We start from the raw sequence: 72,089 nt of genomic DNA on the forward strand, positions 1-72,089 counted from the left end.
ATGGATCATAGCATGAAAAAACAAGCAGTCCCCTTATATAGGGAATAAGAGGAATGGACCCCACCTATGCTATGGGGTTGCGGTGCATGGCCACCTCCTCATGGTGCGATCTCATCCAATCTTTGTTCTTTTATTCTCATCCATTTGTTTTTTATTTTTATACTCCTCGTGGATTGTGTTTAGGCTTAATTTACCTTCCATAGATTCTCCATCGACCTCCTAAAACAACTCATAACAAACATTAGTCAACACAACAAAATAAAGCTCATCAAAATACACTAGAACAAGCATAGTTTAGGCTAGCCTAACCAATTTCTCGTCTAAACTCTATTTGATACGTTTGACTCTTGAATTATTTAAATTTCACCTTAAATACTCTAAACATGCAAATTAGCACACAAATACACAAATAATCATATTATACTTCATTAAGTTCATAAATTTATCCTCAAAACTAAGCTAAACTTGCATAGATAATGACACTTAGGTGTATAAATACGCCTAAGATCTGTTGGTGAGTTATCATGTTACGAGGACTATGATAATTTTCTTACTTTAAGTATCTTAGATTTCCATTTGGTTCAGACTTTCATCATATCGGACCAACTGGGGATTTGCCTAAACAGCTCTTCAGTATATGTTAGAGCTTGTCTAGACATAGAAGATTTTTAGTCCATTAGTATGTTAAGATTTCTTTAACTAGATATTGGCAATCATTGGATTTGTTTGATCAATTTTCCATACTTATGAACTTATAGTTTCTGCTCATGATTTTATAGTGCTTAGAATATGATTTTAACGTTATGCCAAATACTAGGGGGATAGCTTCAGGCTACTTGTAGTTCTAAGTATTGTGTCATGTCCAGGGTGTATTCTCAGAGCGTGAAAATAAACCTCATGATATTACCATAAATGCACTAATGAAATACTTTATGTAGATTTTAGATATTCTGCTTTCCTTCAGCCTAGCTATTATGAGAATGTTTTATATGATTTTCTGCATAACTCATGAATCAACTTCTAACCATTGTTTTAAGTTACTCTATATACATTATTATGTCATCTGTTCATCTCATGTTGTGTGTGTATATATATATATATAAATATATATATATATATATATATTTTCATCATGTAGATTTAGATACTCGAGCCTAAGATTTGTTGTTAGACATTTGGTAGCATTTGGAACCCAGTGGATTTGGTCAGGTCTCCTATCATCCAGCAGAAATAGAATAAACTTTAGTTTTAGCTTGTTCAGTTTCTTAGATTTGTTTATAATAAAGGTATTTACCGGGTATTGTCCCAATTTACTCTTAGGTTTGGTACTAGAGGTTTCCCAAGACAACAATTGTGTAGTAATTGGCAGTCTTTCATTTATTTCTATCTTTGTCTCAGTAAAGAATGTATCTTTAAGATTTAGCCCAATATCATTGTTTATGTTTCCACTTCAGTTTTGATATTTATACTATCCTATAGATATGTTATATAAGGGTCCTCCTAAAATACTAGTGAGTAGTTAGTTATGACTCACGACTTAGGTATAGACTCAGGTTGTGATAGCAGACCCTTCATCATGATTGTAATGACTAAGCCAACAGCTTTTCATGATCATGAGAGAGCCTTCGTGTCACAACCCAAGGCTTACCCCCAGTCACGACAATGGTGCTTACGATTACAAGTGATCACAAGCTAACTCGTGAGTTGGTACCTACTATGAGTACTGAATAAAATAATAATCATACACATATGCGAAAGATAAACTACTGAAATAATAAAAATCTGAATACTGAAAATGTGATTCAATCACAAATCTGAAGCATCTGGTGAAATACTGAAAGCTAACTATCAATTTAAAATAATTGATAATACTAAAAGGATTGATAAACTGAATAACCATTTAACTAACTGTCTATAAGCCTCTAACTGACTGAGGAGTTGAAGGGAAAGGCCCCCAACTGACTTCGACTGACTAAATATAGTAAAATACTAAAGTACTGAATAAGAGATAATATGTCTTCGGTGAATGAGGACTCACCACTATGGATGTTGAGTAACGTTAGTTGTCTAACTGCGGTCGGCAAACTGAGCCTCCGAACCTATGATATAAGACATCATAGTACAAAGAAGAGTATGAGGTCAGTACTTTGAATGTACTGGTATATGAGATGAGGATTGGCTAAAATACATGGGTAACTGTGCATGAATGCATAAACAAGTAATATCTATGGTTGCAAGACCAAGTATAAACATGTTTCTAAAATAATTTGGAAACTTAAAGATTGTAATTTGTATGACTGAATAATTGAGAATCTATACACTTAGTCAATGCAAACCTGAACTAAAAATAAACTGAATACTGCACTAACACTGTGAGAGGTATCGTTTAACTGACATGCCCTAATCTGAGCTAATCGGGGTCCAATCTATAACCCCCAGTTGGAAAGGTGTCAGTATCGTGCCACGGGTACTAACATTGGCTGTGTGGATCCACTAAACTGGTGTCTCGAAGGACCAATGATTCACCCTCAACTGGCAAGTTCTCTAATGAGATATGTGTCACCCTCAACTAGCAGGTAAATACCTTGTCAACCCTCAACTGGTAGGTAGACATCTCTAACTTACGCTGGCTACATAGTTCTGTAACTCGAGGATTATTACTAAGGGTCACACCCTCTACTGTTAGGTAAACCCTCATCCCTGAGTTCACTCGATGCTAAATCCTACTCCCAACTAAACTGACACTGGAACCGAACTGAACTAAGCTTGACTGAACATGATTTCATAACTTCTAGTGCTCATCATGATTACATCAATGGAATAAGTAATAGAATTTGTGGTTTAACTGAATTATTACTGAAATGATCTGAATTAGTGTAAAAACTCATAGGTATCGGGTATTTATAACCCACTAGCACTAAATGATCAATGAATGTAATAACAAGCTTAAAAACTATAGTAAAGGATCATGGTTCAAAACCCAAAAGCATAGACATTCCATCAATCATGCGGGGATCATGAATTTAAACATGGAAATGCTTTAAATAGGGGAAATAACATAACAGTATGACTAAAAATCATAATTTGAGGGTCTAACATGGAAATCACTTGAAGTAGGACATGGGAAACTGAAATTCAAAGCATGAGGAAATCAAATCTTGCATGGGATCATACATGGGATGAATTGAATTTAAAATCACCATGAAAACATGAATTGAAACCATATTAAGAAATATAAAATACCATAATAATAGAGAAATCCATTTTTTAATTGAAAAGAGGATTTTTGGGCTCCATGGGTGAAAGAAACCTATGAATGAACACCCCCACATACCTTAAAAGGAAAACGCTAATCTTGATGCTTTCTTGAAAGTTCTTGAACTTGGGGAACTTGAATTTTTTATTTCTTTGGAAAAAGGAATTGAATTCTTGTTCTTGGGAAAATGAGAGGGTTTTTTGAGAGGAAAGTTAGAGAAGAAGGGCAAATAATGCCCTAATTAAAGCCCCAAGTCATGATATGAACGATTGGGTTGAGGGGGAAAAAACTCAATTGCTCCTCAGTCATTTAAATTCAAAATTAAATGCAATAGTCTTACCACGATGTGGTCCTATCATAGTTGCTCATTCCCTCACTGCTACGTGGTCTGCATGAGAATGGGAATAGAGCCGCAATGCGGGCTTATCGCGATGACCCATTAGTTTCATGATTCAAACATGTCCCAAACCTCATTCAAAAAATTCAAAAATTCTCTGAGACATATTTCTTACACCCCTGAACATAAATTAACTCAAAAATCAACATCTCGAGAGCGAAAATACCAAAATAAAAATCCTCAAAGTTAGAGGTCTTAAAAATGACTGTCCCCCAACACTTAGTGAAAATTTCAGGCCTTAAGCCCCTTATGCATGCAACTGAAAGCCAAATCGAGCTAAGATTAGTACAGGGTATTACACTTCGTGATCATGATAGATTCTTTCCGAACATGAAAAAGAAAATTCCTCTGCACCATAATTGGTTTTGGTGTACTAGCAACTAGAAATGGCACAACATTCACTAAATAAATCCTAGGAATATACTCGAAATCCCGTGAACACATGCAGACTATGCTACCGGGCTAAAAATGACATTTTGGACTCAATGAAATTGTCATATTGCCAAGCAGAGATCATTTTCAATGAATGTTGACCAAACTAAATCATATGCCTTAAACTTTAAAATTTTCAACCAACTATCAATATCTATCTGAATGCTTTTGGAAGCAAATCAAAGATCCTAATAACCCTAACACCATATTTCAGAGCTAACAAAATTGGCTCAATCCCCATATGACCTCAAAATTATCAAATGTTGACCCAAGTCAATCATACCAATTGCAAAACCTTACGAATGAACAACTCACATAATACTCAACCCACCACTTGGGGAACTCTCCAACCTACACCCGCAGATCGCAAATATCATAAAGAAATCAGGGGTAAGGGAAATGGTTAAAATGCACCAAAACAAAAAATTACTGTAAGAATTGTTATATTTGGATATCAAGTAAAATTTTTATCAACGAGAGTAAATACGCAGTTGCTGAACAATAAAATTCTCGAGACCAAAAAATAAATAATCGAGACAAGAAAATTATTGAAAAAATTAATTTATTCATTTTAATATGTGAGTTTTACAATCTCTATAAATCCTCTGATTTGCCTTTAAAAATATAAATTTAAAAGGTTAAAGCTTGATCTTAAATTTGAACCTGATTTGTTGATTTGAGGGACTTGATCTTGACTTGTGCTTGAATTCAAGGGCTTTTAAGCTTGTTCTTGAATATTGCAATCTTGATTTTGAATCTTGATGAACTTGATTTGAATGCTTGAACTTGGTAGAAAAATTATAGTGTTTGATCTACGAGCTTTCTCTTGCTTCTTGTTAGAGTTCTGGGTCTTCTTTTCTGAATTATGAGACCCCTATTTATAGTTGTGGAAAGGGGAAGAGTCATGATGAAGATGGACTTACTTTGACCAATTAGATTTGAGTGCCATGGAGCCTTTTATGGGCTTTGATTTCATGGGTCTGCTGCATCATTTTGAGATGTGGCATGGTCCTATTGGATCTTTCCTTTGACTTGGCATGTCACGGTATTTAACACGTGGCACTTATTTGGGCCTCTAGAATATGATAATATCTTGGATTTAGCAAAGTGGTCTCATTATTTGTAGCTCAAATTAATGGACTAGCCCGATAAATGTTAAACTTTATTCAAATTCATATATTTGAAATTAAATAATTAATTCAATTATATTAATCCACTGTATTTATTTAGGACTAATATATTTTGAATTTAATTTAATATGAATTTTGTATGAATTTAAATTTAATAAAATTTTGTTATCAACACAATGTCCCCTACTTCGAGAGTTGTCGAGATCTTTCGGACACTAGCCTCGAAGCATAAACGTGATTTTTTTAATTACACAAATTTATGTGCAAATAAAATTATGATGGACCATAAACTGAATATGTGAGGCATATCCAATCCTTTGCCATAAATATAATATATATATATATATATGTAATAATATAATATAATATAATATAATATAATATAATATAATATAATATATAACTTAATTCTAGATTCACAAGTGAAACAAATGAAATTTGTTTCACTTTTCTTATTTTTCTTTGGCATTTAATGCTATTGTGCAACCCCTTTCCTTTTTTGTCTTTTTACGTGGTCCCATGGCCTTTTATTTGTTTCACTTTTTTTAATTTTTCTTTGGCATTTAATGCTATTATGCAGCCCCTTTCCTTTTTTGGATTTTTACGTGGTCCCCATGGCCTTTTCCTCCAATCAAAGTAACTTAATAGTATGGCCCAATTTATTTTTTTTTGGATTAATAAAACCGCCGCCTCAACTTTGCTTTTTTTTGGTGGGATTGGGTTATCTCCACCGCCTTTTCCCCTATAAATAATACCATTAGCAGTTAAAATTTCACCACCCATGGTACATAAAGCTGCTCCGGTTATTGTTAAAGATCTCATCCTTTATTGGATCGATTGTTGCAGCGTGATCTAGTATTATTGCTGATCTATACTTTCTCAATTTGTTTATTACTGTTTTACTCCTTTTCTTTCCTCTTTTTTTTTTTGTAGGATTGAAACAAATAGCAATATGCAATAATTGGCCGGCTTAAGGTGCGAGAGTTTAAATTCGCCTTTGTCACCTTAAGATCAAAAGACCTTGCTTGAAAACGGTGGCCATCGGCTTAAGGTGCGAGGGTTTAATTGCCTTCATCACCTTAAGACCCGACTAATTTTTCTTAAAAACAGTGGTCGTCGATTTAAGGTGTAAGGGTTTAATTTGCCTTCGTCACCTCAAGACCCGACAATTTTGCTTGAAGACGGTGGTCATCAGCTTAAGGTATGAGGGTTTAATTTTCCTTCACCACCTCAAGACCCAATAATTTTGCTTGAAGATGGTGGCCGCCGGCTTAAAGTATGAGGGTTAATTTTCCTTCGTCACCTCAAGACCTGATAATTTTTCTCGAAGATGGTGGCCGTTGGCTTAAGGTACGAGGGTTTACTTTGCCTTCGTCACCTCAAGACCCAACAATTTTGCTTGAAGATGCATGGTTTTCTTTAAGTATGGGCCCTTTACTGATGCATTTATGCAATGGTCTTCTCTAAATATGAGCCCTTTTATCGATGTATTTATGTAATGGTCTTCTCTAAGTATGGGCCCTTTTCAATGGTCAGGTTAAGGTGCGAGAGTTTAACTTTGCCTCCATCACCTTAAGACCTGATAAGTTCGACTTCAAGTATACATGACTATATTTCACCAAAGCCAAAACATAAAGGACCTCTTTATTCTTTAGTATTTTTTCAAGTATTTTTTTTGAATCTTGACTTTGTGTTTGACCAAGATTCCTTTATTAATGCAACTTGCAGAGATGGTTCACTTTAGAGACTACACATATCTATCCTCTAAAAATAAGTATCTCCTAATTGAGGCCGATAATGACACGATTTTAACTAGGCTATTGACTGAAACTCCAATAGCAGACAAGTATGCAGACTCGTGGCCTCTCTTGCAAAATTCTCTCCATATGTCAGATTGGACTTCAGAACATGACATTAGTGCTAATCGATCAATTAAAGTATGGCTTCTTAGGACTCCTAACCAATATCAATTGAATGAGCACCCTTCCTTGCTTAGGACGTCGGATACTCAAAGGAGATATATGTTAGGGAGACACTATGGAGATAACTGGTGAATATCATCATACTCAAGGATATTGGTAATGGGATAAGGACATATTGGATGGAAGTGCACAAATCTTGAAGGCAATAAAAATATATGATGTTGTTTATGCTTCACTATTTACATATGATCGAAACTCAAACATATTACAAGCACTCTTTAAGGCTTGGTGTCCAACTACCAATACATTTCTTACTTCAGTTGGAGAGCAATCCATTTCCCTTTGGGAGTTATACAATATTGGAGGCCTGCCCATCGGAGGTCTTCCTTATAAAGAAGTAGTGCCTGAAGCAAAGGAGCTTACAGGTGTTGATAAAAAGAATGAGAGATTTATCCCTCGTTCTTGTGAATTTTTGTTTGTAGCTTTCCAACATCTTTAAGAAGGAGAGGCTTCTAATCCGAGAGTTCCACTAAGCAAGTGGATAAAGTTTTGGTGCAAAAAGGTATTAAGGTACGAGTCAAATCCACTGAGGAAGGAGAAAAAAATTGCTTACTTGAAGTTAACCCATAACCCAACTGGGACTATTTCGAAAGTAGCGAAATGGTTAAGTGCAGATAATGCTACATTTTCCAAACTTGGAGTGAAGTATGAACATAGGACTGATACATATTTGGCAGTGTTCCTATCATGTTGGTTGTGCACCTTTGTATTTGCCTTTAAGGATGGACATTTTATTTGCCCGAGAACCTTTAGAGTTGCAGCTATGATGGTAGATAAGAAAAATTTTAGTATTGCAGGTCTAGTCCTATCAAGCATTTATAATGGCTTCAATAGGGTCTATAAACCTTCATAGCTTGAGCAACTCAGAGTATTCTTTCCTATCCATTATATGTATGTGTAATACCCCAAAATATCCAACTCAATATTAGCTCCATGTTTCAAGATCATGCATAGTACATCATGGTTCCTTGGTAGATTCATGATCAAGTTTGATGTGAATTAAGGTCTCAAATATGTCCTAGCTATTGTGCGAATCAAAACATTCCTTACCGATTAAATTCTTGAGAAGGATATTGGTATCGTCAACTTCAAATAAGCATATATCTCATTATACTATGAATTTTTGATCCCATGACCTACCAACAGATAGATAATTTAATAAGATTTTTGTCGATACCAAATTTTCCTAAAACGGACACCCGGTGAAGAAGTTATGGCTATTTTAAATTTCTGTAGTAAGACGAATGCCATTTCAGTGCATGGCGCGCGGAGGCCAAAATGGCACTCGTCAATTTCCAGAAAGCCTCCACGATAGCCCTGCTTTGCTCCAAGCTTCCAAGTCATAATAATTGGCATTTTACCAAGCTCTGTGTCGCACTGGGGCCCTAAATCGGGATAAATTTTGCGTAGTTTTTAGTTTTCATTTTAAACTCCTCAAGGGCAATATGGTAACTTCCCAAAACCCTATATATATTCTTTAAACACGAGATTGAATCCCCAAAGTATCCCTTTACATTAATTTTATCAAAATTCACTCAAAAATAGTCAAGAACAAGTCTAGGGTTTCCATTGGGGTTTCAAGCATGAAGCAAATTCAATCGTAGATTCCACGAATTATTAATCTAAGGTATGTGTAGTGTTCATCTATGGATCGAATTCATTCATAGATCTCAAGAACCATGCTTTTAAATGTTATTTTGTGAACTTTTTGTGGTGATATAAGCATGTACATGTTGATGACTGTTGTTTAAGTTTCAAAATATTATCTAAAGATGTTTTCATGAAATATATGTGGTTGTTAGTTGAAAAACATGAACTTTAGGTTGTTTGATATGATGCAAGTATAAAATCCACCTATTCTTTAAAGAATGCATGAAAGGTGTTTGATAAAATGCCTAGGATGCTAGAAACCCATAATTACATGATTCCATGATATCTAAATGACAAGTCCATATTAGCTATACATTTCCATATGAATTTCCATGCTATTTATGTGCTGCTGTTGTGGCATGAAGCATGTGTGATAATGGAAATATAAATTATATACATAAAATGTATCCATGCTCTCCCTACCATGTTGAGATGTGAATAAATACATGAAGTATACTATCCCCTACTTATAATATTGTGAATTGTGGACTCTAATCTTGTGATCAAGTTATGTCATGTGTGCCAGTTTCATTCTATCGAGTCCTGGGGGTATTCGTACCCAAAAAATATAGTTGTGTTCCTAGAGCCATGTCATGTGCCATGATAAATCTCAGTCAAGCTATACTCTATAGAACTCAGTAGTCATGTGACTCAGGAAACATCAGAAATCTCATGATCTCAGTTAACTCTCAAATAATAGTAATACTCTGTTAGTCAATGGATGTTAGTTATTTAGTCCATGTACAGCCAGTTGAATCATGTTCAGTCCCTTCAGATGGGAGTAGAAGTTAGCACCGAGTGAACCCAAGGATGGGAACTCAGCTTCCAGTTCAGGGTGTGATTCTTAGCAGTCATCTTTGTGTTCCAGAACTACATAGCTGGCGTAGGTTGAGACATCTTAACCTGTCAGATTAGGGTTGATGAGGTGTTTTAACCTGTCAGTTTAGGGTCCTACCATTCTCACTTTGAGTACCTGCCAGATAAGGGTCACTCACAACTATCCTTACCAGTGGTGTGGTATTGACACCCCTCCAGTCGGGGCAGAGATTGGACCCCAACTTAGCCGTAATGGTATACATGGGGCATGTCGGTTAAAAAACTACCTCCCACAGTTTCAGTATCAGTCTCAATAAAAGAACTCATACATTTCTTCAAATATCAGTATACCAGGACTGTTAGATACAGTCGAATTCAGTTATAGCACGGGACTCAAAGAGTTCTACCAGATGCAGGACTGTTAGACACAATCGCTCATGTTATCAGAACCACAGTTCTAGTAATGTATTCGCGTACATATTTAGCTACCATGTACTCACGATCTCAGTTACTATGTATGTATGTTTGTACTCTTATGTTTATATTAGTCAGTCAGTTAGCATTATTCATGCATGTAAACCCTTTGCATTAGCCTACCTCACTCGTATACTCAGTACTCCAGTTGTACTGACGCATTTACGCTATGGTTCTTTTTTTTCATGTTACACCATAGGTCTAGAGCCACAAGTTCTAGACCAGCAGTGGCTTTCTAGTAGCAGTATTGCAGTGAGTCCTCATCCATTTAAGGATAATATAATTTAATTTATTCATTTATTACTTTAGTTCAGTTTTATGGAGTTAGTTGGAGACATGTTCCTTTAACTCTTTATTCAAACAGTACTTAGAGGCTTTCAAATTTAGTCAGATTTAGCTATCAAATTCAGTATTCAGTTGTTTTGGGTATTCATTACCCCATGGATGTTACTATATCTCTTCAGTTGAACTTTATGGCCTATATGTTCAGGTTTTTCGCGTATTATATGTATATTATGCAATGTACAGGTACAGATATCAGTCATGGGTTAGCTTATGGTCCCTCAGGGTCATGAGCACCGTTTAGCATTCCGATTCAGAAAATCGGGGTGTTACAAACTTGGTAGTAGAGCCTAAGGTTTAATAGAGTCCTAGGAATTCTGAAAGCCGCTTCTAGTAGAGTCTTATACATGGGTGTGTTGCGCGCCACATTTATGTACAGGAGGCTATAAGATGTTTTAGGAACAGTTTCCCTTCTTTCAGTATTCATGTCATGCTGGTGACAATAATATCAAGTTAAACTCCCAGTCTAATCCGTTCTTCTCTTATTTCAAATATGGCCCCAAAGAGAAGAAACCAGCCAGCTCCTCAGCCCAAAGATCCTTTGGGCGAACAAGTTTCTCATGTGGAGTTTAGAGCCATATTCACCACACTTGCTCAGTTTGTGGCTACCCAAAATGAAAGTCCACCAGCTATTCCAGCCAATCCAGTGGCAAATTCCACAGCATATAGGATTCGGGACTTCACCCGAATGAACCCTCCATTTTTCCATGGGTCTAAGTCTGATGAAGACCCTCAGGAGTTCATTGACCAAGTTTAGAAGGTCATTGACATCATGAATGTTATTTCTGTTCAGAGTGCTGAGTTAGCCATATATCAGTTATAAGATATGGCTCACACTTGGTATAAACAGTTGAAGTCCGAGAGGGTAAATGGCGCAGGTCCCATTGGGTGGGAGGAATTTGTCATGGCTTTCTTAGACAGATTCTTTCCCCAAGAGCTGAGAAAAGACAAAGTTCTTGAGTTCATCAACCTCAGGCAGGGAAATATGACGGTTAGGGAATATTCTCTCAGATTTACTCAGCTAGCCAGGTATGCCCCTCTTGTCACTGCAGACAATAGGGCTAAGATGAGCAAGTTCGTGTCAGGGGTAAATGATAGCGTGGTGAATGAGTGTAGATATGCGATGTTGTATAGTGATATGACCTTAGCTAGACTCATGACCCATGCTCAGTAGATAGAGGATCAGAAGGTTAGGACTAAAAAGAGGCAGAACAAGAGAGCAAAATTAGGCATTTTCAGTTTTGCTCAGCCCAAATCAGAGGGAGCTACTTGGGAAACAGAAATAGATCAAGCTCAAGGTAACAGTTCTCCTTAAGCTTATTTAGTTTCATGTTCATGTACCCATTCTAAACTTGGTATCTATTACCGTTGCATACTCAGCCATGCATTCATGTATCATTTCAATTATAAGGTCATACATCAGCTATGCATTCTCATCTTGAGAAGCTCAGTTTATCAGATTGCTCAGTTACGCATCCATGTACCAGTTATCCATGCATCAGATATGCATGAGTTCAGTATGTTTAGCATGTCAGTCATGAGATCATGTTTTAGTCCTTCATGTTCAGTTCATAGTTGGCTTATATTATTCTTCCCTCTCTGTTAAGTCTCATTTGAGGACAAATGTTCCCAAGGGGTAGATATTGTAATACCCTAAAAAATCCAACACAATATAGCTCCATGTTTCAAGATCATGCATAATACATCATGGTTTCTTGGTAGTTTTATGATCAAGGTTGATGTGAATTAAGGTCTTAAATATATCCTAGCTATTGTGCGAATCAAAACATTCATTACCGATTGAATTCTTGAGAAGAGTATTGGTATTGTCAACTTCAAACGAGCATATCTCTCATTATACTACAAATGTTTGATCCCATGACCTACCAACGGATATATAATTTAACAATATTTTTGTTGATACCAAATTCACCTAAAACGAACACCCGGTGAAGAAGTTATGGCTATTTTAAGTTTCTGCTGTAAGACAAATGCCATTTTAGTGCATGGCGCATCGCGCCGGAGGCCAAAATGGCACTCGTCAATTTCTAGAAAGCCTCCGCGATAGCCCCTCTTTGCTCTAAGCTTCCAGTTTGTAATAATTGGTATTTTACCAAGCTCCGCGTCGTGCCGGGGCCCTAAATCGGGATAAATTATGCATAGTTTTCGTTTTAAACTCCTCAAGGGCAATATGGTAACTTCCCAAAACCCTATATATATTCTTTAAACACGGGATTGAATCCCCAAAGCAGCCCTTTACATTAATTTTATCAAAATTCACTCAAAAACAGTCAAGAACAAGTCTAGGGTTTCCATTAAGGTTTCAAGCATCAAGCAAATTCAATCGTAGATTCCATGAATTCTTAATCTAAGGTATGCGTAGTGTTCATCTATGGATCATATTCATTCATAGATATCAAGAACCATGCTTTTAAATGTTATTTGGTGAACTTTTTGTGGTGATATAAGCATGTACATATTGATGATTGTTGTTTAAGTTTCAAAATGATATCTAAAGATGTTTTCATGAAATATATGTGGTTGTAGTTGAAAAAAATGAACTTTAGGTGGTTTGATGCGATGCAAGTATGAAATCCACCTATGCTTTAAAGAATGCATGAAAGGTGTTTGATAAAATGCCTAGGATGCTAGAAACCCATAATTACATGATTCCATGATATCTAAATGACAAGTCCATATTAGCTATACACTTCCATATGAATTTCCATGCTATTTATGTGTTGTTGTTGTTGTGGCATGAAGAATGTATGATAACGGATATGAATTATATACACGAAATGTATCTATGCTCTCCCTAACATGTTGAGATCTGAATAAATACATGAAGTATACTATCCCCTACTTATAATATTGTGAATTATGGACTCTAATCTTGTGATCAAGTCATGTCATGTGTGCTAGTTTCCTTCTATCGAGTCCTCAGGGTATTCGTACCTAAAAAATATAGTTGTGTGCCTAGAGCCATGTAATGTTCCATGATAAATCTCAGTCAACCTATACTCTATAGAACTCAGTCAGTCATGTGACTCAGGAAACAACAGAAATCACATGATCTCAGTTAACTCTCAGATAATAGTACTACTCCGTCAGTCATCGAATGTCAGTTATTCAGTTCATGTATAGCCAGTTGAATCATGTTCAGTCCCTTCAGATGGGAGTAGAAGTTAGCACCGAGTTAACCCAAGGATGGGAGCTCACCCACCAGTTCAGGGTGTGTTCTTACCAGTTATCCTTGTGTTCCAGAACTACGTAGCCCGCGTAGGTTGAGACATCTTAACCTGTCAGATTAGGGTTGATGAGGTGGCTTAACCTGTCAGCTTATGGTCCCACCATTCTCACTTTTAGTACCTGCCAGATAAGGGTCACTCACAACTATCCTTACCAGTGGTGCGGTATTGACACCCCTCTAGTCGGGGTAGAGATTGGACTCCAGCTTAGCCGTAATGGTATACATGGGGCATGTAGGTTAAACAACTACCTCCCATGGTTTCAGTATCAGTCTCAGTAAAAAAACTCAGACAGTTCTTCAGATATCAGTATACCAGGATTGTTAGATACAGTCAAATTCAGTTATAGCATGGGACTTAAAGAGTTCTACCAGATTTAGGACTGTCAGACACAGTCGCTCATGTTATCAGAACTACAGTTCCAGTCATGTATTAGCGTACAGATTTAGCTACCACCTACTCATGATCTCAGTTACTATATATGCATGTTTGTACTCTTACGTTCATATCAGTCAATCAGTTAGCATTATTCATGCATGTAAACCCTTTGCATTAGCCTACCTCACTCGTATACTCAGTACTCTAATTGTTCTGACGCATTTGAGCTATGGTGCTTTCTTTTTATGTTACACCATAGGTTCAGAACCATGAGTTCCAGACCAGCAGTAGCTTTCAATGTTGCAGTGAGTCCTCATCCATTCGAGGATAATATGATTTGATTTGTTCATTTTACTTCAGTTCAGTTTTACGGAGTTAGTTGGAGACATGTTCCTTCAACTCCTTATTCAGATAGTACTTAGAGGCTTTCAGATTTAGTCAGATTTAGCTATCAGATTCAGTATTCAGTTTTATATTCAGTTGTTTTGGTTATTCATTACCCCATGGATGTTACTATGTCTCTTCAGTTGAACCTTATAGCCTACATGTTCAGGTTTTCCATGTATTATATGTATATTATGCAGTGTACAGGTATAGATATCAATCATGGTTTATCTTATGGTCCCTCGAGGTCATGAGCACCGTGTAGCATTCTGATTCAAAAAATCGGGGCGTTACAGTATGGTTGGCTTGCTTACTATTTTAAGATGCATTTTTCACTTTCTAATGGACCATCTATTCCATTGATGACGGCATATTTCGTAAAAGGAGGAGCAAGGTACTTTGATGGAGAGCTTGCCAGAAAGCGCATCCATCAAGGAGATAGTGCTATTTTAACTTCCACTATTCTAAGCAAGTCTGATCCTTCTCATTTTGTGGATGATGATAAGGATGACGAACTACATATAAGCTACTTCATGAGCCTCCATTTTAACCTCCTCTCTTTTAGATATGGAGTTTTATTCATACTTGAGCCATACAGTCCACACTGGTTTAGCCGTCAGTTTGGGTTCTATCAAGGCCTTCCCGGAATGATGATATTTGCAGTGCTTCACTAGATGAAGGCCTTAGATTTCACCGAATTTGTGCACTTCATAGTTCTATGTCAAAAGCAACTTTTCCTAAAGTCATACCCAATGCACGAAGACATTCATCCACGCAGTATAAATCGTGGTGGGACAAAGTTCATGGAAACTTTCTCAAAGTTCACTTGCAATCTTTGGTGAACGCCATAAGTCCTATTATTAACACTCCTCAAGAACATGGTGAAGAGGTCCTAATTATGGCTAAGTCTCTGGTTTTGAAAGATAAGGTAGTCATTCCATAAAAAGACAAGGGACCTCCATATGCAGAAACTCAGAAAGAGGAGTCGTCTGCCCTGACTCAATCGGCTTTCAATAAATGACCATCTCAAGAAGAAAGCGATAGTATTCATGGAGATCGCTGTTGGAAGAAGGTAAAACCATCCTTGTAAAATAAAGGTGAATCCAACTCCCATCTGGAGATTCTTGTTAGTTCATCGAAGACTCCATCATCCATAAAAAAGGTAACGACTTAACTCTCTACTATTTCAAAGTACATGGTTTGCCTTTATCTACCCCTTATATGATGTTTTTATTTGCGTGTGCATCCAGACGATGTTCAAGTTCTTGAAGGTACAGACTCAAGAGAGTTACTTTTGTCATCCAAAGAGGTCACATCTAACCCTTGTGGTAAAGTTAAAGCAAATATAGAGTCAAACTTTTTCTGGAAACCAGCGGTAACCATGTCTATTTTTTAAGGCAAGAAGGTTATTTTAGAGCTTAAAAAGGAATTTATCATTAAGGCTTGGGCTAGTATCCATACCAAACTTGCAAGCCTTACTTCGAATCATGCCTCTTCTATTCAAGATAACATCAAAGTCATACTCAATAACATGAGTGGAATGGTGGCAAATATTTCCCATTTACAGGATTTATTAGAGTTTTCCTTTGGGCTGGAGACTTCTTATGACCAAGCATGATCCTCTTTTGTTGATAAAACCACAAAAATTAAAGAGTCAGATCCATATTTAAAAGCCAAAGAGTATCTTGAGCTTGTATTAAGGGAGAGGGATGAGAAATCTGAAGAAGTTTCTACCGCTTGTAAATCTTTTGAGAAGGCAAGAAAGAAGGTGAAGAAGTTGAAAGCTCATCGAGATACTGCCAAGCAAGAAGCTGCAAAGATGGAATCCAAAGTCTCAGCTGCTGAAGAAGAGTTTTCCAAGTGTTCTAATATCTCCCTTGCAACTTCAAAAGCCTCAAAGGTCATGGAGAAGAAGAAGCAAGTCTTAGAGTCTACTTACAAGATTTAGTCAATTATAAGCTATACTTAGATTAGCCTTAGGATATGTCTTCCTTCAAACCTTCTTGTTGCTTTCTTTTACCCTTTTTATTGAGTGGTCAGATCTATTAGTTATAATGGAAACTCTTTTTTCTTTATATTGGACATTTATTTTAATATTTTCTTTGAATTTCAAGTCCAAGAATAAATTGCTTATTTTGATGCATTGATGTTGTCATATTAAACTCTTACTTTTCTCTCCCAAACTTTTTGCTCATTGGCTTTACGTATTTGTCTCACAACTGAGTTGGACTTGCAACTTCAATTTGAAAGCCTTAAGAATTAAAGCTTTTGACTTCATAATTGATAATTACACGTATGGTAGATCTATGCCTCAACTGTAGGCTTTGGGTATTCCAAATCCTATTGAAAGATCTTTTTTGCCTTTTGATGGGTTGCCCCCATTGGGACACAAGTATTTGTCATAATTCCAAAACTTAATTGAGATGTATGCTGACTTGACTTTCATACGACGGATCTTGCAGGGACATGTATTTTTTTGACACTCATGTAACTGAACTAAGAATGAAATTCCAAGCGCCTACGTACCTCAGTAAAGAAGATCAAGTCACAACGTAGTTCTGGGGTGAGTGTTTTATATTTTTTCTATTCTTTTTTTGTATGTGTCCTAACTTTTGGCTAGGCCACCTATTTCGAGGTTTTCAACCTAGCGGATATTTTTTTTTAGTCATACACAGTTTATACTCTTGCGGGCCAGGAGTAGACATGTAGTTTATACTCATGCCTTAAGGAGTGTCATCTCCCTTCAAGGGTAGTACTTCTTCAAGAACTTGGCGTTGATGGAGCTAATCCTCACTCTATCTGCATCGACAAGCTTATAAGTACCATTTGAATATATTTCTTGTATGATATACTGTCCATCCCATTTCGGGGTGAATTTTCCCCCAGAGTTACGAGAAGTGATAATGGTCCTTCTTATTGCAAGGACTTGATCTCCAACTTAGAAGAACCTTAAATGAACCCTTTTGTTGAAAGAACAAGATAGCCGGTCTTGATAACATTCAAGATTTTGTTGAACCTCCAGCCTCTTCTCATTGAGAGCTTATAACTCCGCAAGACGAAACTTAGTATTTTCTTAATCGGTGAGCCCTTCTTGAATATCCAGTCTCAAAAAAGGTATTTGACGCTCAAGTAGTAGGACTGCTTCAACTCTAAAGCAAGTAAGTATGGGGTTGCTTGCATCGGTGTACGGTAAGTTGTCCTATACGCCCATAAAGTTTCTTCCATCTGCTTATGCTAGTCTCATTTGGATTTGGAGATGACTTTATTCAATAGATTGCATAAAGTCTTATTAAACACTTCGGCTAAACCATTGGCAGAAGTATGGTACATAGAAGACTTGCACTGCTTGAAGCCAAAGAGATCATAGATTTTGTTCATCAGTTTGTTATCAAATGGCTTTCCATCATCAGTTATTATGTACTGAGGGATTCCAAAGCAGTAGATGATGTTCACTTGGATGAAGTTTGCAACGTTTTCTTTCTTTACTTCCTTGAGAGCAACAGATTCGGCCTATTTTGAGAAGTAATCTATCGTGGCCAAGATGTATAAGTGTCTACCAGAAGACTTTGGTAGTGGACCAACAATATCCATTCCCCAAGTATTGAATGGCCAAGATACTACAGTTGGGTGTAGTACTTCAGGAGGTTGATGAATGAAATTCGCATGGAATTGACAAGCTTTGCATCTCCTAGCATAGTCCAAGAAATCTTTCACCATTGTTGGCCAATAGTATCCTATCCTTTTAATGTGAAAATAGATTTTCGGTCCAAACTGATGTGACCCACAAACCCTTGAGTGTACTTTTTGCAAAGCTTAAATTACTTCTTCCTCTCCCAGACACTGCAAGAGTATTCCTTTAAATGATCTTCTATATAACATGTCTTTATAGTAAAGGAAGCAAGGTGCATGACGATGAATGTTAGTTTTTCTCCTTGGATCTACTGGAAGTATCCCATAACATAAGTAATCAATGATAGGTTGTCGCCAATCTCTTTTTACAGCTTCAGACATGTCAGCGAGGCATTCAACCTTAGTTTCTACATCCTCAATCGATGGCAGTACCACCCATTCTTGGCGGATAGTAATTTACGTCTGATTTGAAAGAGCCAAGGTTGAGGCCAAAATAGCTAGGGAATCAACTTGCTTATTCTCTCCTTGGCACATGTTGGAGGGTTACATCTCTAAGCCACCCCATTAACTTTTGTGCATAACCCTGATATGGTCGTAGCTCAGGCTTTTTGACTTCGTAGCTTCCCAAAAGCTACTTGATCACCAATTGGGAGTCCCCAAAGACTTATAATTGTAGTTGTTTCATGTCAACTTCCATCTTAACTCCAAGTATTAAAGCTTGATATTTAACAACATTATTAGAGCAGCGGTTTGTAAGGTAAAAGAGTATAGGATGACCTCTTCTTGTGGAGTGACTAACACCACACCGGCACTAGCTTTATCTCAATGTACGGCACCATTGAAGTACATCTTCTACGGGGGTCTATCTTTAATAACCACTGTATCTTCATCAAGAAGTTTATCGCTCAGTTCTCAGTCATTCGGTATCGGGTGGTCTACCAAGAAGGCAACCAATATTTGTCCTTTTACGGTTTTTTGGGGGACATACAGAATCTCAAACTTTTGAAATTGAAGGTTCCATCTTGCAAGTCGGTCACTAAGGACTGGTTTTGACATTACAAACTTGATAGGATTTACCCTAGATATAAGACAGACAATATGAGCTTGAAAGTAGTGCTTCATCTTTTGAATTGAGAAGGCCAATGCCAAACACAATTTTTTGATTGGAGAATACTATAGCTCATTTGGTGTCATTATTCTGCTCAGATAGTAAAGAGAGTTCTCTTTACCTTTACTATTTTCTTGAGCCAGTGGTGCTCTAACTGACCTCTCTTGTGTTGCAATGTAAAGTATCAACGGCTTCCCAGGTATGGATACCGCAAGTGTGGTGGCTTCATTAAGTATGATTTGATACTCTCAAAGGCATTACTACAAGCTTGGTCCCATTCGAAGGGAGTGTCCTTCTTCATGAGATGACTAAATGGTTGACATTTTCCAGCCAAGTTTGAGATGAACCTCCTTAAATATGCTAGCCTTCCTTGCAGGCTTTTTAACTCATGAATAATTCGAGGCTCGGTCATTTTTAAAATTATATCAACCTTGGCTTGATCAATTTTAATTCCTTGGTGTCGCACAATGAAGCCAAGAAATTTTTCGAAAGTAACTCCAAAGGCACACTTCAATGGATTCATCCTAAGCTGATATATTTGAAGTAACTCAAACACCATTCTTAGGTCTTTCAAGCGGTCGTATCTCTTTCTTGACTTCACCACTAGATCATCCATATAGCATTCAATATTTTTATGGAGCACACCATCAAAGATGTTTTGCATAGACCTTTGATAAGTGGTGGCAGCGTTCTCCAAACCAAAAAGCATCACCTTGTAGAAATAAATACCTTTGGGCGTATGAAATGTAGTAAGTTCTTCATCCTTTGGTGTCGTATGGATTTAATTGTAGATGGATAAACCATCCATGAAGGATATTGCCTCATAACCAGTGGTGGCATCAATCATCAACTCTGGTATGGGGATTAGAAAGTCTTCCTTAGGGCAGGCGTTGTTGATATCCCAAAAGTTGACACAAACTCGAATTTGGACATTCTTCTTTCGTACTGGAACAATACTTAAAATCCACGTGGGATATTTGACATCATGAATAAATCCATCTTCAATGAGTTTATTAACTTCATTTTTAATTAATGGAACTAACTCCAGCCTAAAGCATCTTTGGGCTTGCTTAACAGGACAAACACCATTCTTGACCGCCAACTGATGGACTGCTACTTTTAGATCTAATCCAGGAATTTTCTTATAGCTCCAAGTGAAGACATCTATATATTCTTTAAGTATGTCCATATAAGTTATTTCCTCCTTCACTTCTAGAAATGCACTCAAGTAAGTTGGTCTTGGGTCTCCATCGATTCTAAGATTAACTTCCTGTAAGGGATCTATTGTGGCCTTTACTCCTTGTTCAAGTTGCGAAGGAGCATCTTCTTCCTCTTGAAGATCATCGTCGTTAATGGCTATGTGGTAGTACTAGAAAGCATCTTCGATCTCTTTATCAGCTTTCATTTGAGATGAGATATTTTTGTCATTCTGGGTTGTAAAATGATATGAGGAGCTAACACTTTCTCTATCTTCCTCAGGTTTCTTGGTATAAACCACAGTATGAGTCTTTGCTTTTAACACCTCGTTGCATGAAACCACCAGTTCTGTCTGTCGCCTCATTCTAGAAGGAATCAAACTTAAGAAATCCTTTTGTATTTTAAGTGAAGAGTAAATCATCATTCTTTGACAATTTATCTTACATTTGTTACTTTTCTTCTTATTTATAGGTCCCAACCTTTCAAACACAGAAGTTCTTTTAGTTGATTCTCCAAGTTGGTCATAGACAGAAGGCCTTTTATTAGATGCAGTAGCCTCTTCTTCTACAATGATGTAGTTACTAACTGCCCTTCTTATGAAGATACGAATTAGAGGTGGTTGTGTGTATCATAGGCCTTTACGTGCTTGCCTGATTGTACCTTCCGACAGAAGTTTGCCCAACCTTAATGTCTCATTAGGATTATATCTAGCCTTTATAAATAACTTGTATGCATTTGGGTCGAAGCCCTCCTTCATACGTTTCATAGGGAGTGTCATATCTCGTGGTGGATTTTGAGCCACAGACTCTCCAAGTAGTCTTAAGGATGGACTTATTGCATCAATCCTCTTGATTGGTAAAGTTAGCCCTTTTAGCATATTATCTTGGGCATCAGATGGGTGACCTTCCTCTTTCTTTACCTTTGGTGCATATAGAAGAACAAGAGTTGCCTTCTTTTTATAGGTGCGACACTTTTTTTATTCAAAGTGAAGAAAGGCTTCTTGGTGGCGACTTTTTCGACAGTCACCACGACCTTCTTAGATGCAAGATCATCACACTTGGTCTTGGTGACATGTTCAACCCTTTTCTCATTCACAACATAATTCTTTAAGTAGAATTTTGCATCGGCAAAAGTGTGACTCAGCTTCAGGAATGCTTGTCATCGGCAACTATCTTTATTTCCACTTCGCCTTTGAGATACTTCAAGCATTGATAGTAAGAGGATGAGATAATCTTGCTCTTGTGTAGCCAAGGCCTACTAAGTAATATATTGTATGAAGTTTTCGCATCAATCACATGTATCAATGCATTTGATTGAAAACCATCCATACGAATTCCCAACTTAACAGCTCTCATGGCCCTCTAGCCCCTTGGTTGAAGCCTTGGATCATTATACGAATTTCGGCCAATTCGTTGGTAGCGATGCCAAGTTCCTTCATTGTACGGATAGGCAAGATGTTAAGTCTGGATCCCTCATCAATCAAGATTCTATTTATCCTTTTTTCTAGCACTTGACCTACCATGTACAAGGGACGATTGTGTAGGGATTCTCCAAGAAGAAGATCATTATTTGTAAATATGATTTTTGTATCACATACATGTGCCTCTTCGCCAAGAGTTTCAGCAAGCTTTTCGGAAGATGAAGGAACTTCCATGGGTAGATTCTCACCCTTTGCCCCCTCTTTAGCAGTATTAAAGCAAGACGCCTCAAGGCTGACTCGAGCAGTCTTTGCGTGAAACCAACTTGGTAAGAATTCCCCCAATGCTACTGGACACCGTGGTTTTTGAAGGTGAAGCTCTATTACGGTTGTCCTTTTTGGAAGTTCAACCAGCTTCTGTTTCCTTGGTTTCTTCACCATTCTCCTTATGGTTGGCTGCTCGGATGACTCCTTCGCAGACTCGTCCTCCTGCGTCTCCGCCTGGTCACCAGAGTCCAACCTTCATCATCACCTTCGTCAACTAAAGACCTGTCAGGCTCTAATATTTTCTCATTATGCTCTTCGACACATATTTGAACTGGATTGAGAGAGCCAAATATGATAGAGATTTCATGAGAATTGGTCGTCTTATCATCGAAGAAGATCTTCTTCTCATTGCTAGTTGCATGACTTTGTCTTTAAAGACAAAGCACTTTTTTAGAGAGTTACTTACGAGCCTATGATATTTGCAATAATCAAGGTCATTGGTCTTTCTAGCTTCGTTGGGATGCTTCATCTCTAGGATTTCACTGAGCTTATACTCAAGAAGTTCATCGAAAATCTCAGCAACATCAGAATTAAGGAAGGGATATTCCTTTTCTTGCATCTTCTTTAAAGTTTTTTTATTCAGACGTGCTTCAAAAGTCATCTCACACTTTGCTTCTTGCTTAACTTTGTGGTGACCTTCACAGGAGACTCATTTTTGGGATAAACTTGCCCCATCTTTTGGGTTCTTTCTTATCGTTTTCCCTTCGAGGGTTATAGATAGGCGCTGATCCCTTTCTAGCAGAAGACATGATCAACTCCATATTGTGAGCATGGGTAGCTAGCTCTTCAAAGGATTTAGTCTTAATACCTTGCAAGATGTAGAGAAGCTCCCAGTGCATTCCTTGGACGCACATCTCTATTGCAGAAGCTTCGCTGAACCTATCTTTGCAGTTTAGGATAACATTTCTCCATTGATTAATGAAGTCAATGACTAGTTCATCCTTTCTTTGCCGAGTATTTGTGAACTCTACCATGCTTATTATACACCTTGTGCTATAAAAGCGATTTAGGAACTCGTGCTCCAATTGCTCCCAGCTATTGATGGAATTAAGCTCAAGGTCCGTATACCAATCAAAGGAGTTTCTCTTTAAGAAACGAACAAACTGGATGTGTTTGTTGTCCTAGCAAGCCTTTCTTGCTCCTTGTGACAACTCCTAAGCTTCCGAAAGTAACACCAAGGATGTTTTTTACTTCAGCAGAGAACTTTGAATCAGCAGCCTTGGAAGTAGTTGATTGAGAGTTACCTTTTTGGAAGTCATTTCAGTGTTGTTGAACTTTGTAGTTAGAAAAGTTGAGATGAAAGGTAAAGATTGTCCCACTAGGCGTGCCAGAATTTGTTGGACAATAAAATTCTCGAGATCGAAAAATAAATAATCGAGATAAGAAAAATATTGCAAAAATTATTTTATTGATTTCAATATGTGAATGTTACAATCTCTATGAATCCTCTGATTCACCTTTTCAAATATAAATTCAAGGGGTTAAAGCTTGATCTTGAATTTGAACTTGATTTGTTAATTTGAGGGACTTGATCTTGACTTATGCTTGAATCAAGGGCTTTTGAGCTTGTTCTTGAATATTGCGGTCTTGATCTTGAATCTTGATGAACTTGATTTGATGCTTGAGCTTTGTAGAGAAATTGCGGCGTTGATCCACAATCTTTCTTTTGCTTCTTGTTAGATTTCTAGGTCTTCTTTTCTGAATTATGAGACTCATATTTATAGTTGTGGAAAGAGAAAGAGTCATGATGAAGATGCACTTACTTTGACCAATCAAATTTGAGTGACATGGCGCCTTTTATGGGATTTGATTTCATGGGTCTGCTGCATCATTTTGACATATGGCATGGTCCTATTGGATCTTTCCCTTGACTTGGCATGCCACGTTATTTGACACATGGCGCTTATTTGGGCCTCTAGAATATGACAATATCTTGGGCTTAACAAAGTGGGTTCATTATTTGTAGCCCAAAGTAATGGTCTAGCCCAATAAATATTGGATTTTATTTAAATTCATATATTTGAATTTAAATAATTAATTCAATTATATTAATCCGTAGTATTTATTTAGGACTAATATATTTTGAATTTAATTTAATTCTAATTTCATACGAATTTAAATTTAATAAAATTTCGTTGTCCACAGTAGTGTACTCCTTTTCTCTTAAGCAAGGTTTTGTTCCAGTTGGGTTTTCCTATTAAGGTTCTTGATGAGGCAACACTCAAGACACATTATAAGATTTGTATTCTTTTTCCTTCACTGAGCTTTTCTCCACTGAATTTTTCTTGTAAAATTTTAATAGTCGTTTGGCCATGAAAAGTTTTTACCTTTTTCTGAAAAATTATTTCACTTTAGGAAAAAAGTGATCACTGTATGTGTTTGGCCATGAGAATTCCAAATATGATTTGAAATTGTATTTCGAAAAGTGGAAATAAGTTTTACTTGTTTTCATTTTTTTTCACTCATACTTCTCTCACAAAATTTCAAAAATAACTTTAATTTATATTTATGGTCAAACACAACTTCAACTCCAACTCCAAAAAATTATGATTTTCATGGTCAAACGGAGCCTTAATGAGTCACATTATCTATAAACATCAAATGGAGAGTGTTATAAATTTATTTAATTATGAATATTCCATTCAATAAACATTTTAGCATACATATATTTAATTAATGCATCTCTTAAGATTTGTAACTAAGAGATTGTAAATCTTCTAAAAAAGGTATTCTTCACCTTTATGAAATATATATATATATATATATATATAACAAAAAAATAACAAATAAGAAAGCATTCTCCCTTTTATTTTATACTCTCTTCATTTTAATTTATTTGATCTATTTTGACTTGACACGAAATTTAAGAAATTGAAGAAGACTTTAAAGTATTAAGGTCTTAATTTAAATATATAACAAATGTATCAAAGTGCCCTTTAATCTTGTGGTCTTAAACATGTCATGTGAAACATTGAAATCTCTTAATTGTTAAATAAGGAAATGATCATTTTTTTCAAAACAGACTAAAAATATATCAAATAAATTAAAGGAGAAAATATTATTGTACATTGCTCATATTTTATTACATTTTAATATTTTCTTGGAGTAGAGGTGTGCTAAATAAGGAAAAGATCAATCTTTTCAAAACAGGCTTAAAAAAGATAATACACTAGATAAATTAAAACTAAGAAAGTATTATTGTATATTTCTCATATTTATACTACCTCTGTTTTAATTTATATGACTCACTTTTTATTTTTTATTTTAAAAAAAATTATTTACTTTAGTAAAAATTGTAGTGCTTGGTCATAAGAATTTCAAATACAATAATAAACTTGTTTCCACTTTTACTTCTCTCACAAAAAGTCAAAAACAATTTCAATTTATATTCATGGTCAAACACAACTCCAAACCCCAACTTTAACTTCAACTTCAACTGCAATTCCATCTTCAATTTTTTTTATTTATATGGCCACACGCCTACTATATTTAGTAATAATTTACTTTAAAGTATTTATTTTATTCATAATAAAAGAACTCTCGACTTATTTTAGACTAAGCATTTCAAATTTTTTTGGTCATAAATTTCATGTCAAGTTAAACTAATAGCCTGTTTGGGATTGTTTTTTCTCAAAAAAAAAAAAAATCCTTTTTTGAGGAAAAAAAAAACACCCTTTTACAAAAAAAAAAAAGTGTTTGGTAAACTTGCAAAAGTGTTTTTAAAAAGAAGCAAAAGTAGTTTTTCTACTTCTAGAAAGAAAAAGAAAATTTCTGTTTTTCAAAAATAAGCAGAAGCAGAAAATTATTTTTTTTATGACAAAAATACCCTATCAATTATATACACACACATATATGTATGTATAACATATTTTATAAGTTTGATTAAAGTTTGATGATGTTTTGTATTATTTTATAAATTATATTATTTTTATATTAGTTAATTAATTTTCTTTATATTGGTGTAGATAAATATTATTTAGTGGACTCGAGGTTTTCAACAATGATTGATTATTTAGAATCATATAAAGGGGAGCGTTATCATCTTTCTGATTTCAGACGTAATTCTAACTTCAAATATTCAAATGAGACTATCAATTTCTTTCACTTCAGTTTGAGATATACAATTGAACGAATATTTGGAGTTTGAAAAAATAAATTTGCTCTCCTACGCTCGATGTTATCTTTTAAATTCGACACTCTAATTCATCTTCTTGCAACTACTATGACTATACATAATTTCATACAACAATGCTCTACCACTGATAAAAATTTTAAATATTATGTTAACGAAGACATCATCACAGAGATCGAAGAAGGAAACGGGCCCTATAGTATACCCTCAGAAATACAAAACAGATCTTCTACTAGCATGACGATATTGTATGATAAAATTAGGGATGAAATTACTAAAAATTTTTGTGATGTATGAAGGAATACTTATCTTTGTAGTGAATTTTTTCATATGTAATGATTTAATTTATGGAATAATTTTTAAATTTATTTTTGTTTGATGTTTTTAAGTAATAATTAAGTATTTAATTAATATATCATTATTTAATAATTTTTTAATGTATCTATGTATATAAATATTGGTTAAAATTTTTATAGTATGTACTTTTGATTAATGAAAATAAAAATTTAATTAAAAATACTATAATAGATATTTAAAATAAATTTTATCTATAAAAAAATTTAGTAGTAAAACTCTATTCACACGTATCATTTTTAGTTATTTCTCTCTCAAAAATACTTTTTTAAAAAATTATTTAAAGACAATAACTATTTTATAAATATATTTCTCACTTTACTAACAACAATCTTAAGTCATCGCTAACTCAAGTAAATTGGAACAAAGTGATTAACATTTTTATACTTTCTTGAATAGGGGGCGAAATAATGGGAGTGGGAAAACGGTCAAAAAGGAAAAACATCATACGACTACTTCATATCACGTCTCACAGCAGAGGCAAACGCAGAATTTGAAGGCTGGAGGTTCACCAATATTGTTAAAGGCGTGCATAAATCCTAAATAAAGACTCAAAATATATTGAGCGCTCGGCTCTTTTAATGTGTTGTTTAGGTTCTAATTTTTAAGACATACTTTTCCTTGACTTTTCCGAAGATATGAACACTAAAAATTGATATTTCACTTTATCAAAAAAAAAAAAAATCAATTTATGTGTTCATATATTTGTCATTTATACTGATATTGTTAGTCTTGATCTAGACATATGTTTATATTTTTTTTCTCCTTTATGCTTTTTTCGTTAAATCTCACGCTTTATTTGTACTTTGTGTTTAAATATAATAGATCTTGAAGCTTTTTTTCCCTTTTTTGCTTTTGATAATACTGTGGTACACCAATATTATCATAACGTAGATGTTATCAAAACTTTCAATGTCAATTAAGGGATATTTTCATATTCAATTGGTCACCAATAACATGAATAGTACTGAAAAAATAAATATATTGAACAAATATGAGTTCTCCGTTAGTAACTTTACTTTCGTTTAGCATGAAGTTCAACTAATATATTAACTTTTAACTCTTTTGAACCATCAATCATGGTAGCTTATTGGTCAAGGTGGGTTTACCATACCTAATAGTTGTAGGTTTGAATCCTAAACCAATAATTTTGATGTTAAAGTTATAATAGCCTTTAAAATCATGTTGAGAGACCATAATAGTCCGGGTTCGAATCCCAAACCAATAATTTTGATGTTAAAGTTATAATAAAGTTCTAATAGCCTATAAAATCTAAAGTGCTGATTTCAACCAACACTAATATGGTGTGCACTATTAAACATATTTTAATTTCTCAAGATATATACACAATTTTTTTATAGGTCCGCCCTCTGCCTCACGGTGACATAGTGTAGTATGTACATGGCTGCACCGTTATCCATAACCAATTGAACATCCTCAACAGCAGAGTATTTCAACTTAACCGATAAACCTCCAATCAAACTCCCGGGAGATGGAGGCAGCTTCTGTACTCAGCTCCCCTTCTACTTCCTCCTTTTCACTTTCGCATATGCTTTTATCTTCCAAAACGTCAAAACCCCATGTGAGGTTTATCTTCAATTCTTTATCAAAATGCACTTCTGCTGCTCGTTTGCTCTTTTCTTCCCACCACAGCGTTGGCAGATTCTCTCTGCTTCGCCCTTCAGCTCTTACATTCGAGGAAACTGTTGAACAATCCACTGATACTTTTTCAGTGCAGCCCAAAATTGACAAGAGTGGAAGATTCTGTAGTCCTAGAGCCGCCCGAGAGCTCGCCCTGTATGTCCTTTTCCCCTTTTTCTAAATACTCCTGCTTAATTGTGTGAATCACTTCATCTGTCAATTTTATCTTTGCAAGAATGTAATGCTTCAGGGTGATTCCTTAGTTTTTATGAATTTCATGAAAAAATCAGAAGGATACAACAAGTGGGGGTTAGCCATAACGTAAAAACAAATTTATTTAATAGCGAAATGTACCAAATGTCTGTTATAATTGTGTTGCCTATTCTTGTCTTAGGATGACAATATATGCGGCATGTTTGGAAGGGTCAGACCCTGTTCGCCTTTTTGAGAAGCGGTTGAACATTAGAAGAGGTAACGACTGGTTCGATTGGCTCGTTTTTCAAATTTTAATGAAATAGTAGCTAAGCTTATGGTTCTTTTTATTCTTTAGCTAACAATTATTTGGGTTTTGGATCGTAGAACCGGGATATGAATTTGATAAAGAGTGGTTATTGAAGTACAATCACATGAGCTTTGGAGGCCCCCCTGTGAAAACTGAGACGGTTGAAGAAGCGGATGACCTTCTGAAGACTGATGAAAATGATTCTGAAATAGGTATTTACATGTGTGGTTAGCTTATTTATTCATATATTTGCTGCTTTGTCTTATATATTTGGCTCTCAATTCTTCATGACCATACGGCTTGGATAGACTTTCTAACACACACAAAGGCAAGCATAAACTTAGGTTTGTGTTGCTTACCATACTTTTCACTGGAGATGGTTAACTTGAGCTTAACATCTTTACTCTATTGCAATCTTTTGATCTCTTTTTCAATAGCATTTTTTGATCTCTTTTGGAGCCACATTTTGTTTTGGCATTATTAGCAAATTCCATTCTTATGCTCTTTGGTAGTGATTGATATTCCTGCCCTGGAAAAGGGACTAAATCAGTTATATGGCCATCATGTGTGTGTTCATCTCAGTCATCACTTCGCGTGTGTTCATTTCAGTCATCACTTCAGGCTATCCTTTGAGTTGGTGCAGAAGTATTTGATTTGGTTCTGCTATTTGCTTTTCAGACTTTGTCCCTTCTTACTTCTTGGAGTTGTCTTTATTTATTTATGTTTGATTCCTAAAGTTCCAGAAAAATGTTATACACCTATTTCCAATTGATAGAGCGTTAGTTACTACTTGGTGGAGCTTTTGAAAGTCATTTTCATCTGTTAAAAACTTTTTGATCCCCACCAATAATTCCTCACTTCACTGATTGCTTAATGACGGTTTCCCAAAATACTTTCCAGGATCTATTTTGTAAGAAGCCACACGGCGAGGTACTTTGTATTAACAATATTTTGATATGGACATTGTTCACATAAATAATCACATATACGAGTACAATGAACATGATGATTAGGACCAAGCTCCCACCTTCGTTTTGCTCCACCTATAGCAAAAATCCAGCACATGCACATGAAGGGTAAAGGAAAACTTTATTCAACAAGAGGTCATCTGCAGAAAATGCCATTAGGCTCTAGTTCAACCTAGAGATGGAATAATTTTCTGAATTGTTTTTCTTCCGCAGTCTCCTGGGAGATTTGGTGAGCATTCAAATTCCAGAGTCTATCCCTCATAAATTCATTGTTGCATTTTAGTGGTATTATCACTATGCAGCGTTTGTGGAAACTGGTTTTGGTAGAAACATTTGAATGCAAATTTCTGTCACATTTAAAAGATGTGGAAAGTTTTTATCTCTATCATTTTCCTGTTAGCTGATTTGCCCGTTCAATCCAATAATCCGTCGACTTATTTTCTCTCTCAGACGCTGAAGTTCTTTCTGCTCCACCAAAGTTGGTGTACAGCAAACTTATTTTGCGGTAGGCTCATCAATCATATATTACTCTCCTTATGCAGCATACAGTTTCTACTTTCTTCAGAATATAAGCAGGCAGGTATAGACTGATAATTACTTGCATATTTGCAGTTTCACACGGAAACTTTTGGTGGCAGTTGAAGAAAAGTGGGATAGTCACGTGCTTGTAATAAATAAAGTTGCACCTGATAATTGGAAGGTTGGATGCGTTACTTATGCCTTTATGATCTTTCTCTTAGTTACAATGCACAGAAGTGATGGCACCTTAAAATTTGGGATTCCTTCTCCCTTAAACCCACAGTCACATTTTGCTATGAGTTCCGACTCTTTAGAATGATGTTCGGATTGAAGATGACCGGAACAAATATTCTCCCATTTCTCTACTTTCACATGAAACATGACAAAGCATGCAGTTCAGTCCGAATCTTTCCGTGTGTGTTCCTGTGGGAGCGTCAGCATCTACTTTGACAAAACTGTTTCATACTGTAAATGAAACAATTCTATATATTCCCTTCAATTGAATGGCGAAATTACAAATATACTTTACCTGCTTAATAAAGTCGCTTGTGGTCTGTCATCCTGAGTCTATAGATGTAGACGAGCTTGGGTTTAAGAACATGTTCTAAGTTTGGGAAATTTTATATTTGTAAGACAAATTATGGACAAAAAATGGCTAGGAAAATAAATTGGCTTTTGCAGCGCGTGGTATGTGTTTTAGGTGCATCCATGGGTTCTAGCCCTGCCACAAACAAAAGCTCGCTACTTAAGTGGAAAAAGTTAAGAGGGGTGGGCTCATTATCTACCGCATTTCAAACCATGTGCCACTGTCCCTTGGGATTTTCTTAGTTATCAAAAGAAAAGTTTGGCTCTTGCACATTATAAAACCAAAAAAAAAATAATCTCTCATTTGAGTCGATCTAATTTCCAAAGTTACTCTACAACCAACCTGTCTAGTCTCTCTGCAAGTAGCTTATCAAATTAAGTGGTGTTGGGTTTTTAAGAGGTGTGAATGGAAAATAAATGTGTTTTTTTGGAAAAGACACCAAGAGAAAGGATGCAATTTGAATAGGCACCTTTTCGGTTTGGATGGTTATGACCTTTCCAATGGATTGTGACTTTTTCGAAGAGTTGCACCTTTCTGAACTATTGCTTCTCTTCATGAAGCAACACCCTGATGGCTATAAATACCTGAATTTTTCCTCAGGTATAGATATGAAATTTAATACTCCTCTTTCTTGAAAAAACCCTAGTGCGATTTGCTGTCATTGAGTGCTTTCGTAGTTCAACAGAATTTGAGGTACCGTTATTCTGTCAAAGTGATTCATTTTATCCTGGGAGGATATATTTCATAACCTCAGATACTTGAGGGGAATAATTTCTTTAAGGACACCGTGAATTCAATGGGCTTGAATCTTTCTGTTTCATCTCTTTTTCTTAAAGTTGGTTTTACAGTTTTTTCAGAAAACAGTTTGAACTTTATATTGATAGTTCTTCAACTGTTTGAACTTGTGATTGAAGTTCTTGATACTTCATTTTGATAGTTCATAAGTTGGTTGAACTTGTGTTGAAGTTCTTAACATTTGATTTCTTCTATTTCAAGAAAATAGTTTGAACTTCATTTTTGGTTGTTCATAAGTTGGGTTGAACTTATTGTTAAAAGTTCAAAGTTGTAAATACAGAGTTTAAACTTCATTTGTTTATTCATTTATTAATTTGAACATGTGTTTAAAGTTATTGTTGAAAAAATAAAGATTTTACTGTACCCGGAAGCAACAATCTCAAGGAAATTATAAAAACATTTATTTTTTATGCTTGTTTGGTGAAAGAAAGAAAAAAAAATTATTACCATTTATAAATCATGTACTTAGTTAATCTATATTGGGTCTGATTTTGTGGAGACTAAAATTCTTTTATTTCTACTCTCTTGGTTAGAAGAATATAAAAACTTCACCGAGAAATCAATGTGGGAATTCGATTGGAAGAATATAAAAACTTCACCGATTCGATAAACTCTCTATATTGGTTTCTGGAGTTTAAAACCTATGGATTTTCACTTTGTTTGAATTTGATTCTGATTTGAAGTCATAAAAAAAATCGTCAGGTTTCAAAATTCATTCGGTTGATGATTTGAAGATATAAAAACTTCATCGTTGACTAGAAATAAGTTGGATAAAGATTAAAGTCTTTATTGTTAGTATTCTGAAATACAAAAGTGTATGGCAAAGATTGATAGAAAAATGACAAATGAAACTGAACAATAAATTGATTTGGTTGTGAATGGTAATGTCCTAATGGCAACCAATGTTGCGTCATTAAGTCGTTCAAATATTGCTCTAGCAATGGAAACAATAGAGAAATCGAAAAAAATATTTTGGTGTGAACTTTAAAGATGGCAGCAAATGGTGTCATTTGGCTGACTAAACTTGAAATGCAAATGTTCATAGGTATAGATCCTCATATTCGAGGAAAAAACTAATGATTGAAAATTAGTAGTTTGGTTTGAAAAATCTTGTGAGTCGTCCCAAGATATAAGAAAATAATGAGTTGAACGAAAAATCATCAATGATGGTTACAAATCCTGTTAAGGATGATGCTCCAAATAATAAGAAGATGAAGAAATCTTCTGGACAAGAGATAGAGCAGAACAAGAAACATTCAAAAGCAAGTGCTACAATTGTAATGTTGGCCACAAATCTCTAAATAGTCAGGTTCTGAATAAGAACAAAAAAAGAGATCAAATAAGAATGTTGGAAACAATGGTAAAAATGAAAATCTGTGTGCTACGATCACTTAAAGCAATCTAGTTGGAAATCCAAATGAATGGTGGTTTGATTCAAGATCCACTAGACATGTTTGCACGAACAAAGAAGCTTTTGCTACTTATGATATCACTAGTCCCAAAAAAGTGATCTTCATGGGAAATAATGTAGCAGTCAAGGTCGAAGGAAATGGGAAGATATTCCTAAAAATGACTTCTGGCAGGTGTTGACTCTCAACAATGTTCTCCATGTTCCTACGATTAGGAAGTACTCAGTATCGACAACACTTCTTAGTGTGTCTTTGTTTTGGAGAAAGTTGTATTAAGCAAGAATGAAATATATGTATGAAAGGGCTCCCTCAATGAGGGCCTTTTCAAACTTGATGTAATGGTTGTTAAAATGAAGAAAGTTGAGGCTTCTTCTTACTTGCTAGAGTCAAATGATTTGTGATATTGTCGTTTAGGACATGTCAATTACAAAATCTTGTGAAAACTAATTAGTTTGGAAGTGTTGCCTAACTTTGAGTGCAATAAATCAAAGTGTCAAATATGTGTGGAATCTAAGTATGCTATGTATCCGTATAAGTCTGTTGAAAGGAATTTCAATCCCTTATAGTTAATCCACAGAGATATTTGTGATATGGAGTCAAGATCATCTCGTGGTGGAAAAAGTATTTTATAAATTTTATTGACGATTGCACTAGATATTGTTATAGTTATTTGCTAAATGGTAAGGATGAAGCAATATATGCGTTTAGGCAATATAAAACAGAAGTTGAAAATCAGTTGGATGAAAAGACCAAAACGATAAAGAAATGATATGGGTGGAGAATATGAATCTCCTTTTGCGACGATACGCGTAGAAAATGGAATTGTCTATCAAACTACTGCTCCGTATTACCTCAATCAAATGGGATTGCCGAAAGGAAAAATCGAACATTGAAGGAAATGATGAAATGTCTTATTCATATGTTTGGTTTACCGCAAAACTTATGAGGGGGAAGCTATCCTTACAACAATCTGAATACTCAATAGAGTGCCCCATATTAAGACACATTCAATTCCATATGAAAAATAAAAAGGAAAGAAACCCAACTTGAAATATTTCAAAGTGTGGGGTGTCTAGCGAAAGTCCAAGTTCCTATGCCTAAAAGGGTAAAAATAGGACCTAAGACTGTGGACTGCGTGTTCACTGGATATACTAGAAGAGTAAAGCATGTCGATTTTTAGTTAATAAATCCGAACATTCGAATATCAATTAAAATACGATGATTGAATCAAATAATGTTGAGTTCTTTAAACACATTTATCCGTATAAAACTGGACATAAGCAATCTAGTGGAGGGTCTAAACGACCTCGAAATGAACTAAATGGGAATGTTCTTAATGATGAGAATCCAACGCGTAGTATACGTCAAAGAATATCAACTTCCTTTAGATCAGATTTTGTAACATTTCTTCTTGAAAATGAGCCTCAAACGTTTACAGAAGCGATATCATCTTCGGATGCTTCCTTTTGGAAAGAGGCAACCAATAGTGAGACTGATTCAATCTTGAGAAACCATACTTAGGAGTTGGTTAATCTTTCTCCAAGAAATAAACCTGTAGATTCTAAATGAATCTTCAAAAGAAAAATGAAAGTTGATGGTACTATTGACAAAGACAAGGCAAGACGTGTATTGAAAGGCTTTAGACAAAAAGAAAAGAAGGCCTTGATTATTTTGATACATACTCGCTTTTAACAAGGATAACGTCCATTCGGATATTACTTGCCTTAGCGGCGGTGTATGGTCTTGAAATCCATCAACTGGATGTGAAAACAATATTCTTAAGTGGAGAATTGGAGTAAGAAATTTATATAGAACAACCTGAGGATTTTGTGGTTCCTGGTAAACAAAAGAAAGTGTGCAAACTTGTTAAGTCACTAAAACAAACACCCAAACAGTGGCATGCAAAGTTTGACCAAAGCATATTGGCAAACGGTTTTAAGATAAATGAATGTGATAAACGTGTATATATAAAAGACACTCCAAATCACAAAGTCATTATTTGTTTGTATATGGATGATTTGTCGATCATCAGTAGAGACATTTCTGACATAAACACAACGAAACGAATGCTTGAGAGCAAGTTTAATATATAGGACCCTGGAGTTGCGGATGTGATGTTAGGGATGAAACAAAGGTTGGTGTTGTCATAGTCTCATTACATTGAAAAGGTACTTAACAAATTCAAGTATTTGAACTTTAGTATTGCCAAAACTCCGTTAGACGTGAGCTTTGCACTTTAAAAGAATAAAGATGAAAGTGACTCACAGTTGGACTACGTAAGAGTGTTGGAAAGTTTGATTATATCATGACTTGTACGCGACCAAACATAGCATATGCTATTAGTAAATTGAGTCGGTACACTAGTAAGCCCATTAAACTCATTGGATGACAATAAAAAGAGTTTTGGGGTATCTAAAACATACTCAAGACTATGCTTTGCATTATAACAAATATCTAGTGGTAATTGAAGGATATAGTGATGCAAATTGGATTACCGGATCGAATAAACTAAAATCTATGAGTGAATATGTATTTACTTTAGGTGGAGGAGGAGTCTCTTGGAAATCATCCAAACAGGCATGTATTGCTTGCTCTACAATGGAATCTGAATTTATCACGTTAGATAAAGCTGGTGAAGAAGCTGAATGGCTCCGAAATTTCTTAAAAGATATTTCTTATTGGCCCAAACTTCTGGCACCAGTATGCATACACTGTGATACTGTGATAATCAAACGGCAATAGGTTGGGCGGGGAGCATGATGTATAACGATAAATCTCATCATATAAGACAGAGACAAAATACCGTTAGAGAACTACTCTCTAGTGGAATTATCACGGTTGACTATGTGAAGTCAAAGGATAGTGTGTCGGATTCACTTACAAAAGGCCTATCTGAAGAGGGAGTTGAGATATCATTGAAGGGAATGGGTTTACGACTTAGAACAAGTCATCATGGTGGTAACTCTACCTAGCAGACTGGAGATCCCAAGAGCTAGGTTGGAGAAGATCAAACAAAGTTGTGACTGACAGTTCAATATTGTCAATATACTCAACTCATTCTCATGGTGAAGACAATGTTCAAGAAACAAGGATAAGGCCTATGATCTAAGCTTTAATGGTTTTTAAGTTTGGCAAGTTTGACCAAATAGTTTGATCTATAGGATTAAACGTTTAGAAATCGCGTATATGAGGATGAAGTGGAAGTCGCTTCAAGGGGAATCTTAGTAAAGGCCTATTCTCTAAGCTCTCATGAAACCAGGATGTGTTCATGAAACGAACAAAATCGTGAGAACCATAAACTGTAAAAGACTGGTTGTATGACTTGTATTGTCTAGGCGTACATTAAAGCTCGACTATTCAAAGATATAACATCTACTGATTGACCGAGTGCATCCGATGCAAGTTTACTACGGAAAGTTCAAATGGAAACCCACTTATCCAAATGCAACTAGTCTTTGCTTGTAAATCACACATTTGTCCGTAAATTTTTTATAAAATAGTCATTCCCCATTCATGTGAGAGATTGTTGGGTTTTTAAGAGGTGTGAATAGAAAAAGAATGTGTTTTTTTGAAAAGACACTAAGAAAAAGAATGCAATTTGAATATGCACCTTTTCAGTTTGGATGGTTATGACCTTTCCAGTGGGTTGTGACTTTTCCAAAGAGTTGCACTTTTATGAAGGGGTATACCTTTCTGAACTATTGCTTCTCTTCATAAAGCAACACCCTGATGGCTATAAATACCTGAATTTTTCCTCAGGTATAGATATGAAATTTAATACTCCTCTTTCTTGAAAAAACCCTAGTGCGATTTGCTGTCATTGAGTGCTTTCGTAGTTCGACAGAATTTGAGGTACCGCTATTCTGTCGAAGTGATTCATTTTATCCTGGGAGGATATATTTCATAACCTCGGATACTTGAGGGGAATAGTTTCCTTAAGAACTCCGTGAATTCAATGGGCTTGAATCTTTCTGTTTCATCTCTTTTTCTTAAAGTTGGTTTTACAGTTTTTCCAGAAAACAGTTTGAACTTCATATTGATAGTTCTTCAATGGTTTGAACTTTGTGGTTGAAACTCTTGATACTTCATTTTGACAGTTCATAAGTTGGTTGAACTTGTGTTGAAGTTCTTAACATTTGATTTCTTCTATTTTCAAGAAAATAGTTTGAACTTCATTTTTGGTTGTTCATAAGTTGGGTTGAACTTATAGTTAAAAGTTCAAAGTTGTAAATGCAGAGTTTAAACTTCATTTGATTGTTCATTTGTTAATTTGAACATGTGTTTGAAGTTATTTTTGAAAAAATACAGATTTTACTAAACCCGAAAAAACAACAAGTGAATATGTGCAATTCCACTTGCATTGTCCTGCTCTCCTTTCTCTACCATCTTGCCAAGCACTTTCAGACTATCTACATATTGAGTTGGGGTTACAGAGTGTGAGGGAGTAATTTCAGGAGATAGCGGAGGCGGCAATGAAAGAAAAATTGAGTGGCAATGAAAACCAAAGAGACCGTTAAACTCCCTCTCAATTAGGTCAACTTATTGGATAAAACCGACTTTGATTGTATTGCATGAAATCAAGGTTAAATGAGCTGTAGATTAAGTATAGTTCAATAGCCAAAACTTCCGTTTGCGTCTGCCGATTCTTTTAAATGATGATAGAAATTTAATCCACCTCTTTGTCATTTAGTAATTTTTGGATAAGTTATAGCTCTTATTATATCAGTAGTGTTCTAAGTCTCAATACGTGATAGGATTTCTGATGTTGTGTGGTTGTTGAGTGTAGGGACAGGAGGAAATATATGAATTCTAGCAACGGATAGGTTTTTGTTTAAATTCAAGTGAAAAGGAACAATTTATGATTAATAATTTTATATATGCTTTTAATGAGTAGAGATCAAGAGATCGTCACTTCATCGATGTGTAAAAGCTAGGAATGTTTAATCAAGAGATCTTCACTTAATCGATGTGTAAAAGCTAGGAATGTTTAATTTTTCAGTCAACGTGTGATCTGTATCCAATAAGTACACAGCCCTACAAATGACAAATTTGCAAAAAAAAAAAATAGAATTAGCAATATCCTTTTTGTTCCCTCCAATTTTCAAATAGTTCTTTGTTTTTTGTTCTGTGAATAGTCTACCAGTACAGATAGAACCATCCTCGTTTAAGGTTGCATTTTTTTTGGGGATCTTCAGAAGACAGTATTTGTTAATATGCCCATCGCTAATGTCATGAATATTTCTTCCAGAATGAGCCAGCAGGCAGGATCCTGGAGCTTTCAATTCTTCATTTAGCAATGTCTGAAATATCAGTAATAGGAACACGGCACCAGATTGTCATCAATGAGGTATTTTTCTCTCACTAACATTTTGGACTAGTCTTGAATAACTGGACTTTTGACGTCCCTATTTTCTATGCATGGAAAGATGAGAGGCAAAGTGTTTCTTCTTGCATCCTTTCTTTACCTTCTGTTAATCAACTTTAGAAGAGCTTTTCAATTGAGGTTGTTTAGTGTGAAACTTGAAAAAGTATGGGAATGGAGCTAAGTCAAAGATGCAAATGGTTTCGTAGTGATTCCTCATATTGATTTCGACTCAAAAATTCTTTCTGTTGAGTTACCTATATATTTCATGAAACCTGCTTGCAACTATTGTCTTTCATAAATGATGTGAATGGTTTCATAATGATTCCACTTGTGGATTTGAAACGACTTAAAATTCTCTTTTTGTTGAGTTGTCTATATACTGCATGACACTTGCACGCGATGATAGTCTATCATCAAGCTCTCAGGGTTTTGGTCTACTGGCAAGAGAGCAGTTTGTGATGTGTGGGCTACGTGCACGCCATTGCTTTGAACCCTGCCTCATATAAAAGCTTTCAAAATTGTGCGACATTGGGCCTCGGGGATTTCTTGGTTATTTAAAACAAGTCTTATCATCAGTGAGGCGAATGTTATATGGAGATATTATGATTACAGGCGAACCGATATTTCTTGGTTTTAGTAGTACTGCTTACAAGCGTTGTTTCTATCTACTATTGTCTAAAAATAATTGAGTTATTGATGACTCAATGAAACCAAGAAATAACCCATATATATATATATATATATATATATATATATATATATATACTAGTTTAGGTGTACGCACCCTGCGCGTGTACCTCACTTTAATGAGTTTAAACATTACATTAAATAGGATATTTGTTTAATTAATAAAGGTGAATATAATAATTAAATTTAATATCTTTTGAGTATATAAAGATAGAGAATTTATTTATTAAACCCAATTTTTACTAAAAATATTTTTAAAATTCGATCGACATTCATCTATTATCTGTAAATTATAACAAAATAATGCAATGATAGAGACATCAAAATAATACAATTAAATTTAATCTTTACACACAAAAATTTTCTCAAAATCATTCGACACTAATCTACCATATGTAAATAATAACAAAATAATACGATAATAGAAATAGCAAAATAATACAACTAAGCCTAACCTTTTACATAAAATTTTTTTTCAAAGCCGACCAACATTTATCTATCACCTGTAAACTGCAACAAAATAATACGATAAAAGTGATATCAAAACAATACAATTAAACTTAAATTTTATACACAAAATTTTCTCAAAGTCGATCGAAATTCATCTACGAACTGTAAACTACTATAAAATAACAAACTAATAGAGATATTACGATAATATAATTAAATCTAATCTTTACCTAAAAAAAATAATTTAAAGCTGACTCACGTTAAAACAATAAGATAATAAAGATATCAAACAATACAATTAAACTTCACCTTCACACAAGAAATTCTTCAAAGCCAACTGACCTGTAAACTATAAAAAAAAATATAATAGTGATCACAAAGCTTCGAGTTTGATCCAACTAATTCTTGTCTAGGCGAAAAATTTTGACTCTAAAGAATGATTTTGAATGAAAACAAATGATATATATATATATATATATATACACACACACACATACACACACACATGTTGAATTCTATTATGCTGACAATAACGTACATCTCAATATTTATAGAAGTATTTCATTAATAGAGTCATATTTTAGAAGTATTTTTTTAATTGAACATTAGAAAAAAAATTAATTAATTCTCCTACAATATATTTTAGAGTCCCATATATTTTAGAAAGTCTAGTAGAAAGGAAAACATTAACTAATTCTCCAACCATATATTTTAGGTTCACATATATTTTAGGAAGTCTAGTTAATATAATAAAAATAATTAAATAATAAATTAAAAAAATAGTGAAAAGACAGTTTTGTTTAAAGAAGAGTCTTTTAATGAAGGGTAAAAAGTTCAAATCACTTTTCTAAGGGTGTTCACACTTTTAATATATTATAGATTATAGATATATTTGTATTCGATTATATAGAAGAGGTGGTTTCGACCCCTCATGTAATTACCAAAAAACCCACCTACTTCCACTTAATTACATATCATGCCCCAATATATAATAATTCCATTGTTTCATCATAATGGTTTAAATATTTAATATATTCTATTAATTTATATTAATTAACTATAACTACATATTGGAAGTAAAATTTTTTTATTTATTTAATTGGCTATCATGTCTAAAACTAATTTGTTACCACAAATCACAATAATTAATAACTTAAAATATTTAAAAGACATAAATTTTATTGACTCTCACTATTTTAGCAATGCCACATAAATTGAGATAAAAAAAAAATACTGCAAATCATAATAATTAACAACTTAAAATATTTAAAAGATATATAAAAATTTTAGTTGACTCTCAAAATTGTATCGAAGCCACATAAATTGGGACACAAGGAGTAAATATATTATTTGATAATTACGTAAAAATTATTATAAATCAAAATAATTAACAAGTTAAAATACTTTTTTAAAAATAGATAAAAGTTCTATTCAACTCTCAAAATTTTATCGGTTTTGCATAAATCATGACAAAATAAAAAATTATCTTAATTAATTGCAACTAAATATTTAAAGTAAATCAATTTTATTATTTTAATTGACTTTTATATAGAAAATTAATCTTTTTATTTATTTATTTTAGTAAATTAAAATTTAAAAATATTTTTTTCTTATATAGAAATACTAATTTTTAAACTTAACTTTAAACTTTTAAAGTACAAAATTAATAAACTTAATTTAATAAAATAAATTTCTAATGAATATTTTCTTAGAATTTGTGTTGGGTCAATATGTATTAAGTTAAAAAGAAATAAAGAAAAATATATAGTAAAATTTTATTATTGTGAAAGATAAATATAATGCACTATCCGATAATGTTTAATAATATCATATTTTGTATATGCATAATATAGCATCCCGTATTTAATTAATATACTACTCCGGTGAGTTATCGATGATTACTATTGGATATGATAAAATTATATTAATTTTTATAGTAATAACATAATGAATCGCTCTTAATTAATTATTATGAGTCATCTAGGTATTAAGAAAATAAATAATATTTAATAAAAAATAAAATAGACATAAAATGTGAAATTTACTCTTGATGTTTTAAATTAAATTGTTGTCTTTCAAATGATGATTTTACTATATCACCCTTTATTATAAGTCATTTATGTATTAGAAAATTAAGAATTACAAAATGATATGTCAACATAAAATATTTGATTGACTATCAAAATTATATTAGTGCCATATAAATTGGGACGGGACAGAAGAAGGTATAAAGCAACATATATTGTTTGAAAATGAAATAAAAAGTACTGTAAATAACAATAATTAACAAAAAAAATTAAAAAGTTGATTGATTTCTGTTTCAACTGCTTCAATCGTGATTTTAATGTATCACCCGTAATTAATTATTATAAGTCACTTATGTATTGAAAAATTAATAATATTTAATTAAAAAAAGAAAAATAGACGTTTATGACATGTCTGCTTCAACTGCTTCAACTATAGTTTTACTAAATATCACCCCTAATTAATTACTATAAGTCATTTAAGTATTAAAAAATTAATAATATTTAATAAAAATAAAATAGATATAAAAATGATAAATTAACTCTTGATGTTTTAAATTAACTTGACGTCTTATATGAGGTTCACTTAAATTTTTCACAATATTTTTATAGTAATTTCGTTGTCACTTCTAATTAGTTGTTGTAAGTCATTTAAGACATTTATGCTTCGCTGCTTCAGTCATGATTTTACCATATCACCCTAATTAATTATTATGGTCATTTAAGCATTGTGCCACATAAGTTGAGATAGAAAAAATATTATAAATCACGATGATCAAAAATTTAAATTATTTAAAAAATATAATTGGCTATCGTCAACACAAAACTCTGGACAAGGAGAGTAGCATATATTATTCAAAAATTACATAAAAAGTATTATAAACTACAATAGTTAACAACTTAAAATATCTAAAAATAATTTAATATGCTATATATTTCAAAAAAATTACATGAAAAATACTAGAAATCACAATAATTAACAACTTAAAAAATTTAAAAGATACAAAATATTTGGTCGACTCTTGAAATTATATTAGTGTCACTGAAATTGGAATAGAAGAAAAGTATTATAAATCACAATAATTAAAAACTTAAATTATTTTTAAAATATAATTGACTATCAATGCCACAAAAATTTGGACAAGAAAAATAATGTATATTAATTTCCAAATTACAAAAAAAAATTATAAATTACAATAGTTAACAATTTAAATTATCTAAATACATATTAAAATAACATATGTTGAACTCATGCTAGATTCCGGATGAATCCTAGAAAACATATGCAATTCTTTTATTAAAATTTTTTATTTAAATATATGAAGATTGAAAAGACAAATAAATATTTTAATGTTGGGCCCGTGCTGACACGGGCCATGCTCCTTCGCAAACAGGGTGTGCATGTGGAATTTTTATTCACTTAATCAGTGAAATAATCATCATCATACCAATAGTATGGATCATCATCACTATCCACATATGAATAGTCATGAATAGATCATTGTTCTTGGACAAGATGATCTATAATTTTTTCAAGAATTTTTTCTTGTAAATCTGTATTTAATTTTATCACCTTTAAAATGGTGATTAGTGTTTTTTCATCTAAGAAAATAGTGTAATAACTCATTAGGCAGTATAAAGAACGTATTTCTTTATCTTAACCTTATATCTTTTTAACAGAATAACCTGTGTGTTCTTTAGAGCACGATTTCTATCTAGAGCTCCAAGTAATAGTATTTTAAACCTGTTAATTTTAGAATTGATTGAATGAGGAATTTTTAACCGATAGATTTTACGAAGATAATTTCGCAAATTTGTCATGTCTCTGTTAATGGTTTCTATAATTGTTTTGGATTCCCAAAACCTTTTCCTATATTTCTTTAATTGTGGCTGTACCACTTTCATGATGATAAAGAATAAATTATTCATAATTTTTATATTCCCTGTAGGTACTTAGTAACACATAATATGTATGAATGTATAAAGTAGATATGAAGATAGATTTTTCTTATGTTAATAACTTCTTGAAATGATAGAGTTTAGGTATATAACTTTCGACTTTCTTTCTATATTAGCTGTATCAACACTGCAGTGTTTCACCTTCCGGCTATGAAGAACTATTTAGCCTATTGCGACTCACTGTCTCAGGCTACTGTGCCGTCCTTCCTCCGCCGAGGCTGAAGATCGCAACCTTCATTTATCGCCAATATACAAGAATGACAAAAGATATAAAACAAACTTTTTCTTATTTCATGAAGATATTACAACTTAAGAAAAATCTTTAATTAGATCTTCCTTATACTTTTACACAAACTATTTGTTACTTTTCCCTTGCAGGAGAAGTGTTTCTCACTCACTCATATCGAAGATACCTAGCATTTTCTAAGAAAGAGATATTCAGAGAAATGTAGTCGTCTTCTATGAGTTTCTATCTCTCCTTTTATAGATACAAGGAGGGGTAGAATTATAATTTTTATTTTTCTTCGGGTCATCCTTCAGAGATCTTCTATTTATCGTTTGGTCCCTTGTCATCTTAGAAGGATAAGATAAGAGATAAGATTCCTCTTTCATCTGATTGGCTACTTTTTGGACCGTGGAGTTCATTCTTCGTTATCATTTTGTCGTCTGGTGCCGACAATTATGTTAACGTAGATGCTTTTGCTTTACGTCTTTTCTTCCATTGTTGGCTTCATCTTTACAGCTGTGGTTTACATTTCTTCGATCGTTGATGAGCTTTCGCCATCATTCTTCTTGAGATGTCTATGTTCCAAAAATTTTCATGCCATATTCCATGTTGCTGGAGTGGCTGGAAATTGGTGTGTTTCAAATTTAGCAATTTTATCCCTTAGGACTATTGATTTTGATTTTCCTTTGGTCATAAGGATCCAGTGTGTATCCCTGTTTAGGACCTTGTAATTTTCCTCATATTTATTTTTAAGGATGTGATAGACGGCCTTCATCCCTAAAGCTCTCCTGGTTTGGATCCATTTTTTATTAAAATATGAAACCTTTTTATCAACTCCTGTGGCGCTGATATTAAAATTTCTTAATTTCTCCACTGTTATATAATTAAAAGTGAAAAAATATAATTAATCATCTTGAAATTCCATAGCTATGCTGTAAAATCTACAATAAATAGTTTCCTCTTTGGCGTAATTTCTTATTGAACTAGTCAAATGTATTGGTAGTCCTTCCAGTTCAAATAGATCTGGTTTTGAATAAACACGGTCTAAGTAACCAAATTCAAATGATTTGGTCGTGAAATCAGCCGATCCTCCTGGGAATATAGAAATCCTTGGATATAAGCTCTTTGTTTCGATAACTCCAAAAGTTTCTCCACAGGTTTCTGGGAGATTGTATATTCTTTTTGTGAAATTTATGTATTCTTCTTCCTTCGGGTGAATTTTCCTTACCTGAAAGGAAATAAACTGCTTTCCTGAGGAAAAGTTAATCCTTTTTTCTGATTTCTCAGAGATTGTTTCAGTTTTTACTGATTTTATTACTTCAGAAAAATTTCTGTGTTTGTGCTCGGCTTTTAGCTTTGTCCGAAGACTCGGCCATCGGCATATCCGTGCTTACTGTTGAAATGTTTTTGGCACTAGGTGCTAGTGGGACATTTCTTGCCACTTTGTTAGCTCGACTTTTGGCTTTATCCAAAGACTCGTTTATCGGCATATCCGGGTTGCTTACCATCGAGATGTTTTTGGCACTAGGTGCTAGTGGGACATCTCCTGCCACTTTGTTAGGGATTACTTGTCGTCCCTTTAGTCTGGTTTCCAGATGCTCGCATAGGAGTTGGAATTCTGGCATGTTTTCAGCTTGATCAGTGTTAAGCCGACTCAATTCAAATTGCAATTTTATTGCCTTTTTAGACAAGGTTACAACGTCTCAGATTTCGAACATGTTGCTTTTTTCATTTATGGCATCGTCAATGTTATTTATTTTTTGTCATATTCTGTTGATCAGTACTTGAGTGCATCGTCCATATTGGACGTTTCTTGAAAGAAAATCTGCAAAAACATTGTCAGATCCTTTAACATTTTCAATTTTGAAAGTGTAAAATGACAATAATACCTGCCATCTATGTAACCTTCTTTATTGTGGTTATGAAGGTAGTTTATTGAATATTAATCCTGATATTTGTGTATTATCTGTTTTAACGACAAATGGTTTTGGTAATAAAAATGCAGAAAACTTTCGTATTCCTTTTATTACCGCTAATAATTCCTTTTCATTTGTGGAATAGTTAACTTCAGTTTCGTTAAATGTTCCACTGGTATATCTACAGATTTCATTTAAATCTGTTTGTAACAATGCTCCCCAATGATAGTCAGAAGCATCAGTTTGTAAAACCAACTTATCTTCTGGTTCTGGTAATCTAAGCTTTGGTAGCCTAGCACATTCTTCCTTTAATTTTTGAATACAAAGAGTATGTTCATTAGTCCATCCAAGTTGATTTGACTTTCGAATGAGTTTTTGCAAAGGATTTCTCTTCTTTGCAAGATCCAGAATAAATTCTCCTGCATAATCCAAACATCCAAGAAATTTTTGTATTTCTTGTTTTGTTGTTAGTTTATCAGGAAATTCAGTTATTTTCTTTGAAATATGAGATTGTAACTCTATTCCATTCTTTGAAATTATTATTTTTAAGAATTCTATTTCATTCTTGCTTATCTCTGCTTTCTTTTGGCTTAGAACAATTTCATTTTTAACACAAATATTTGAAAATTCTTTCAAATATGTAAGTGTTCTTGGTAGATTTCTGGACAGACTAAAATATCATCTATGTAGACAATTAGGAAATTCTTTTCAGAAAATATTCGATCCTTTTTTCTTTGAAAAATCTGTGGTGAATTTTTTAGTCCAAACGGCATTACTAACCATTCATAATGCCCATTAGGAGTACTAAGAGCCTGTTTGGATTAAAGAAATAACTTTTTAGCTTAAGTGATTAAATACTTAAAATAAGTATTTATAAATTAAGCAGATAAGTGTTTGAATAAAAGTTTTGAAACTGGAAAAAAGTTGTTGATGCGTTTGGTAAACAAGTGATGTTAAGCAATTTTTTGTTGTTAAAATGATTTAAATGTCCTTAAAGTTGTTAACACCATAAATAAGGTGAATTATTTATAATTTTTAATTTTAAAATAAAATTTTTGAACAAACCTCTGATTAATGATGGATTCGATGAAAACAAAGAAGAAAGATGAAGAAGAAATTTGAGGGAAGAGATGAAGCGAAGCGGCAAAGAGAAAAAGAAAAAAAATTACATGTTTAAGGGCTAAAAGTTTAGGATATTGTTGGAATTGAAAGAAAATATAAGGGATAAAAAGGTAAATGTTTTGGTCAAACCTAAAAGAATTTTAATCTAAAAAGCAAAAAGCTGGGGTACCCAGCTTCTCACATTTTTATTCTTTTAATCAGTTTTTAGTTTTTTAAGCATTTTTTAGTTTTACCAAACACTTTAAAAAGCTAAAAAAGAAATTAAAAGCTGATTTGACTAGATTTTAATCCTATCCAAACGGACTCTAAATGTTGTTAGAGGAACTGATTCCTCTGAAAGTTTAATTTGCCAATATCCGCTTTTGCAATCGAATTTTGAAAAGTAGTTTTTTCCTTTAGCAAGGTTAATTAAATTGTTTTTATTTGAGATAAAATATCCATCAAAAACACAATTTTTATTTAGCTCTTTGTAGTTTATAACCATTCGAGCTTTTCCTCTTTTTTGTTCCGCATGGTTCCTTACCATAAATATAGGACTAGTGTGTGGACTTTTACTCGCTTTTATTAATTTAAAATTACGGAGTTCTTGTATCTAAATTTTAAATTCAGTTTTATCTTTTTCCTTATAAAGCATTGGTTTAACTCGTATGATAATACTAGGGTCTTTAAGAGTTAAGATCGCCTTTTCATGATTATTATTCTATTTTTCTGATGGGTTTTCTCCATAAGACACTTGTAAGTCTTGTTTTATTTTCTCTAGGTTGAGACATTTATAAGAATAGTTTTTAGGGGTATCTAAAAATTTTCTTTTAAAGATTCCCTTTTCTTTTATCAAAATATAAGGGTTATGTTTTCCTTGGGATTTTTATAAATTGATTAAATGGGGTTTTGAAACTAACCATGTATATTGTTTGGTGATAATTTTGAAACTGTTGTATAAAATCATTTCCTAATAACAAATCAGTTTCAAGCTTATCGTATGCAAAAACATATTTTATAGAAACAATTTTGGATCTCAAAATTATTTCTACATTTTCTTTTTCATGTGTTAATTTTTCTTTATCTCCTGTAATACCAATAACAGAGGTATTAGTATTATTAATATCCTAATTTTTTATTAAAAAGGATTTTGCTAAACTGGCTTCGGAGCCTTTATCTATTTGACAACAAGAAATTAGTTTTGTTTCGCAGGTTGTAAATTCTACGACTACTGATATTCTAAAAGAGGTTTCTTTAGGCATTAGATTTTAGGAATAAAACAAGTTTCATTTCCTAAGGTTATTTGGATTCCTTATTTTTGGATATTGTATTGATCCAAGCTATTAAGAAATGTTCCTCCTAAAATTATATTGTAATCATTTTCATGACTACTAATATAGCAAGGAACTCTTATTCTAATTGTTTCAAGTTGTATTGGTAATTCTACCATTTTTTAACATTCGTAACTATTTCCTTCAACAATACGTAAGTTCCCTTCTCTGGTATTAATGAATCTTTCATCTGAAAGGTTAATTACTATTGGACAGTCTATTCCTTCTTTAAAAGTGGATTTAACCATTATTTGGATTCCTCCAAGATGAACATAATTCATCTTTTTCCTATTCCTTTCTGGAATTTTTCTTAAAATTTGGTCGATCATAGGCTTTGTTAATCAGTTAAGCTTATGTCTACCAGTAGTTTGAGTTACTTCAATTACTTTTTCAATTTCCTGATATTCATGATAAGAGATTTTATTTCTTGAAAAAGTTCTTTGTAATCTATTGAATATACTATCTTTTGTTCGAAGATTGAATTTTAATCCTTGGATTTTTCTTAATAATTCTCCATCAAATGTTGCTTTTAAGGCATATCCTCGCTGATTTTCTCCAGTTTCTATAACCTGAGTGGTTTCTTCTACATTTTCAATTTCTTGATTCATTCTTCTGAATCGGTACTAGATTCTGAGAATTCTTCATAGAGTTCTACATAAAAGTCTTCACTTTTAATAGACGAAACTGACTCTAAGTTTGACTCAATTTCTTCTCTATTTATTTTAGATGTTTTTACTCTTTTCTTGTTACATTCATAACTTTTTTGGCCTTCTTCTCCACAATTATAGCATTTGCATTTATCAGTTGATTTCTTCTTAAAATTTCTTCGCTTTTTAAAGTACCTTTTTCTAGGTACATAATTTTTCTTAGAAATATTTTTCCTTTCTATTAATCCTTTGGTTTTTCTTTTCTTTTTAAAGAATTTCTTTCATGACATCCCCACTAAGATGCTGCTTCTGTGTCTTCGCATTAAATTTGAGTACCAATTCTTTTAGCTTTTCTTTGCATATTATGTAACATACAGAGTTGGCTAAGTCTTTGGTTAAGGAAGGAAATCCTTCTTCCTAAAGAGTCATATGTTTGATCTTCTCTAGCATATTCTTCTCTAAAATAGCTTGCCCAATATCCTGGTAGCTTTTGATAATATTTTTCAATATATGGAGTCATGTTTTTACTACTATCGTATAACTGGTAGTAGTATGTTTCAAACTCGCAAGTATTCTTGAATATACTTCATCTTACAAATTTGAAGTTTTTCTAACCATTCTGCAGCAAGCAATCTTTGCTTTTCTTTTCCTTTAGAAATATCTCCTTGGCTTCCTAGGAATTCGAATCCTATATATCTCACTATGTGATTTATTCCTGCTCTAGTTGATTCTTTAAATTTTTCTATGACTTCTATTTTGAATATTTTTTCAGATTCTTCTGATACTCTTCTAAACCAATTGTCTACCTTTCCTATGAAGGTGTTTGTGGCTATCAAGTATTTCTCTTCATCAGATTAGTTGCTTCCTTTACCTAGGATAAAGAATAATTCTAGGTTCTGAGCCTATAAATCTAGAAATTCTCCAGGTTCTCTTTTACAGTCCAAATCAAGGAACTGGGTAGATCCAGCGTCTCCTGCTGGGAGTCTATTTGGCATAAATTTAGCTTTAGAATTTATGTGGTATTGACTATTATAGTCTTTCCATTTCTTAGATTTAGGTAGGAAGTTACTCCTTGGTACTGGCTCGCCGAACGAGTTTCCTTCTTGTTTAGGATCTCTAAAGTTTCCTTGGGGTCCTCCGGTATCCCCATGATTTGTGTGAACACGGTAGTTTTGATCATTAAGATCAAGTTCTAGAGCATAGATTAGTTCGTCTAGTTCATTCATTTTCTTTTATTTCTCTAAGATCTTTTATTTTGGTTTTAGAGGTTGAGGCTTCTTCTATATTTTTAGTTTTAGAAATTTTTGAGATTTCCTCAAGTTTTTCTAGTTCTTCTCTGTTTTTTTTTTGAGAAAATTAGATATAATTTTTTCATCAAGACTTCCTTTCTGATAGATTCCTTTGTTGGAATTTCTTGGAATAAAGATTTCATCCCTAATTCTTTTTCCTAATTCTTTATTAGAAGTGTTAGCTTTTTCAATAAAATTGTTTATTTTAGCTGGTGAGCTATCTTTAAGGATTTTAATTTCTTCTTCTATTAGATTTATTTTAAGGACTATATGCTTTTGCATTTCTAGGAGATCATCTAGTTTTTCTAAGATTTTTTTATTACTCATCTAAACAAATTATGTTCTAACTTATACTCTTTCTTGTTCTAGATCAAATATAATTTTCTTTTGAAAGAATAATTTTTTACAGACTCCTGCAAATGAGTTGTATGCATAACGTTTTTTTCGCAAGTTAAGCTCTTGCTTTAATTCTGGTAATAATTTTAAAGTTGTTTCTTTATCCATTGGATAAGCTATATTTAGGTGGTTTAAATCTAATCTTATTATAATTAGGTGGTATAAACCTAATTCTTCTTGACATTAAATGTCTTATTAATTTTGCTTCTAAGCAAGATATCACCGTGATTAGAAGATATAATTTATGTGGATCTTCTTGTGTTTCATTTAATCTTTTATATTCTAAATAGTTATTTAGATTTTTTTGACTTTTCTGAAATCCTGTATATTTTTATATGGTATTCTCATAACTAGTTTAATAACTACGTAGATACATATATATATATATATATATATATTTCAAACTGAAAGTACTCAGTTCAAGTGAACCTGCATAACCCACCCTAAATCCACCGTCCCTTGTAATATCTTTCCTCGTCTTTTGATCCCGTTCATCACTTACACTTTGTTTATTAAGCACTCACTGAGCAGTTGAAAAATAATTTCGTTCACCCATTCTTGAAGGCTGTTGACCTTGCGAAACGATTCTGTGATGGGGCAGCACCCCGCATTATCAATGGCTGCCTCAGGACATTTGTAAAGGATCTTGAAATAGCAAAGGATTGCCAAGTTAACCAGTCAGTGCTTACTTGAAGCGTCCAAGATCAAGAATCTGATGAATACTCAAAAGAGATCTTCAACCTACATGAGACACTCTTTCTGGGCATTCCTCGAAAAGTCATGAGAAGAGATTAGCAGCGCCTTGAGATCCAGCTTCCAGGACAAATATGTGCTCTCATCGAATATTAAGGAAGCACTGTATATCAAGATGATAACATTGCCAATTGTTAAATGTTTGGTTAATATTGTCATGTCAATGCTGTAAGCAATGTATATTGTATCGCTTTATTCATTTTGCATTCTCTGTATTTCAGTATACCGAATTCTTTAAGGATCTGTTTAGAAAACCACCTGATAATTAGAATTTGTGTAATTATTAAGTTTAGTAATTATGATGACTTGTTTGTTTGCCACAATACAATTACAAGTGTAATCACATGATTATATTAAATTTTTAATTAATTATAAAAAATTAAAAAATTACTAATATTTGACAAATAAGGCTTTACAAAGGATATTAAATTAGGTATTTAAAATATATATTGTCTTTTGAAAATATATTAATTAACAAACATATGTTCTTAACTAATATATTTAAAATAATCAATATATATTTTTTAAATTAGTATATTTTAAGTAAATTAAGAGAAAGTATATCATTTCTTTTAATTAAATTAAGAGAATACATCATTTCACCCCGAAACTTGTCCGCGTAATTTACTTTGGCTCTAAATTACACACAATTATTTATCCCTTAACAATTTTATAGTGAATTAATTTCAACCCTTAAGACTGACATGACATTGAAAAAAATAAGTAAAAACACGTGATTCTTGGCTTTTTTAAAAAAGAATCCCCTAATATATATATATATATATATATATATATAAAGAATTGGAATAATAAACTCCCTCTCTCCTTCCCACTTTCCCCTCAATCTAACCCCCACCCTGTTCTGTCAAACCCCTCCAACCCCCATCCCTACCCCACCCTCGTTCCAAATTCTCCTTCTTCAACTACCAAACCCTGCATCCCCCACCCAACTCCCACTCCAATTTCTCCTCCTTCAACTACTAAATCTGTCACTCCCATCCCAATTTCTCTTGTGGTATCATTAATTAACAGAGGAAAAGAGAGCTTCAAAAGTCAAATCGCAATTGAGACTTATCAAACAACCCCAAGTTAACCCAAGTAAATTAGAACTTCAAGATTCCAGCTTTTTCAATCAAAACACCAAAAAATCACAAAACCCTCAAAAACTTATCTCCAATTTCACCTGTGTTTCATCAAGTCAATTAAAATCCACAAAAATTGAAATCCAAGAAAAAAGCTCTAGAAAAGTTTTGAATGTGGCGGGTAAAAAAGGGTTATTGAGTGAGGAAGATAGATAAGAATAAGGGGAAGGAGATAAAGGGAAAATTGAAAAAATGGAGAAGGATAAGGAAGGGAAGGAAGGAGGGTGATGAAATTGAAATAATTTTTTATGCGACAGTGATGTGGCAGTGATATTGCAGTGATGTATTTTGGGATGATAGTTAATTCACTATAAAGTTGTTAAGGGGGATAAATAATTGTTAGTGAAGTTAAAGGCCTAAATAAGTTTAGCGGACAAGTTTAGGAGTGTTTTGATGAATTTTCTCTAAAATTAATCATGAAAACTAAAAGTACATGATTTTTAGAACATTAGAAAATACATGTTGGACAAAAAGTTTAATATTATGCATATAATGTCATAAAATTATTCAACATTTGACAAAAAGATAATTTTAACTACTAAAATAATGTGAAATAGCATGTCAATACTACTAAAACAAATAGATTGAAACCGAAACATAACATACATTCAAAATTCAACAAAAAAATTAATCATAACACTCTTGTGACAAATTTCAACATAATGTACATAAGTATAATTCAAAAGAAAAGGAAAACGTAAGTCTAACCTTATTCAACAATGAATTCTACTTTAATTGAAAAAATAGAATACTAACACAATTAAGCTAAATGAAAAAATAAAGGAAAAATGTTTTGTTTCCACCCTGAACTATACATGAAATTGCTGAGACACACCCGAACTTTAGAAGGGTCCTATTACCCCCTGTACTAATTAAAATAGTATTTTTGGCAACCTGAGTACCACGTGGCACATCAGTGAATCAACTCACTGAAGGTTCACGTAGGCACACGTATGTGCCATGTAGGCACTAAGGTTGCCAAAAATATGATTTTAATTAGTCCAGAGGGTAATTGGACCCTCCTAAAGTTCGAGTGTGTCTCAACAATTTTGTGCATAGTTCAGGGTGGAAACATGACATTTTCTCAAAAATAAACAATAAATACAACAACAACAACAATACTACAACAAATTTGATTATTAGGAATGAATGATCGTCACTTATAAATCTTATTTCGTCTCAAAATATCTTGTGTGATGAAAAAAAATTCATCAATTAGAAGTGTCTCTAAACGTGGGTCGCTAAAAGTATACAAAGGCGCTCTAGCGCTTCGTCACTAAAAAAAGTTATATTAACTACAAAAAACGTCGTCCCCAAATGCATAACATTTGTGACGCATTTGTTTGTCATAAAAATATTATGATTTTGCCACTAAAAGGTTATTAATACTGACAAAATTTAACTATCTCTAATTGCTTAGTTCAATCAGTGATGACATCAGTTGTCTCTAAAACTATATATATTTTGTGGTTGAACAAATATAATCTCGTCACTAATGACTACTTTTTATAGACAAAAAGATATTTCGTCCTTAAATATATAAATTAGTGACAAATTTATTATGATAATAAAGGTTAACCATTTTTTGTAGTTAAATCTTTCTTTGTCACTAAAAAATTGCTTTTACCGGTAACATAGAATTATCACTGCAAATTATCACAATTGTGACAATTTTTCATAAAATATGAAATTAATTTATATTCAAAAGAGAGGGTACCGAGACAAATTTATTTTTGTCCCTAAATGTTGTTAACTTATGACAAACCAATTTATTTAAGGATGAAAATATTTGTCTTGAAAAGTATAATTTAATCGTTGCTATAAGTTAGCTTTAATGATAAATTATTTTGTCACTAATTACAAACATTTGATAAAACGTTTAATTTTTTCATATTAATATTTTAAAAAAATTAAAATCACATAAATTGAAAATAAAATAATAACATATGCTAGATAATAATAAAATTGACCATGGTCATACAATTTAGAACAACTAAAATTATACTAAGATAGTATCTCATTACAAGCTCTTTAAATTAAAATAAAATTAGTATAAGTATCCGCGCGATGCACGGAATATCTTTAAAAAAAATATTAGTTTTCACTTTTAAATTATAAGGTTGATCAGTTTTTGTTGCATTACATTGACATATTTCAAAAGTTCATGAAATATTAAAAATAAGTGTTGATACTTAATAGTGAAATTAACTAATATCAATTGCAATTAGTATAGATGTTTTGATATGAAAAGAATAATAATTAGTATTTTCTTTAATCATATTTCGGTCCATTGACTAATTTTTAAAACTAATAAATTATAAAATATAAAATAATTATTAATTTTATTACTGAACTTTTACCTTTGTAATTTTAATCAGTTAAGACATGTAATTATATTCCTTATCTTCCATTTCAAGTTCAAGTTTATTAAAGTATATCAATCAGTTCTTTACCAAAAAAAAAAAAGTATATCAATCAGTTCAACAATAATTATATTTTCTTAAAATAAATATACTATCTTTCAATTCTATTTCAAACATTAAAAGTACTTTGTTGTGTCAATACAAAACTTCTAATTCCAAAATTTTGAATTTCACAACTTTTGATTCCATATTAAGCACATATAATTTGTTTTTTCTTTCAAGCTTTGTTCTACTATTCATAATTTTTTTATTGTTTGTTCCATCATTAATATCTTTAAGTATTTTATTTATTCTTATATTAGATCTTCTAAATTAATTCAATTAAAAACTCTCATGCTACTCTCAAAATCACCGTTCTCACACACATCCCCCACCTTTACCCCCACCACTCCATCACCGCGCCAAAATTTATGTTTTTGTTTTTTAAATTTTTTGTTAAAAAAACTTTCTTACCCCACCCCACCCCCAAACAAAAATAAATAAATTAATTTTTTTGAAAAAAAATACTTTTCTTCTTTACCCTACCCAACACCTATCCCAGACCCCGACTAAAAATTTAAATTTTTTTATTACTCCGACCCCACCCCCTACTCTTACCCCAAAAAGGGTTTTAAATTTTTTTATTTAAAAAAAATTCTTTTTTCTATCCCTACCCCTAAATGCCATCTACATCCACCACTTGCCTACCCCCTCCCCCCCACCTTACCCACCCCTACCCCACCCCATCCCGGCCAATACAATCTCTTACCTTCACCTTCCCCTATTATAATATCCATCACTCTATCTCTATCCATTTTTATTATTCCTTAATAACATTTCGAACATGTTAAATCATATTACCTTAAAAGAAAAGGTCCAAATTATTCATTTTATATTTATAAGCTATTTGTATACAACTTAATTATAAACGTTAAATTCTTAGTTACATCTATAACACAAAATAAAAATAATGCTAATTGTAAACAATAATAATAAATACAAAAACTTTGAACTTTTAACACAAATCTTCATCATATGTTTCAAATTCACCAGATTTCAACATATTCTACATGACAAATCTTATTAGGTAATTTCAATTGCAACATTCTACTGAATATCTTATCTTCATGGATCTTTTATAATTAACGTTCACACCTTTATTTAAGATCTCCAAATTCTATGATCAATTCAACAAAATAATCAAATTCATATAATTTCTTCTAAATCTAAATTCATTTATTTACAATCACTATATATTAAAAAAATCTAAAATTATTTTTAAAAAAAATTCAAACAAAGCAAAATGGACATACATTTTATATATGAGTCTTCTTCTAAAAATATAATACGTTCAATATATACACAAACTGATATCAATTGTGAGAAACAAAAACTTTGTCTATCGCAAAAAAAGTTCACATTTTCTCTCTGTATTTTGATCCTGCCTTGCATTTGTTTTCTATTTAAAGTTATTTGAGATTGGATGATGATACAAACACACACACACAAAGATTAAGTATAAATATTTTATAATATAATTTCGAAAAAATTATCATAAAACATAAACTCAATAAGTATATTTAAGTAAAGAAATTGTTATGAACTTTAACAAATACATAAACAATCGAACCTGATGATAATGGAGATATATATTGGATTTTGGTGAATAAAAGAGTACCAACAACGATTTACTTGTTAAAATAGAATCATTGTAAAACAATATTGACATCGACTTCAATTGGTGGACATGAATTAATATAAGAAGATGAAGTTGAAAATGCCATATACCTACATATAAAAACTAAAAAAATATTAAATTAAAAAAAGTTTTAAAAAAATAAAGAATATGAAAAAATCCGAGATAAAGTTAATGGTTACCAACAACAATAAAGAGAAAGAAAGCTTAACATTATATCAATGTAACCTATAATAGAAGTAATATATATATATAAGAAAAGTTTAAAAGCTGGAGTGAAATATGTAAAAAAGGTTTAAAAGTTAGTATTACATTCCAATTCAAATTTTATTTAAATTCAAATTGTATCTCTTATCATTTAGCTAAAAAAAAAATTTTGTTCTTCTTTATCCTTACTTTTTTCAAATAACAAGCATATATATATATATATATACTAGTTTAACCATACGTGCCTCGCACGTGTAACATTTGATTATTTAAAATTAAATAATTTTTTCTATTGCAGAGATTTTTAATAAAGCGTAAAAGCTCAAATCACTTTTCAAACTTCTTTCACACTTTAATATAATAATTTAAACATAAGCATATACACAAATATATTTTACCACCGGAAGTTTCAAGTGGTTGATGGATCGTCACTTTTGCTTTTATCATATAGTACATCTTTCCCTTGTTGCCACATGCTAAGAGAGACGTGTCAATTTTTGAACCATATTCATGTTACGATTATTTTTTTATATATATATTTAAAATATGATTAACTTTACTCCCTAACGTTACAATCTCAACGTTCTCCTTTAACGTTCACCCGTAAAGTCAACTCCGTCTGACCGGCAGGCTCCAACGCCGGCGTAGTCACGTCGACAACAGGTAAGGACTAACCCCTCTCCCTATTTTCTCGCTCTCCCCTAGTTCTCTTTATCGTTTGCCTTCTTCTTCCCCTTTTGTGGTTGTTCCGTCACTGCTATTGCCGACGGTAATTAGGGTTGCCCACGGCTCGTATCTCAACTTCGGTGAAGGTACAAGTGGTATGAACTCAGATGCTAGCCGACGTCCAAATCCCGGCGGTACCCAAAAGACACTCCGGCGATAACTCCGGCGACACACCAGTGGCCTTTTTCGGTGACCTTAGTCCGACAACCATTTTCGACACCAAAATTTCCATAAACCAGCAGCGTGCAGGTGTACCGGTGACATCTTTACTTTGATCTTCATTTACTTTCTACAGTTTTGGTTTCTTTGCACTGTTTTTGTTTCTTTTTCTTTCTGTTTCTTATCTCCTATTTATTGTGATTATAGTGGTGACTGGTTGCTAGGCGTGCCTGTTTACTATTCATTATTTCTTGTTGTGTTGTTTTAGCTGCTAGGCCGAATAGTGTTCTTTGTGCGTGCCTTCTCTTATTATTTTTGTGTGGTTGCTTTGTTCATACGTTGTTGGTTTAGGGCTTTATTTTGGTTTTGAGTAGTGGCTGAGGGAGTCAATGGTGGAGTATGGTCATGTCCGAGAGGGTTAGGGGTGAGGACAGTTTTGAAAGAGGGTGGAAAGGGAAGGACAGGGGTGAGTAAAGGGGATAGGTCGAGCGTTAGGGCTGGGTCGGGGATGGGTTTTAGAGGTAGGCGAGAGGTGATAGAAGATAGGTTGAGAGTAGGGTCTTGGAACATTGGGACACTTCAGGGTAATTCCATAGAGTTGGTAAAGATTCTTAAGAAGGGGAGGATTAATATTGCGTGTGTTCAAGAAACTAGGTGGGTAGGATCTAAGGCTAGGGATGTGGATGGGTACAAGATTTGGTACTCAGAGAGTGAGAAACGTCGGAATGGAGTCGGCATATTGGTGGATGAGGAGCTTAGAGGGCAGGTGGTGGAGGTTATGAGAGTCAGTGATAGACTGATGAAGATTAAGTTAATCATTGGGGGTTTTGCGTTGTATATGTGTAGTGTATATGCACCGCAAGTGGGCTTGGAAAAAGAGGTGAAGGCGAGATTTTAGGAGGACTTAGATGAGGTGGTGAGAAGCGTGCCTAGCTCAGAGAAGATTGTCATATCAGGGGGGACTTCAATGGGCACATTGGGGTCTTACCAGGAGGCTATGATGATTTTCATGGTTTTTTTGGCTTTGGTGTTAGAAATAATGAGGGATATGCCCTGTTGGAGTTTGCGAGAGCCCTTGGGCTGATGGTAGTAAATTCAAGCTTTCCGAAGGAGGAGGAGCACCTGATTACCTTCTGAAGTGCGATAGCCAAGACTCAAATTGACTTTTTGCTGCTTAGGAAGGGGGATAGGGTGTTATGTAAGGACTGTAAGGTCATTCCAAGTGAGCACCTTTCGACCCAGCACAGGCTTCTAGTAATGGACTTGTTCTTCAGGAGGAGCAATAAGAGAATGGCCGGGGAGGGTCGACCTAGAATTAAGTGGGGTAGCTTGACACCAGTTAGTGCACTGGATATAGGGGAAAAAGTAGCGGGAATGGGGGTGTGGGAGTTTAGGGGGGACATAGATGTTATGTGGGATAAGGCTGCCAGCTGCATCACAGAGACTGCTAGAGAAGTGTTGGGTGTTTCGAGGGGTCGGACAGATCGGCATAAGGGGTAATGGTGGTGGAATGTAGAAGTGAAGAAGAAAGTGGAGATTAAGAAGGGGGCTTATGTTAAGTTGATTGGGAGTAAAGATGACGAAGAAGCGGGTGAATAGGGAGTCTTACAAAGTAGCAAGGAAGGAGGCTAAGTTAACAGTTACTGCTGCTAAGTCAGCAGCGTTCGAGAGCTTGTATGCGGGGTTAGAGGAGAAAGGCGAAGAAAAGAGGATGTTTAGGCTTGCTAAGGCTAGGGAACGGAAGGGTCGTAACCTCAATCAGGTAAAATAAATTAAGGAGGAGGATGGTAGTGTTCTGGTGGAGGATGTTTACATTAAAAAGAGATGGCAAGAATACTTTCATAGGCTTCTGAACGAAGAGGGGGACAGAGGGTTTGAGTTAGGAAAGATGAAGCACTCGGGGAAGAGATGTGATTTCTGTTATTGTAGGCGTTTTAACGTTAAGGAGGTTAGAGAGGATATTCGTAGGATGTAGAGAGGTAGGGTGACTGGGCCTGACAAAATTTCGGTGGATTTTTGGAAGTTTGCTAGTGGGGCAGGCCTAAGGTGGTTGACTGATTTGTTTAACGGCATTTTCAAGGCTGTGAGAATGCCTGAGGCTTGGAGATAGAGTATGATTCCGTTATATAAAAACAAGGGTGACATTCAGAGTTGTAAAAATTATAGGGTATTAAGTTGTTGAGTCACACTATGAAGATTTGGGAGAGAGTGGTTGAGCGGAGGTTGAGGAGGATCGTGTCCGTTTTGGAGCATCAGTTTGGATTTATGCCTGGTCGCTCGACGACAGAGAAAATCCACTTGGTAGAGAGATTGGTGGAGAAGTATAAAGAAAAGAAGAGGGACTTACACTTGGTGTTTATCGACCTGAAAAAGGCGTATGGTAAAGTCCCGAGAAAAGTTTTTGGGAGATGCTTGAAGGTGAGAGGGGTTCTAGTGGCATACATCAGAGCTATTAAGGACATGTATGATAGAGGAAAGACCAGGGTGAGGACTGCAGGAGGAGATTCAAAGCATTTTTCGACTGAGACGGGGCTGCATCAGGGTTCGACTCTTAGTCCGCTCTTTTTAGCATTGGTGATGGACGTGTTGAAGCAGAGTATTCAAAGCGAGGTGCTTTAGTGTATGCTATTTGTGGATGATGTAGTGCTGATAGATGAGACACGAAGGGGTGTGAATGACAAATTAGAGAATTGGAGGCAAACCCTTGAGTCCAAGGGTTTCTGGTTAAGTAGGTCCAAGACAGAGTATTTGGAATGCAAGTTTAGTAACTTGAGGCAGAAGGATGATGTGGTGGTGAGGTTGGATTCCCAAGATGTTTGTAAGAGAGATAGTTTTAAGTATCTTGGGTCTATTATTCAGGGGAATGGTGAGATTGATAAAGATGTCGCTAAACGTATTAGAGCGGGTTGGATAAAGTGGAGGCTTGCCTCAGGAATGTTGTGTGATAAGGAAGGTGCCTCTTAAACTTAAAGACAAATTCTATAGAGTGACAGTCTGTCTGGCCATGTTGTATAGAGTGGAGTGTTAGCCAGTCAATCACTCCCAATTCTAAAAATTAAAGGTGGCGGAAATGAAAATGTTGCATTGGATGTGTAGGCTTACTAAAGGGGACAGGGTTAGGAATGACATTATCTAGGAGAAGATGGGAGTGGCTTCGGTGGAGGACAAAATGCGAAAAGGAAGGTTGAGGTGGTTTGGACATGTGATGAGGGGGACACGGGTGCCCCAGTCCATAGGTGCGAGAAGCTAGCGTTAGATGGCTTCAGGAGGAGTAGGGTAGGCCGAAGAAGTACTGGAGGGAGGTGATTAGACATGACGTGGAGCAGCTTCAGCTTACTGAGGACATGACCCTAGATAGGAAGGTATGGAGGTCGCGGATAAGGGTAGAAGACTAGTGAAAGTTTGTAGGTTGTAGTAAGCAGTAATGAGGGATCTGGTGTAGCCGGGTTTGTATTCTTAAAATTTTGTACACAGGTGTCTTTGGTTTGTGAGTGTGTGTTATTACTAGGTAGGTGTCCTATTTCTTATTTCTTAGTTCCTATTTTCTTTTCGTGTTGCCTTATTTCTCATATTTTGTATTTCTCTGATTTCTATTTCAATATTTCTTACACCATATTTCTGTTACGTCATCCATCCACTTGTTTATTATTCCTTATCTTGAGTCGGGGGTCTATCGGAAACAGCCTCTCTACTTCTTCGGAGGTAGCGGTATGGACTGTGTACATCTTACCCTCCCCAGACCTCACTTTGTGGGAATACACTGGGTATGTTGTTGTATATATATTTAAAATATTTCCTTATTTTTAAAGTCAAATCTTTACAAAATCATTAGTTACATTCCTATTATGTACTTAAAATTTTTTAAAATTTGGTACTTCTTAAATTTTTCTTATTCTAACGATTTTATATTTATTTTAAAATTTTTCAAATCTTCTTGAAATCAAATTTAGTTGATTTAGAATTCTTAAACTAATGAAAAAAATATTAGTTGTCATTAATTTTGATGACTGCTAATAAGGAAACGTTTGATCATAAATATATTTAATTAATTTTTAACTTTTAAATTAAAAAAATGATAAAATTCTGATGACTTCTAATAAGGAAAGGTTTTACCATAAATATATTTAATTAGTTTCTAACTCTTAAATATTAAAAAAAAGTAGTGAAAAGACGATTTTGCCTAAAATAAAGACTTTTAATGAAGGGTAAAAGGTTTCAACAACATTTCTAACGCCCTTCACACTTTTAATATATTATAGATTATAGATTATAGATATAAATTATAGATATAGATACGTATTCCTTTTCACATGAAAATTCTCATATATCCACACATAATTTAAGTCCCATAAAAAAAACTTAATTAGCAATAGAGAAACCATGTGATTGTTGTTGTTTCAGATTTCAGTTGGACGATAAAAACATATTTATCCTAAAATTGCTAATGTTATAATTTCATAACAATAGTTCGGAGTCAAACTGCTAATTTTTTTTTGCTTGATTTTGTCTTTGTTGTTGCAGCCTAAGCTTGAGTTCTTGACCAACGTTCTTTTTTCATCTGTTTTGTTAGATTAAGTAGTGGTATTATAAATGCACAAATCCAAGAGAAAACACATTAAAGTTAAAAGGAAAAAGATAAACTGATTAAATTTCATGTGTCCAAACATAAGATACAAAAGGAAGATCACATTATATAACCTAAAATTAAAATTGTATCTTATTAAATTGCATATATTCATTATTGTCACATGTTGCCATTTCAATGTTAAGAATAGTTTTAAAAAGTTTGTTGTTTAGAAAGTCACCTTTCAGGGCAGCGAAAGATAAAGACTTTTGGTTCACAATATGCTGGGAGCCTATGATTATAAATAAAAACAATAATATTAGAACTATACAACAACAATAACAACGTACTCAGTGTATTCTCACTTAGTATGGTCTGAGGAGGATAAAATGTACGCAGTCCATACCACTACCTCCAAAGAAATAGAAAGATTGTTTCAAAACTATAATCAGGAACAAAAAGCATAAACATGTTCACATAAAAAAATCTTGATAACGATGACAATTATAAGAACATTCATAATAATATTAAATTGATTTGGTCGATTGACCTATGTATGATTGAAATAAAAAAATTATTAAGAAAATAATCTCTCCTAAAAAAAAATGGTTCTCAATTTATATAACACTAAAACCTTTTTGTCTAAGAAAAAATTACCTAAATATAAAAGATCTCTTTTTTTTCATAAATAATTTATCCAAAAATAGGATTCCCACGGTATGTTAGAATAGGGCTCTATGTTTACCAAATAATGGGATTCTCACGTTAGAATTGTTAGGAAATACGACCCCCTGTATATTTACTTTGTCAAAAGTAATGGCACCAACATTGATTTTCCTGTTATTTACCATATATTTTAGGACTCCTTAATTTTTAGATACTATAGTTAATAATATAAAAATAATTAAATAATAATTTATAAAAAGTGTAAAAAGACAATTTTGTCTAAAGTGGGATCTTTTAATGAGGGCTAAAAATTTCAAACGATATTTTTAAGATCCTTCACACCTTTTTAATAGACTAGTTTAGCATACATGCTTTGCACATGTATCTCACGTAGAAGAATAATATTTTAAAAAGTAACAATTGACTCTAAAATAACGTGTCATAAGAAATTAAGGTAAAATTAACATTAAAAATTATTACTATTGTTTTATCTAATATATATATATATATATATATTATGTGTATCGTAATGTATATTATTCCCAAACGTATAAAAATTCTATTAATAATTCATGTAGATTTAATTGTATTGATATAAATCATAATGATACTGTGCGAAATATCTATTTTATTTTATATTCATTTTAAGATATTTTCGTGAGTTCTATATAAGATTATATTAATAGAGTAAAAGCCAAAACAAATATGTGTAATATATATATATATATATATATAAAACATTATATTATTTCGAATTCCTAAACGTTAGAAAACTTAATACAAAGACTCCTAATAGACTTCAAAAACTTGAAATGGAACTACAACCAAGTAGTACTCTACTATAGGACAACAAAACAAACTTTAAACTCCTAAAGTCCTAAATCTTAGAAAAAGATTCTTATAAGGAAAGAAGTAGTTTTATTTTAGGACTTTCTACCTAGTTCAAATAAAGAAAAAAATTAATAATAAATTTTTAAAACTAATTTCAAAGTCGTAAATATTTTTAAAAATAATTAAATAATTGTTAAAATGTGAAATTAACTTTAAAGAGTAAAGAAAATGAGCACGTTTTGTAAAGAGGCGAAGAATACACGAACTTCATAATTTAAACTTATAAATCTCTCGTTCAACCCAAATTAATTTGTAACAACACAACCATGCCTCCAAGAAACTATAATTAAAGAGGAAAATAAATCAATATCAGTTCAATAAAAACAAAACAAATTAAAGAACAAAAAATTTAGCCATAAAATTGTCTAAAGATTAATAGAAACAAACCTCAGGATAGCACAATTCCTAGGAGTTTTAATGCAAACCAAAAACTCAAATTTATAATTTTCATTTTGAAACTGTATTTTTGATATTTGAATTATTGTTAGTCGAATTCCGCATCTGAATTCATATTCTCGAATCTTAAAACTGAAATCATGAAAGATCCAACATCTAGATTCTATCAAACATCTATATCCGAGTCAAAATAACTTACCATTGAAAAGTCAAAAACCTCATTAGTATAATAAATGATATATTATATAACAGAACAATTGGGTAGTCAAATGACTTAACCCTAAAATCAAAATTCAACTTACTTTATATTCAAGAACAATGGGCCTAGTATACTAATGTAGTTCAGGTTTTATAGTGATCTAATAGTATACACCTAGTATCCTTTGGCAATTTAAACTATTATTTTGAATGAAAAAACATGCTTACAAGTTACAACGCATCATCTATTACATAAAATTATTTAAATCGATAATAGAAGTTAAACTTACATTTGAAAAACTATTTGATCATATTTTGTATGCATGATAGCCATTAGAGCCTGTCTAAAAAAAAAAAACAACCATTAAAGTCTATTAATAACCATAACGATGATATGCTAAATCTCATGATTTGTTCACAATTATAATACTTGCTATCAACAAAAAATTAAAAGAGAATTCATATAACGGAGAAGGTTAGAAAACACTAAATAATCCAAGAAGAAAAATTTTAATTAATCATCAATAAAAAAAATAAAAATAAAAGGAATAAGAAAATAATGTAGAAGTAGAAGAACTATAGATATTTTTTCAGTAAAATTTGATCAAATAACTATTTAAATATAATTGTAAACATTTCTTTTTTTTTTTTTTTTATATAAGGTAAAATTCTAATTGATTTAGAAGTATTAAATATTATAATTTTTTTAGCTAAATAAGATATATTTTTTCTTTCTATGCATTTTTTTTAAAAAAATATATTCTGGTTCCTAAAATTTTTTCCTCAAAAACTTGCTTAGGCATCTTTTCTTTTTCATGCTTTTTTTAAAGCTTATAAATTTGGTTCTTATTTTTTTTCCTTTCCATAGATAGTTTTTTTTTTCTAAATATTGTGTAGGACTAGTTTTTTTTTTTAAAATATTGTGTAGGACTCCTAACAAAAAATTTCACACATTAGTTCCTTTTAGATACGGGATTCTTCCTTTTTCCCCCTCTATCCTAAATATTTGAATACTAATTTAATGATAATTATTTTTTTAGAAAAAAATTAAAAGACGATTTTGTCTATTGCGAGGTGTTTTAATGAAGGGAAAAAAGTTCAAACCACTTTTCTAAGGGTCTTCACACTTTTAATATATTATAGATTATAGATAATGTAATTTTTTTCTTATTATAATGTAACTTTCAAGTAATATTTGATTATTTAAAATTAGACAATTTTGTTTATTACAAAGATTTTTAATGAAGTGCAAAAAGTTCAAATCACTTCTCAAAGATCATTCACACTTTAATATAATAATATAAATATAACATATATTTTATTGTAAGCACATATATATTTTACCATCAAAAATGTTAAGTGGTTGATGAATCTCAGTTTTGCATTTGTTAACTCTTTTCCTTGTTGCATAATGTGTTAAACTTAAAAATATTCTCAAGCCAAAGGAAAAATATTAGTAGTTATTAGCCACGAAAACCAATAGAAAAGAAAAGAAAAAGAGAATAACATACTTGAGGATAACAATTACAATAGTTAAAGAAAACATAAACACAAGAGTGGGATGGAACAGTATATGGTGAAAACTAAACCTACGTAAATTACAAAACAAATAGAAGTCCTAATTTAAGAAAGAGTTTTACCATATTTTAAAGTTTTGATCCATATATTTTTGAATTAAAATTTTAAATATAATTAAATAAAAATTGAAGAAAAAAAAGTGATATTGTAGTAGGATTATTATTTTTTTTATTTTTTTTATATTTGAAATTTTTTCTTATTTTTAAAGTTAAATCTTTGATTACTTATTTCAAACTTTTTTAAAAAAATTTAATTTGTAAATATTAGAAAAATAGTGAAATGACGATTTTGTCTATAGCGAAGACTTTTAATGAATGACAAAATGTTCAAACAATATTTCTAAAACCCTTCACACTTCAAGTTTAAAGAGCGCTTTGCACGTGACCAAAGTGAACATTTTATTTGATAACAAATGTAATAGAAAAAAATATTCAACTTAGATATGTATTTCACTTCACGCTATTAATATAGTATAGATAGATACTTCTTTGACTTGTCTCTACCTCTACCTCTCCTTGATGCGTGTCTCTGTCAACCACTCATACCTCCTCCAGTGGTGGAGCCAGGATTTTTATCAAGAGGGTTCACAAGTGAACATACGAACCAACCGAAGGGGATTCGACATCTATTATATATACATAAAAATAATTTTAACCATGTATATATAGTATATTTTCCATCGAAGGAGGTTCGTATGAACCCCCTATCCAAAGTGTAGCTCCGCCTGTAGACACGTAATTTTGTCTCTCCCAAAAAATAATTTTTACTTATTACCTACCCCTACCCCCTACCTATCCTACCCCTACCCCCTACCTACCTTACCCCTACCCCTACCTAATCCACCCACTAAACTGACACCCCCACGTGATCACTCTATTTTTTTTCAACTCACACTCACCTTACTAGTACACACCTACAACAATAATACACACACAATCACATCTCTTTGACTAGAAAACAACAACATACACCCACTCACACAGAATATACTCGACACACACTTATCATCTTCCTTTTTTCTTCCATTTACTATATTCACACATACAATTCTCACATTTACATATATTTCTCACATTTACAATAACACACGTACCCACATCTCTCAACTCTCATACACACACAACACTACACACAAAGAGGGAAGAGAGTGACGGAGAGAAGAGAGATCAAGAGAGAAAAATTGAGAGAGAGTAATATTGAGAGAGAAGCGGACGAATTTGACGGTTGGCGGTAAATTTCTCGCCGGAAATACGCCACTATCTCTTAACTTTGCTCTTTAATTACTTTTAATTGAGTTGATGCTGTGATTTGGTGATTCGTTTTTTATTGTATCTGAGTAATACTGATTGTCGTGGCTTTGATCATTCGATTCCCGCCTTAAAATTAAGTAACCATCGATTGAGAACTAGATTGAAATTACGGTGAGAATTAAAAATTAGTAAGTGTGAATGTGGGTTTCTGCCGATTCGTTGTTGGTTGTTTAAATCAAAATAAATGTCAATTTTCTCGAACTTGATAGTATCTGTTTTAGGCCGAAACTAGTAGGCAAATTCTAAGTCGGGTAGGAAATGATTTAGGGATTGTGGATTGATGGAATGTTTGAGATATGTGTTGAATGGTTTTGTTTTATCGCATTTGACTCAAGTGTATCCATTTGGCCGGGGAATGCCCCGAGGTATCTATATGTTTTTTTTATCCGGGAAATGCCCCAAGAAAGTTGTACTTGAAGATGGCGCGCGATCAAGACCCGAAACATCGGGTGGATCTTAGTCTAGGATTAATTTAGAATAGGATTTATTATTTCCACATTTTTCTATTTTTGGGACTGTATAATTCGGACTGGACATTATCTTGATTTTGAATTTTGTTTGATTTGTTTGGTTGCTTGGTTTGTGTGTTTTGTTCGGTTTATGCATTCTATAGTTTCATATTAGCCAATATACTCTATGAAGCGACCGTGGTAGAACCATGGGATCGAGGGGTGTCTAATACCTTCCCCTAGGTCAACAGAATTTCTTAACTGGAATCTCTATTCGCAAACCAGTTTTAAAAGAGTCAAACAGTTTTGAAAAAGATTCCCAAAGGTGACTTGGTACACCGAGTTTATGTCAAGTAGCAACTCTGAATAAAAAATGTAAAGAATTTTTTTCGAAACAAACTTTCATATTTTGTCACTTTAATAATAAAAACCCTTTCAAACTTTAAAATCAACATATCTTTTTTGGTTAAAAAGGGGGTGTGACATCTCTGGCGACTCTGCTGGGGAATTTTCAGAACTCGAGCTTATATTTTGGAGTTGTGTCGGCTTAGTTTGACATTAGGGGTGTATAGACGTTGTGTGTTTTATTGTTTGTATTTATTTTATGATTGTTGAGTGTCTACGTGATACGTGTTTACAGTTTTCCTCTTATATGTTACCGCTTTATATCTGATATCATTTGTATAATCCGAGTCAATATTTTCTGCATCAAGTTCTATAGTACACGTTATGTACACGACCTCTATTTGAGTCACTCTTATTCTAGGAGGGGGATCCATCGGTTGGTATGGAGTAGATGGAAAGAAATTACAGCCACTAATGACCATACGCTCCCCCGAACAACCTTGTTAGTAGACTACAGCGTAGGTCAGCCTTTAGGTCATATTTGTCTGCATCATACAGAGACCTAGCGGGACCCACTTGGTCCTTTGTAGGAGACTTACCCCTAAACATCCTTACGTGCTAATTATTGCATTTTTAGGATAACAGGGCCATTTAACGGACAGATTTGAGGAAAATATGTGCTAGATTAAAACGTGTGTAGGTAAAAAATAGGTTGAAAAAAAAGAAAAGAAAAAAGTGAGTCAAAAAAATGAGAAAAAAAGAGTTTCGTAGTTTTTTTTTAGAATTTTTTATGACTTTTGTTTTTCACAATCCAAAATTCAAAAGATCTTTACCTTTTGCACTTATTTGGCCAAAAACATCAAAAAGATTTTCATTTTGTTTCTTTAGTAAGCATTCATGATTCGAAAATTCAATAAGATTTTTTTTAAGAGGAGTTTTTATAAAAGAAAATTCAAAAAAAAAATGGTAGAAGGTTTGTACATTTCATATAATGAAATTATCAAAAAGATTTTTTGTCATAATTGTTGGTGTCATTTTTGTGTGAAGTGTCAAATTAAAAACCCAAAAAGATTTTACTTTCATCGTCTTTCTATAATCGTGTCTCTTAAGTCAAATTTAGTTTGTTATTTAATCCTTAATTTTCCAATTCGGACGATCTACGCGTGCCTAATTCTCGTCCTTCGGGGCGGGATACGTAGGCAACCCTCAGTGCGTTCTGTAAATCTTTTATTTTGGTCGTTTGTCTCAGTCCTAGCTTAGGGTCTTTCTCCTCTTAGCCTAGTGTTAACTGGTCCTAGCCAAGTAGGCTGACTTTTTTAGTGATACCATTTGTGTATTTGGCTTACAAGTCAGTCTGTCCTTTCGTGTCATATGACACTTCTCCAGTTAAAATCTCGGGGGTCAGGAATTTCTATTTTGTTATTGAATCTTAAGTCAATGTTCTCTATGTTGTTACAGGATGGATCCGTCTACAAAGTATGGAGTTTTGATGGTATCCAAGGTGCCTAAAAAGTTAATCAAATGGTGGGGCATGTTTAACTATATTGAACAACAATAGTTATCAAAGAAGTTAGGCACTCTCACTTCTCTCCTAGACCTCACGCCCCGCCCAGATCTGATCGAGGCTATATTGACTTTTTGGGACCCGAATTGTTTGGTGTTTAGGTTTGGAAATTGTGAAATGATGTCTACTCTGGCAGAGATCTGGTTTCTTTAAGTTATCTTACATTAAGAAAAAGATGATTCGAGCGCGGATTCATTCTCCTACACATTTTCTTCATGATTATGGATTGAAGGTCAATAACCACCTGGGATCCCTTAACCAATCTTGGGTCTACTTTGATTACTTGTATGCTCGGTTTGGGCCCTCAGATGGTTTTTATTATTTTTGAGATGAATTTTATACAACTAAAGAGAATTGAGAGAAACATCGTCTAGAAGTCTTCACTCTCGCCTTGTTGGGAATTTTAGTCTTTCTATTAGAAGAAAGGTGGGATAATACTCGTTTGTAGTCTGTAATGATGGCCTTATTTCATAAAATACTAGGGGATACATTCACTATCATACCTAAGAAATATAAAAGGCTTTGACCAGGTAAAAGGGGTATGAGATAATTTTAGGGAAGCAACCTGATATTGCAATTATGGATGATGGAGCATTCACATGCACCTTATTTGATTAAATAAGATATGGTTGATCGTTGTATGCCCGAGCAAGTGAAAACCATGGAACATAGAATACACTTTGATAAGTTCTCTCTGCTAGTGAGAGGCGATGCTTGGATTGAATTTCTCAAGTCAAGAACTGAGGACAACATTATGAGGACCTATCTCTGGATTCATCTAAAAATAATCCTGTGTGGTTGTCGGGTGCAACTTCTTCTAGTTCTGTTAGGGATCAATTGCACCAGACCATACTCTCTTTTTAGGGTAATGCGCCAATTAAGTAAATTGCAAGATATTCTACTAGTAATGGATCTTCTAAAGGATGTTGAGAATTTTAAAAACCAAGCCCTAGGTAAGAGAAAATACGAACAGTTCTGGCATCACACAACAAAGCTAGGTGTGGATATTCTCAAAGTAGGTTCAGAAAATCTGGGATACACTCAGAGATATAAGATTTGGCTGCAATTCATACCTCGGGGTATCAGTAGGCCATTACCAGTTTAACTTAGAGAAAGGATACAGGAAGCAGACATAGTTGAGGACCATGAGGAGAAAGATAGAGGTGCTAAAGTGGATCTATTGAGAGTTCAATTATCAGGTTTGATCCCAACTGTGGAGGGGTACCAGAAAAACCTTTTTGGGTGTACTCTCCAAGAGGCAAGGACACTTGCAACTTCTTCCCAAGTATCAAAGTATCATTGCAAGATATGTTGTAAAATTTGAGTGGGAAAGCGAAAAATTCACAGACACGTCCATCTCAGCCAGGGCCATCCCACAACACAGCAATTTGAAGGGGCCTTTCCTATCTTTTATCTAGTTTGAGTCCTTTGTTTTTCTGTCATTGTATTGTTGTGTCTTGGTTAAGTCGGCATCAAGTTTGTTTTAACATTAGAGTCTTCATCAGGAGTGTTACACATGTTGTCTTGTGGGTCTAGAGTGTTGTTCAGTCGTTGTTGATCAGTATTAAGGTTGTTTTAAATTCAAAGTCTACTTTAGTTGTTCCTTTTATGAAATGTAATGATGTTGCTTTGTGCTTTTTTTGTTTGTTTTTTTAATTATTTAAAATAAATAAATAAATAAAAATTAAAATAAAAAATCATCAACTTTGTGCATACCGCCCGAACTACGCAAGATCTGATTCATGTACAACATGATACGTAGGTAACCTACTTTTGGGTTCGATCTAATCATTTTGTTTCTTTGTTTTCCTCAATTTTGATCTTTTTAAGAAAAGCAAAAGCCATTAAAAATGGTAAAAAGAAAGAAAGAATGGTGAGAGAAAAAAAGGGAAGAAAAAGAGACTGATGCAAAGAAGAGAGAAGCGAGGGAAAAATACAGAAAAGAACGAGGTATAAAAAAAAAAAAGAAAAGTGTAAGGGAGAGATCAGAATGATGTTAAAATGGCCTCATCACCCTCAAAGGTTGGTAGAAATGCGCATAAATCTAGGATAAATATACAATGTGGTTTCCATGTTTGTTGTGTAACCTAATCCTAACGGGTTTTGTCTTTGATGAGCATGTTCTTTCAGATAAAAGTGGTTAGTTTGTATCACTCTAACTAGTCATCCTTACTTCACTAGATCAAAAGCAAAGCTTCCCATGGCTAACAGGGAGATCAAAAATTCGCTCGTTGACCCAGATCAGGATCCTAGAGAAGAGGGTTCAGAACACAATGATGAGATATTGAGACTCAGACAATAATTAACAGATTTGCACTGAGCATAGGCTAGTGGCATGCCTCTCCCTGAAGATCTTGTGAACATCTCCAATGGCCCACTGCTCTCCCAGGCATAATTTTCTGCTCCCATTGAGTCACTCGAGCATGCACTAAGATTAACGCCACATCAGTATTATCCTGGCACTTCTAGTGTGCCCCTGGAAGTTCCCCGACCAAGGCCCACTGCTCATCCAGCACCACCAGCAGTACCTGTGTTCATGGCTCCACTACCATCTGAAGCTCCCACTTATGCTTTGCAT

At 33.4% G+C, this 72,089-nt stretch overlaps 1 protein-coding gene across 1 annotated transcript; it reads left to right on the plus strand.

The window, feature by feature from the left end:
- Positions 1 to 27,954: 27,954 nt before the first annotated feature.
- Positions 27,955 to 51,543, plus strand: LOC107877467. The gene is made up of 7 exons (XM_016724118.2): positions 27,955 to 28,451; positions 28,690 to 28,766; positions 28,875 to 29,009; positions 30,216 to 30,270; positions 30,378 to 30,465; positions 38,323 to 38,421; positions 51,030 to 51,543. Exons 1-7 carry the CDS (start codon positions 28,147 to 28,149, stop codon positions 51,156 to 51,158), a joined length of 888 nt encoding a protein of 295 aa, XP_016579604.1. The 5' UTR covers positions 27,955 to 28,146; the 3' UTR covers positions 51,159 to 51,543.
- Positions 51,544 to 72,089: the final 20,546 nt, after the last annotated feature.

Source organism: Capsicum annuum, unplaced genomic scaffold (genome assembly GCF_002878395.1).
Source record: "Capsicum annuum cultivar UCD-10X-F1 unplaced genomic scaffold, UCD10Xv1.1 ctg3198, whole genome shotgun sequence".
Lineage (NCBI taxonomy): Eukaryota > Viridiplantae > Streptophyta > Magnoliopsida > Solanales > Solanaceae > Capsicum > Capsicum annuum.

Bases quoted from the DNA above. Each gene is read 5' to 3' on its own strand.
- LOC107877467 (XM_016724118.2), top strand. From the start codon at position 28,147: ATGGAGGCAGCTTCTGTACTCAGCTCCCCTTCTACTTCCTCCTTTTCA. The intron at 29,010-30,215 runs GTATTTACATGT...TTTCTCTCTCAG, and splicing joins TGAAAATGATTCTGAAATAG to ACGCTGAAGTTCTTTCTGCT. The intron at 30,466-38,322 runs GTTGGATGCGTT...TATTTCTTCCAG, and splicing joins TTGCACCTGATAATTGGAAG to AATGAGCCAGCAGGCAGGAT.